The sequence below is a fragment of the Coptis chinensis genome, chromosome 2, assembly GCF_015680905.1.
Source record: "Coptis chinensis isolate HL-2020 chromosome 2, ASM1568090v1, whole genome shotgun sequence".
NCBI classification, from domain to species: domain Eukaryota; kingdom Viridiplantae; phylum Streptophyta; class Magnoliopsida; order Ranunculales; family Ranunculaceae; genus Coptis; species Coptis chinensis.
In genome coordinates, this window is record NC_141457.1 from 79,379,948 (window position 1) to 79,452,036 (window position 72,089).

Here is a 72,089-nt window from a genome sequence, read left to right on the forward strand (position 1 = left end):
TCAAGGAAACACAAGCGGGTGCAACGACGGTCGCGAGGGCATCAGATTTTCAGCAAGAAGGACCCCCGGTTGAGAAGTTTGTGAATGGACGTGGCCTTTAATGCTAGGCGCGAAGAGGAACAAAGTTGATGGGAAGTGTTTGTGTTGGTACTGATGCAATGCTAATGGGTACACCATCTAACTTGATTACACTGATCTAAATGAAGGAAACTGTGCCAGCAAACAATCTCATCTAAAGTACTTCCCACATGGTCTACATATAAGTTACTAGGTCAATTAGATCATTTGGTGCCTCTTTAGCATATCATTCTATAATTTTGATTGTAATGATTACATTACCAATTACATACTCCCTATTTTCTGCATATGTCAGTTAACTAGAACCACTTACCACGTCCTAACCTAACACGCGCCCAAAATGCCAATCCTAGTTGAAATCGTACATATGAATTCTCTACTCTTAGCATAGTTTAGTTTGTAATATGTTGGTGATGGCAAAATAGATACTCATGAGACTAGTCAAAATTGAGTGACCATTTCTTTAGATTAAATCGAAGTCATAAAGCGACCAAGCAAGAGTTAGGCATAAGAGGATCACAGGGCACAGGCATTATCTTAAGTTATGCGCACATACATGCATTCCTTCAAAATTATACATACATGCCAAAATTCAGAGAAGTAATTGTGTATAATTCGAGGAGTTCGAGATCCTGCACAAAAATTATTTGCTAGGTTTTCGGTTTAGGGCCTATTTACAGTTTATAGCAGTATAGCATATAGTCATCAAAATATCTATATTGTACCCCTCGATGCCTATTTATTTTTTTTTCGATAATCTAGGAAATAATATCTGCAATGAAAGTGAAATGTTCCATCGCTCTCTGAACAAAGTAAGTAACAATTTCAACAAATCCCCCTCAAATCAAATCCATGCAATCACTCAAATTTCCCTCCGTCTCGACCACGCCAACAAATTTTCATTTCCTCTTATCATAATCCCTCTATGAAACTTCCAATACTCCTCCCATCAGAAAAGTCGAAACCGTCCCTCACTTTTTCGATAAACACAAAACCTCCCTCACACTCCACCGAAAGCACCACGTCCGCCACCACCACCAAGTGTCTTAGAACCCACCATCTCCACCGCCTAAAGTCACGTTGTTTTGGTAACATGTTTTCTTCTTATATCTTACATATTTTTACCTAAACTTGTATCACGAAAATTCACGTATTGCCTATTAACTGTTAAATACAAATAAAAAACGTTTCACAAGCATGCACTAAGCTGGAATTGATGGTACAATTGATAAAATTTTCAAGGTTTTTTGTGATTTGGCCACTAGGGTATGTTTTCAAATTATTAGTAGTTTTGTTGTTGTGATAATGTCTCGGGTATTTCCCCTACTATGAAATTGAGAAAAGAGTCACTAGCGTCAAGAATTAAAGTATTTATGGAGAGTTGCTAACTTATGTCTGATTCATGAAGTAATATATCATATTCTTTCGCACCATCAGCTTCTATCAAAAACCAACATTTTAAATAATGAAGTAGCAACTGACATAGGATATCCGAACAAACAAGTGCTTGCTACCATACCATAGTTAGCAATTCGGCAAATTTGTCGTTTAATTCTTTTTTTTGCTGGAAACTAAGCTTTATTTATATAAAGATAATTCTAAATTTACCAAGACCCTAATCATCATATGTGATATCTCTAGCCGCAAAAATAGGTGCTCTAAACTGAGGCAAGAATTCTAAATTATCTAAAGTTCACATCGAGGTTTCAGCAGTGGGTTGTTGCCTCCAAGAATCCTTGGCCGCCAAATTCGTAGCGTAAGATGCAAAGCTATCGGCACAAGAGTTTCCTTCTCTATAACACCAAATTAATCTTATACTCCTCAAAGGTGGTTAGCAAGGAAATAATCTCAATACTGATTTTTCTTAATAGCCAATGTAGCTCCAGCTCCCCATCATTAAGAGCTTTGAATAACAGTTGCAAATCCGTCTCCAAGATTACTTTTCTGATTTGAAGTCTGCCCAACAATTTAATCCCATAGAGCATAGCAAGGAACTCTGCAAGGTTGTTTGTAGTATGTAGTAACGGTATTGCTGCCCCCATGATGAAGTGTCCATTAGCCTTGCGAAGAACACACCCCGCACCTCCAAATCCTGGATTTCCAATAGCTGCTCCATCTGTGTTTAATTTTTCCCAATCATCACTAGGGGGATGCCATTTAACATATAAAGTAATAGTCAGTCGCTGAAGTCCCTCTGCCAAAATATTATGTAGTATTTGCATCATACCATGAATCTTCTTGACATAAAGAATAGGATTTGGTGTGCTATGATTGAATCTCAAATCGTTTCTCGCCAGCCAAATATGCCATAAGCCCATACCCAGCAAGCAAACTTGCGCAGTTCCGTCATGTTTTGTCTTGACATTATCAAGCATCTTAAACATTCTTAAAGGAAAAACCTGCGTAGTAGAGTAACTCACATCTGTCACCATCTCTATACAATTAATACCACACTGAACGGCTTTTGCAAAGTTGCACTCAAAGAAAACACGCGTCTCCGGAGCAATCTCACATAATGTACACTGATAATACACATGAAAATGGACGGATGCCAAATGATCCACAGTCGGGATGACACCCTGCAAGCATTGTCACAAGAAAAATATGATTTTAAACAGTAACTTTAGTTTCCATATAAATTTAAACAGAGCACTCTGCTCCCCCTCGCCATTGTTCGCATGATTCACCAATTGAAGGCACCCATTATAAGCCGATTTAACCGAATAGCACCCCGAATTGGTCCACTTCCATTCTAATTTATCCGTTTCATTTGTGTGAAACAGAGGAATTGAAGCAATATAATTCTATTGACAAAAGCAGCCAGCCAATAAGTACTTTAGTAATTCTAACTTCCATGTTATGTTTCCCTTATCGATAAAATCAGCAACTAACTCCAACGGGTAGTTCTGAGGCTTTAAAGGCATCGTCATGTTATTATCTGAATTTAGAACCCAACAATCCTCCCACGCATTAACAAATGCACCAGTTGCTATATTCCAAATACCACCTGCGCGAATCACCCTCCTCATAGCACATAATTGTTTCCACATGATAGAATCCGAACTTTTTATTCTTGCTTTGAGGAAACTTGTTGAAGGAAAATATTTACCCTTCATTTGTGTTGCCCATATAGATTTTTGCTGTAACAAATCCCATACCTTTTTTTTGCAAAGAGAGCATAATTTTGGAGTTGAAGATCTTTAACACCAAGTCCTCCATTGAACTTTGCAGTACAAGCCAGCCTCCAAGGAAAATAATGCAATTTTCGATCAGTTGGAGAGTGTCCCCAAAGAAAAGATCTTCTAATAACTTCCATATCATCAATGATCTTTGCAGGGAGGATTGCACTAGACATGGCATGCGTCGGTAAGGACGATGAAACTGAATTAACTAAATTTAGTCTACCAGCTTTAGATAAAATCTTTGACTTCCAGCCCGCCAATTTATATTGGAACCGCTACAGTAAAGGAGCAAATTTATGAATGCGGCCTCTACCAGTGAGATTAGGTATCCCCAGATATGTCGGCATGCAGCTTGTGGAAGTCATTCGGAAGGATCTTCGAAGAAAATAGACAATTCTCTGATGTAGCTTGGGATGATAAATAATCTGTTATTTTCTTCTGTTGATTGTTTGGCCCGACACTCGACAATATTCTTTCTACAAATTGTTCAAAAGATATTGCTCATTGAAACCACATTTTCCAAATACAAAAAGATCATCTGCATACATGAGATGTGAAACAAGCTCAGAATACCTCCCCAGCTTGCAATCATGAATTAAACCTTCCCTTTGCATCTTCAGAAAATTTAAGGATAAAATCTCCGTGCAAAGAATGAACAAATACGGAGATAAAGGGTCTCCTTGGCGAAGACCCCTTGTGGGCTTGAAAAAACCATGGGCTGTACCATTTAACAGGATAGAGTAGGACACCTTTTCAACACAAAACATGATACGATTGACCCAATCCATAGGAAAACCAAACTTGATAAGCACTATTTTAAGAAAAGGCCATTCAATTTTATCATATGCCTTCTGCATGTCAATCTTTAAAGCAAATTTTTTTGAATTCCTATTGCCACGCCCCCAAATCTTATGATAGAACTCATTTGCTAAAAGAGCATTATCATGTATACTCCTCTGGGGAAGGAAAGCAGTTTGAAAAGGGTTGATGACTCTTTTAAGAATAGGTCTCAGTCGGTTTACAATGATTTTGGAAATTATCTTGTACACTACATTGGTTAAGCTGATGGGGCAAAAATGTTCAGGAGATGAAGGGTTTGGTATTTTTGGAATTAGAGTAATGAAATAATGGTTTAATTGAAGTGAAAAAACTCCATGACTAAAAAATCTTTTTACTGCATCACAGATCGGAGACCCAACAATGTGCCAAAACTGCTGAAAGAAAATTGCATGATAACCATCCGGCCCTGGCGCCTTGAAAGGATGGAGTTGCTTAAGAGTAAAAAGAATCTCCGCATTATCAACAAGCTTCATAAGACTAGAATAGTCTTCAGGAGAGAGAGCTTGTGTCTCAATATTTAGTACTTCAGAGTTTAGGCAAGGCTCAGAAGTAGTCATTATACCTGCAAAATAGTCCATCAATCGATCACTAATCTACTTCCTCTCTGTAAGTATAATGCCCGTAGGATCTCTAATCCTATGAATAAAAGATTTCTGACGACGACATTTGACCATGGTGTGGAAGAATTTAGTATTTAGATCACCAAACTTGTACCACTCTGAACATGATTTTTGTCCCCAATGAATAGCCTGCTGGACAAGCAAGACATTGTGTTCTTGCATCAGCCTCTGTTCTTCCATAATCAAATCATTCGCTGGGTCCGCACAAGCAATAATACTGTCTTGCACGCCCTAAAGTTCCTGTTGAATATCCTTGAACCTATTTTCTAACTGTCCAAAAATGTGCTTGTTCCACCATATATTGTAAGTTCCGTTGACAGTGTTTCAGTTTGTTGTACAAGTTAAAGGATGGAGAGCCAACAGTATCAACATCAAAAGACAAACGAAATTGTTCTGAGCAGCCACTATCCTGTAGCCACATAGCTTCGAAACGAAAAGGTCTTGAAAGACGATCATGTACATTATCAACTTTAATGATCAGAAACTTATGGTCCGAGCTAGTAGCCATTTCATGATAAACTTTGGTATTTACAAACCTCAACATCCATGCAGCATTAGCCAAACTTCTATCAAGCCTTTCCCAAATTCTACGACGCCCTTTTTGTTTATTTGTCCATGTAAAAGTGTTACCCATGAAGCCCAAGTCGATCAACTCACAACCAGCAACCATATCCCTAAAAGGCATAGCTTTGAAATAATTAAATGGACAACCCCCTTGCTTTTCAGCCTGATTTAGAACTTCGTTAAAGTCCCCCATCACGAGCCATTTAACATCATTATGAGGTTTCAACAAAGAGAAAATAGACCATTGTATCTGCTGAATAGAAAATTTTGGATTCCCATACACACAAGACAAAACAAAGCTTTCATTTATCCCATTCAACATTAATTCCATCTTACAGTGAATAAACCAACTATCTGAGTTCAGCACCTCCACTGTCACAAAACTTTCCCATATTAACCACATACCACCAGCTAGACCAATACTTAGAACCACAAAACAGCCATAATCTCCTAACCTCCTGATCATACTAGTTGCTTTATTTACATTACTACATTTAGTTTCCATTACCAAAATAACAAAAGGCCCAACAATAGCAATCTTCTTTTTAAGCTCCTCCAAAGTCGAAGGCCAACCACACCCTTGACAATTCCAACTTATGAAATTCATGACTTGGGTTGGAGCTGTTTGCAGCCAGTTGCCTTCACCGTCTAACTTCTCTTACGCCTGCCAAATAGGCACAAAGTATTTCCATTTGAAGACATAGAGTTTTCATGGTCCTCCCTGATCATGTTTAGAGGAGTTTTGTGCCTCTGCTCCCTTTCCCTATTGTAGCTTTCCACTGCTTCATTTTGACCTTGGACATAGCTTTCATCAACCTCAGCCGCTTTTCCTTGACTAACTTCCTGTCTTTTGAGTTGATTTGGTTGTCCATCAGCACCTTCTACCTATATAGTAAGATCAAAGGAGCATTATTTTGAGTAGAAGTTTCTACTTGTGAAGCATCATAGTAAGCTTGATGGGGAAGTTTGTTGAACTAGAGTATAGGGAGTTGGGTGGTGAAAACCATTGAATCAGGAAACTAGTTTTCTATGTTAACAAGGTTGTCATTGATCATCCATTCTCCATTGAAATGCTGACCAGTTCCCAAATTTGACTAAGGGGTGTTAATTTCCATTAGCATTGGCCCTTTTCCTTTACCCTGCATACCTTGAGTGTAACCACCTTCATTTGGCCCTTTCGTTGCAACATACTGACCTGCTTCTTTTTGTGTATGTAGATGATATGTGGATGATGTAGATAGATGATGGTCGTTGAACAAAATAGAAGCGTATCAAAACCTAATTATCCCTCAATAAGTAAAGGATGAGTAGGGTATCGTTCAACTTTTAAGTGTATGTTTATATGAAAGACAGGACTAGAAAGGGGGTTTGAGGGATTAAAAACTATGATTATAGATATTATAGATATTATAGATTCTAATGCTAAACTAAACTAAACTAAACTATTGAGAATTTATAAGAGAGAGAATTTAAGAGATTAGAATCCACCAATACTTTTGATTCAATAACCTTTTGCTTCATGGTTGTTCTCACAAGTAGACTACAATTAGGCAATCGAGCGAGTGCCGATGCCCTCTTGGACGAAACATCGTTAACGAATAACTCTACTTAAGATTGTTCCTATGTTCACGTTACTAGTATCTTCTTTCCTTTTATGTGAGCTTGGGTAGCTATTCAATGAATCACCATCTAAGGCAAACACAAAGAATACTTCCCTTACTCTAAAATAATACACCACTAGAAGAAAAGTAGAGAATAATAGTATAATAATCAATTACAATAAATAAAACCCTATTCTAGCATTGTATTCAATTACAATAAATACAACCCTAAACTAGCATGATATTCGATTGCAATAAATAAAAACCTTAATCTATACTTCCATCCCCTGGTCTGGGCAATGGAACTAATAACTAAAAACATAAAGAACTAACCTGATTGGAGAATACCATGAACCATACGAATCATTAAACCTTAAGCACCGGCTTCATCTTCTCCCTTGAAAGAGAAGATTAGCCTTCCATAAAGAAAGAAGAACACGAAGAACGAGAAGAAGAAGAGTTGAAGAACATAAGACTAGAAAGACTAATTTATTAAGACTCAGATAGTTAAAACCGATATTTTATTATTAATCTCTCTTTGCCTCAAGTTCTGGAGACAAGAGTATAAGTGAATTGGCAAATTACATGAGACACTTATGTCCTCTATTTATAGGGGTTACAATGAGTTCTAGAAGCATTCCAAACCGTCATTTGTTTCCTAATACAAATAGACTTCTTTCAGAGTCCAACTTCGTCTCCAAAACTGAGAAGGAATTGTCTACAGTGTCGATCCATGCGTCTGGATGCACTATTCATGCATCTCCGACGCAATAAATGTATCTGGATGCTCGATCCATGCGTCCCAGATGCAAGCAATGCATCTGGATGCGCGATCCATGCGTCCCAGACGCAGAAGTCTATTTTGTCTCTTCTGCTCTATCTTTCTATCCTCTTTTATGGGCTTTGGTCCAAGCAACGAATCCTTTGGCCTTAGGCTTCCAAATAGGCTTTAAAATAGGTCCAAGTCACATATTTAATAGCTTCAATTCCTTGGCCTTCTCCATGATTGTCCACGGGCCTCCCATGTGATCCTTAATGCTCCGAATTGCTCCGTTTTACCCCTTTTTCTCTAATATTCTACAAAACTTTCTCTTTCACCTGTAGAATCATAAAACATAACTTACAAACACTATTAGTCCACTAAGATGGCTAAACAAGAGGCATAATAGAGGGTGGAATTGCACTTTTCGAGCACTTATCACAACTCCCAACTAGCTTTTTGCTAGTCTCTTAGCAAATAAGATAAAAAATAGATAAGTGATCAAAATCACATCCTAATAACAAAAATAAAATCCTAACTCACTTTCGCAGGCATCGCGATTGCATTTACCATATGCAACAAGGCTTTAAACCTTTAAGTTCCCCCAAAAGGACGAGTTATAGCCTCGTGAGGGTTTTCAGGTGATATACCCACAAAATCAATCAATAGCATGTTCAAGAATGATAGTATTTTTCAGAGAGAGAAATTCCTTACTCACTTAGTGCTTATTCCAACAGACGGTCTCCATTGCTAACTACATTGCTACAAATACTCATAGATTATGATGGGAGATAGTAAAAATTGACAAAATTCTCAATCAAGGCTTATGTGTGTACTTAGTCAATCTCCTATACTCTCCTATCCAAGAAACGAAATCCCTAGTTTACCTTTAGACAGATAATATCGACTTTCAATCCTCACCGGTCATTCTCTCAGAAAAGAATCTCTCACAAGATGGTCTACTATTTTACCTCATGTATGTGGGGAAAAGAATAATGAATTTGAACATCCCACATACTACCTTGAAAAATGGACTTCTGGATGAAATTAGTCTCATGGAAAGAATGTCAATCACATATGAAGTGTCAGGTCCTTCACTTTAGCATCCTCTCACCTATTCTAGACTTCGTACCATACTATAGTGATAAGTCATGGGTTGTAACTTGGTTTGGGTATTGGTTTATGAAGGAAAGGCAAAAAGGATTCTAAGGTTGTTTCTGAAAACACTAAGGGTTTTGCTTCTTTCTTTGGAAGATTTCTTCAAATTCTGTATTGCAGAGAAAATTCTTCCTTTGTCTTAGCTTTTCTATCCATTCTGTTCAACTTATTCTTTTTAGTTTATTTATTTTATTTATTTTTTCTTTAGCTCAGTGGTATATCCTTGATTAGTACTGGATATGCTTGTTTTCCACTAGCTTCTTTCACTTAGAACAAAATGATGGTCTTCATTGTATCTCTCTGATATTTCATTGTAATATTTCTTTTGTGCTATTTCTTCCTCTTTGTGCCCCTCGTATTCTCAGAAACATATGGGTATGGCTGATAAAGATTTTGGCTATACTCCTTGTCTGGAGTTGGGTAAAAGGGTAAAGAGTTTTATGAAGGAAAATGGCTTATTGTATGGCTCAAAAGGGTTTAACATGATGGTCCTACTAGATGGGATAAAGGCTGAATGGGTTCACTACTTGACTTATCAGTATGATACTCTGTTTCGAATAGACTACAAGACCTAATGGCTATCTCCCCAGTTGATGTCACTTCGTGATTAACCAAATCAACGAATAATGAGACTATATTACAACGACATAAAGAACTGAAAGATGTTGAGTCACTCAGACTCGGATTTTTCGTAAGAACTCTCCAAAGAATATGTATAAAGCTCAAGTCTCACGGGCTAAGTCTAAAAATTCTACTTCCAGTTTACTAGGGGTTTAAATCTCTCTTCTAGCAAAAGTACACAAAACTGACCAAGTACTATGGTGGTGCCTTAATAAAGAATTCTATCAACAAGAATTATGTCCGAGCATAATAAATAGTCTAAGCGGTAATGAAATCAATAATATAAACTATCTATTAAACTCAACACTAAGTAGTATATAATCTATATCTCAGACTCATAATTAAAATTCATTTTTCTCATGCTACTGATATAGAAACAAAAATATTTTTGTTTTTGAAAACTAATTTTTGAAATTCATTTATCAAGTACACCTTCCCCCAACTTAACATATGTATTGTCCTCAATGTATAAAAATTAAGTAAATGAAATGAATGAGAAAAAGGGAAGATGTTACCATTGATGCCGAATATCAAAATTAATCCAAAAAAAAAGAACATTTCCTTTTACCAAGATTTTTTTTTTAGTTAGGTCTTTTTAACTAAGATCCCTAAGACTATATATCATCCATTATCAATTTGGAGTGAGGAGATCAGATTTTCTTACCCAAATCTGACGAATGTTTGGAGGACAAGGAGGTCTCACCTTGTGGGTTGTCAAAAATACTCCTTGATATGCTGGAAAGATTGCTGGTGAAGTTGTTTCTCTACCTTGAACTATTTCAGGTCTGGTGATTGTGTGATAGGCCTTGTGGTTCCTCTGTGTAGAAGATTGACGAAAACCTTTCTTTCTAACATGACAATAGTATCTGATGTGCCATTTACCACCACAGTAATGATAATGGATGTCTCTCTGACTGCGCTCAAGGTGGGCGGTAGACTGGTACACATACTTCTTTCATTCAGACAATGATGGTGTAGAAGAAGCTTCAACAGTGCAATGCTTCTTATCAATATGGTCCACTTTCTGCTTCAGAAAACTCATTTCAATTTCTAGATTCTGTTGTTTTTCCAAAACTTCTTTAAGCTGATTCTCTAGTAACTGGTTTTTCTGGGCAGAAGTCTGTTGTTCATCCTGAAATGTAGAGTTCATCGTCTCAAGATATGATACTCTCTCTGTTAATTTTCCATTCTGCTCACTTAAATCCTGAATTTTCTACAGAGATTCCAAGAACATGGCCAGCAATGCCTCTGTGGTTGGGTTCTCAGGTTCATCACAGTTTTCTGTAGATTGAGCACTCTCAATTGTATCTTCGAATGGGAAGGATTCTTGTATCATGCTACCAAGGAAGTACACCTCTCCACCTTCGGTGTCATCATAATCCTTATGCAACAGGTGAAAGATATTTATATCCATGGACATCTTACCAAAGTTGATCTTCATTTCACCGTTGTGACAATTTATCAAGGCTTTTGTGGTAGCGAGGAAAGGTCGGCCTAGAATAATTGGAATTTTATCAAAGGCCTCCTGGGTGTCTATCACAATGAAATCCAATGGATAGTAGAAATCGGCTACTTGAACAAGAACATCCTCAACTATGCCTCTGGGAATCTTGGTAGAACGGTCAACTAACTTCAATTTGACTTGTGTAGGCTTTAGGTTCTCCATGCCCAACGCTTGGTACACATTATATGGCAAGAGATTAACACTAGCATCAAGGTCTAAAATAGCTTTACCCGTGAATTTTTCTCCTATCTTGCATGATATTGTAGGACTTCCTAGATCTTTGAGCTTGATTGGAGCTTGCTGATGGATAATAGATGTTGTTTGTCTAGCTAGAAATGCTCGCTTTGGAACATGAGTACTTCTCTTTATGTTGCAGGCATCCTTCAAGAATTTGGCATATGATGGCAATTGCTTGATTACTTTGAGAAAGGGGATATTGATGTTATCTTTCCCAAATGCCTCCTTCATCTCTAAAAATTGCTTTTCCTTTTTGCTTTGAGCAAAAAACATAGGAAAATGTGCCTTTGGTACAAACACATCAGCATGTGTCTGCTTTTCTTTCGCTTCGGCATTCTTGTATATCTTGTCTTGGTCATCTTAACAAATAGGAGTGGAAAGGATTTCCCCCACTTCCTTTTGAACTTCATTTGAAATCTTGACCGATTGCTCTGTAGCAATGTCATCATGAGAAGGTAAGTCAACCTTGTTGTCTATTTTCAATCCTGATCTAAGAGTAGTAACTGAACTGACATGATCATGGAGGTGATCAGTACTAGAAGTTGTTCCAATGTGGCATACATCTTCACTCCTCAATATTGGTTCCAATAAGCTAGGTTGAGTGGCTTGTGTCTTTACAGACAAAGCAGTTGTGAGTTGGTCGACCTTGGCCTCTAGAGACTCCATTCTAGAACATTGACTTACCTGAGATTGCTAGAGATTGAGCTGAGACTGTGCAATAAGCTCTAGAACACTTTCAAACTTCTGATTTTTTTGTGATAGCAAAGTAATAGAATTCTCCAGGTTGGCAGGTGCGGCATAATTTTTCCTATGATCAGGCATTAACTCTCCACTTGTATTGGAATTCTGTTGAGAGTATAGTTGTTGTTGAGGAACCAACTGTGAAGCTTGACTTGTCTGTGGAATATAACTTTGATCTTGAGAACCTAGGGGTCCATCGTACTGTCTCCAATAATTGCATTGAAAGTTATTACCACCTTGGTTGGGCCTCTGAAATGAGTTTATATTGTACTCTCCAACTGATGCATGTTGATAGTAACCAGGACATTCTAGAGTTACATGAGAAGTGTCCGAACAGACTTCGCAGTATTGGCTAGCTTGCATGACTGGGAAAGGTTTAGCTTGAGACTTGTTGATCTTGGAGGGATTCATGGAGAACTGATTGAATTTCTTACTCAAAGTTTCAATGCTAGTGGTCAGGCTAGCCAATGTAGACTTCAGTTCTTGATCTAATTGTTCATGTGCTTGGTAACCAAATTGCTTTGGCTCCCCCTCTATGCTAGCGACATCCTAGTTGCTAGTAGTCCATTGTTGTGTTTCTACAGCTAAATTCTCGAGAAAGTTGTAAGCTTCCTCTCTATCCATTGATGTAAACTTGCTTTTGTGCATTGACTGTATCATCTACTTGTTCATCATCGAGAGTCCTCAATAGAAAAAAATGAGCAAGTGTGCTCTTATCATAACCATGATGTGGACATGAGACTAGCAGATTATTGAATTTCTCGCATCTGTCTTCTGGGGTGCGTAAAACTTGTTCATAAACTTCGTTCTTAACTTATCCCAGGAATCTATTGAATTGATCGGCTGTGCAGTTAACCATTCAGAGGCTTTACCTTCGAGTGAGAGTGAAAAAAGAATAAACTTGATACTCTCATCTTTGATATTATGGTTCTTGAAAGTTCTGAAGACTGATAGAAATTTGTTCATGTGAACATATAGCTGAACATTGTTTGAACCATTGAACTTTGGAAGCATAGAGATTACTGATGCTCTAAGTTCAAACTAGTTAGATTCTGGCTCTGGAAAAACAATACTGCTGGGTGGGTCTCCAATAATTGGCAAATAGAAATCACTCAGCTTCTTCCTCTGCTGTGCTTGCATAGGTGGGATAGCTTCAGGATTATTCAGGTCCACAACACCTCCATCATTGCGTGCGGCCATTGTATCAATCCTGTCTAGTATTCTTGCTATGCGAAGATGATGAAAACTATCCTACTATGCTTGAATGCAATTAAACTATTATACAACTATTCTAAATTATACTAATATGCAAAACTACTTTCCTTCAACTGGGTTGGGCTTTGCAGCTAGTATCTCGCCCGTTGTCTAAAAGTTTCTCTTTCTAGGGTTATGGTGAATCACTTGGATTGCTTAAGTACCACGGCCCACGCATCGATAGTCCGTTTGTCAAGATTCAGACAAGAAACACTAGAGTTTGATGTTTCGCTGTGTTGGCTTACAACTTCAATTGTTGAAAATGTCCTAAATGCAATTATACTAGAAAGTAATAAAACTAAACTACGATGCAACTATACTAAGAAAGCAATAAAACTAAACTACGATGCAACTATACTAAGAATGAAATAAAAAGAATGAAGATTCAACTAACCTGGATGGTAGATCTTGTCTTCGAGATGTCCTTCAAGCTTCTCTCTTTCTCAAAAGGATGGATGATGCTGCTAAAATTACCTCAATATCCAAAGTTCTAATCTTGAAAGAAAATGTTAAACATAAATAACTTAAAACGGCAGCGGCGCCATTTGACTTGCTTTTTTTTTGTGTATGTAGATGATATGTGGATGATGTAGATAGATGATGGTCGTTGAACAAAATAGAAGCGTATCAAAACCTAATTATCCCTCAATAAGTAAAGGATGAGTAGGGTATCGTCCACTTTTAAGTGTATGTTTATATGAAGGACATGACTGGAAAGGGGGTTTGAGGGATTAAAAACTATGATTATAGATATTATAGATTCTAATGTTAAACTAAACTAAACTAAACTAAACTATTGAGAATTTATAAGAGAGGGAATTTAAGAGATTAGAATCAACTAATATTTTTGATTCAATGACCTTTTGCTTCATGGTTGTTCTTACAAGTAGACTAAAATTAGGCAATCGAGCGAGTGCCGATGCTCTCTTGGACGAAACATTGTTAACGAATAACTTTACTTAAGGTTGTTCCTATGTTCACGTTACTAGTATCTTCTTTCCTTTTATGTGAGCTTGGGTAGCTATTCAATGAATCACCATCTAAGGCAAACACAAAGAATATTTCCCTTACTCTAAAATAATATACAACTAGAAGAAAAGTAGAGAATAATAGTATAATATTCAATTACAATAAATAAAACCCTATTCTAGCATTATATTCGATTGCAATAAATAAAAACCTTAATATATACTTCCATCCCCTGGTTTGGGCAATGGAACTAATAACTAAAAACATAAAGAACTAACCTGATTGGAGAATATCATGAACCATAATAATCATTAAACCTTAAGCACCGGCTTCATCTTCTCCCTTGAAGGAGAAAATTAGCCTTCCATAAAGAAGGAAGAACACGAAGAACGAGAAGAAGAAAAGTTGAAGAACATAAGACTAGAAAGACTAATTTATTAAGACTCAGCTAGTTAAAATCGATATTTTATTATTAATCTCTCTTTGCCTCAAGTTCTGGAGACAAGAGTATAAGTGAATTGGCAAATTACATGAGGCATTTAGGTCCTCTATTTATAGGGGTTACAATGAGTTCTAGAAACAGTCCAAACCGTAATTTGTTTTTTAATACAAATAGACTTCTTTCAGAGTCCAACTTCGTCTCCAAAACTGAGAAGGAATTGTCTACAGTGTCGATCCATGCATCTGGATGCACTATTCATGCGTCTCCGACACAATAAATGCGTCTGGACGCTCAATCCATGCGTCCCAGACACAAGCAATGCGTTTGGACGTGCGATCCATGTGTCCCAGACGCGGAAGTCTATTTTGTCTCTTCTGCTCTATCCTTCTATCCTCTTTTGCGGGCTTTGGTCCAAGCAACGAATCCTTTGGCCTTGGGCTTCCAAATAGGCTTTAAAATAGGTCCAAGTCGCATATTTAATAGCTTCAATTCCTTGGCCTTCTCCATGATTGTCCACGGGCCTCCCATGTGATCCTTAATGTTCCGAATTACTCCGTTTTACCCCTTTTTCTCTAATATTCTACAAAACTCTCTCTTTCACCTGTAGAATCATAAAACATAACTTACAAACACTATTAGTCCACTAAGATGGCTAAACAAGAGGCATAATCGAGGGTTGAATTGTACTTTTTGAGCACTTATCACATACATACCACCCTCACTAAAAGAATTCCTTATTAGAAAAGGATAATGTCCTCTAGGTGATTTTGTTTGCCAAGAAACTTGAGTTTCAAGAACAAGACGCTCAGCAATAGGTTTAGGAAAGATGCGGGTTTTGGCGTTGTAGAATTCGAACTTCAAACCAGTTGAAGTAACCTGGGGTTCAACACAAAAGTCCACATCCTTGAAGTTACATGCCACCTGAATATGTCCTATAAAGCCACACCTGAAGTAGAAAATAGGTAGAAACTCATAAGCAAACTGAATCCATTCTATCCCATTTATTAGTTCAGGTAGTTTGAAACCAGGTGGTATGGGGTCCTTAATATCCATCAAAACTTTGACTCTTGTCATTTCAGCAAAATCATTATGTTTTGGATACAATTCCAAGTGCAGTAGCTGCGTAGGTTCAAAACAACTGGATTCAATTAAATTGTTCTCAACTATTTCCCTGTCTTGAAAAATCTCAGGAAAATGTAATAGTTGGACCCATATGAAGAACTTGTTGAAATCAAGTTGTTTGCTTTCCTTCGTATCCATCTATGGAACAATCTGTAAGATATGCTGCGACACAATCCAAGGTTGCCGTTTGAGGATAAGTTCAAGTTGGTGTTGATTCTCCATCCACACTTGAAAGATTTCGGTTTTATAGAACTCCATCTTAACTATCTTGAAAGGTGCCCACAATTTGTCCAATCCAACTCGCAGATTTCCAGCTACTATTTTACCATCTAAAACTCAAATAAACATGCTAAGCTTATTGTGCTCCAAAAGTTTTGCTTTCATGAGATCTGAATAAGCAATAGTAGGGACTGATTTATATGGCAGGAGAACTTTGTGAACGAAATCAACAGAAAGATTTTCAATATTGTTTTAGTGGGCTTGATTAAGGGTGGATTTATCTTTGGAACTAGCCATGGAAATTGTGATAGATAGAGCGTATTTGGTTTTGGGATGATGAAGACACAGTGAAGGTGGTTTTAAATAGGCCTTCCATCGCCTTCTCATCTTCCTTCTCCAGCTCGCGTGATAGTATCTCATCATGCAACTATCTCATAACCCAGTCTGCAAGGAAAAAAATTCACCAGTATCTTAGAGTTCCAATACAAACCAACATCGATAAACAACCTTCTCCGCCGTCTTGCTATGCTCGTGCTTTGATAGGCTAATCATGATTAGCTGCAGTCCCATTAGTTATTTGCATAACCAATGAAAACACAAACCACTTGTTTAAAACAATAAGTACTACTATACCTAGTGCATCTTTAAAATTGAGTCCCAAGACACGTAAACAAAAACTAGCTGACTCTCTGGGCTGGACCTGGGCTTAGTTGTTTGGAAAAAAGTCCGTGAGCAAAAAAAGCAACATGGAATTATAGAAAGGACGAAGTGGAGAGGTGGAGAATGGTGGAGGATCCAACCATTAACTGTTGAAATAGTAATAGAGGTTGTGTTCCTCAGAAAATGCTTCTTCATAAGTCATAACCATTCCTCCCCCTATATATATATATATATATATATATATATACCAATGTCTCAAGTCTTCCTTCATATAGAAAAACAATACAATATATATATATATATCGGGCCGGCTAGGTAGACAGCAGAATATAGGCCGCTGGATCATAGCTGATCAGATCAAGATGAAAAAGCGATAGATATTTTGGAATTTGGGTTTCGAAATTCTTCTTTTTTAACGAAGGGTTTGATACTTGAAGTGATATTACGTTCCTGCTTCTTGAATGGAATGCGGACTTGATACTTGAGAGTAATTGCACCTTAAGTAGCTCCTTCTGGCACATTTGTAACCTACCTTCTTCTTAGATGTCATATGTCTTCTTAAATAGAACCCTGAATCTTTCTTGGCATTATCATTGGAAAACCAATACGTGGAAGTCCATTCAGAACAATATTTTACATTAAAGATCAACATCGTTTATTCCATGATTCTCTTCCACGCTCGTTATTTACTTACGAAATTGTTGCTTCAAATTACGTCCTTTTCAATATATGCCCCATTCAATCGGTTTGTAGTATATTTGCTCGTTACTTTTAGTATAATATCTATTGTTTGAATGAACCAGCTAGTGGATTATTCAGATGGACACTTGCTTATCGACTTTAATTATTCAGTTATAGATGTTAGGAAGATGGTTGTTACGTGTATGGCCGTATATCTGAAAGGGTTTGTCCAACAATGTGTTGGTTTATTTATGACTTTGTTGATTGACTGATTAGTAAGGGTTGGAGATGAAATGGATTGATACATTTTAACATAGTTTCCTTTTAGTGTATAGAGTTTCCTGGTTGGTTAACCCGCATGCTTGATTAAATGAGAGAAATAGCATCCTGCTGGATGAACAAAGATGAAGAAGAAGATTAGAAGAAGTGGTTCCTTAAAAGAATCACTAAAAGTGAAACCATGATATTTATGGTTTCTTACACTTCAGTTCCATTAATGTGGCAAGAACTAATGAAGCCGGCATCGGCTAAAGTTGAAAAAATAAAATCATCATCATATCCCCGGTCGAATTAGAAATGGGTGTACTTTACTAAACGCACCCTTACATGTTCAAAAGAGACTACTTATATTGAAAGGCATATTAAGTTAAATACTTCATTAATGTTTGTTTCACTTATGAAATGACTACCAGAGTAATTAAATTTCTGATTATGACTACTTTTCACCTTATCATAATATGAATAAATCATAGACATAACAAAAGGAGCTCAATTTGAGAATCATCACTTAGGAGTCCAAGTGCCTTCAAAATTTCTATACTAGTGTAATTATCTCTTTTTCACTGCTGTGTTTGAGTTTGAGTTTCTTTTCACTGCTGAGAGGTTTTGGCTTTAGGCTTCTGCAATATGTAAGTTTCCAATGTTGTTCTGTCAGAGAAAATTGCATATTGCGTATTGATTAGTTATGTCAGAGAAAATTGATATTGCATATTGATTGATATTGGTTTAGTTCTGTCAGAGTTTATTTCGAACTGATCATAACAAATTAGAGCTGCCTTTAGTTCTGTCAGAGCAGCCTTAAGTTCCTTAAACTGATAACAAGTCAGGGCAGCCTTTAGTTTAAAGAGTTTCTAACTGCATATGAGAAGCTAGCCTTCAAGGATTTCTGTCAGAGTTTCGAACTGGGCCTTCAACAATTTCTGTCAGAGTTTCGAATTGGGCATAAGGATTTAAGCTAGCCTTTAAAGAGCAGGCCAATTCCTTTTGGCGCCTAGCCAAGAAGACTGCCAAAAACTCATTTTGTACAGACCATGCTAATTCCTTTTGTACAGACCAGGCGAAGCCAAAAACTCATTTAAGCTCATTTTGTACAGACCAGGCCAAAAACCATTTAAGCTAGCCTTTAAAGACCAGGCCAATTCCTTTTGTACATACCACTCATTTTTCTATGAAGTAACCAAAAACTAAGCTAGGGCCTAAAACAATCCCAATAACAAAAAAAAAAAACTCACTTTATAATACAAAGAGCAAACAATACCACCATCTTTCTTACATATAACAAAATTGAAAAATCTAAACTTTAGTCACAGCCAATCACAACAGTAATAACTAATTGAACTAAATAAACAACTTCTTAGTACAGCATCTCTAAAGGAGTAGTCTTGAGCAGCCATTTAGTACAGCCAATCACTAACTCTGCTTTTAGCCTTTCTATGCCAAGCACCTTTATCCAACCACTAAAAACAACACAATTACCCCAGAGAAAGATGATGGTCACAAAAGGTCGAGTAATTCTCTCAACAGAGTTTCCAAAAGTACAAACTATTTAAGCGGCAATGGTTCTTTTCTCCATTTAGTACAGACCAAAGAGAAAGATTCCATTAAATTCTTTGCTAATAGCTTCTTAGGCAGCATCTCCAAAGGAGTAGTCTTGAGCAGGAAGAGCCTGGCAGCTCGCTCTGGCAAAGTATCCCCTCATTTCAATCCCGCGTGCTTGCAACTCTGCTTTTAGCTTTTCCATGCCAAGCACCTTTATCCAACCACTAAAAACAACACAGTTACCCCAACAAAACTAAGCACCTTTATCCCTAATTCATCACCATTCCTAACTGCCAACAACACAGAAAATAGCAATAAAAATAATAACAATACCAATAATAACAAAAATAATAATAACGATAACGATAACGAAATCCATGTATAACATCATCATAAACACACTAAAAAGCTACATTAAATATGGACAGGGTGGACTGGACTGGTAACTTACAATTCCTCAAGCTGTTTAAGCTTGGATATTGAAAAGGGAATATCTCCATAGAGCAAATTCCCAGATAAATCCCTGATTAACCCCCACATATAGGGATCCCAAGTAATAGAAGACGTTAGACAAATGTAATGAATACAAAATTCTAATTTTCCTTTTTTATTGTGAATTTAAAAATTTCAAACCACCGAGGGTGTTGAGGGATTACAGAGTTCTTAGATCACCACAGTTGCCTATTTCATCAGGAATTTGCTCAGTCAAGTGATTCCCCTTCAAATCACTGCACACCAAAAAACAACAATAATCAAACTTCACACTTTGCTACAACTTTAAAATGATACAAGGTTAGGGGTTACATACATGGAATGTAAGTTCCTCAGATCACCAATGGAAGGAGAAATTTCGCCACCCAAATTCAAATTTGACATATTCCTACACCAGAGAAAAAATAACCAACATTCTTCTTACACCAAGGGACAAAAAAAGACCCAAATCCATAAACAAGTACAAAAGTTAATAAGAATGGGTATAACAAATCTTATAGTGAAACAACAGAGAAGCTGCGGTTATCACAAGAAACACCACACCATGAACAGTGATATCCATTGTGCACATCATCCCAGTCAAGTAGGACGTTTACTACATTACTAAATGAAGCTTTTACAGACATCAGATACTTCCCTACACCAACAACAAAACTTGATCAAACACCAACATAGAAAGTGAACTACCACAAAAAAACCATTAATGGGTAGAAGAAAACAAAAAATTGCCATATTTAAAAAAGGGTTGTAGTCTTCAACATAGTGTGTTTATGATGATGTTGGATCGCCCATGAAATTTGGATTTTTGGGTTTTAAATTTTGGGTTTGATTTTGGTTTTTTTGGTGGTTTTGATTTTGTAGATGATTTGTTGTTTTTATGAACTTTCAAAACCCTCGTGATCGTAGTTTGTTGAATTTTGAGTTTTTGGGTTTGATTTTGGGTTTTTCGGTGGTTTGATTTTGTTGTTGATGATTTCGGTGGTTTTGATTTTGAATTTGTTGTTTGTTGACGATCTTAGGGTGTGTTTGTTAAATTTTAACTCATGGAAAGGAAAGGAAATAAAATGGGTGGTCCACTATGGAATGGAATGGAATGGAATGGAAAGGAAATAATTTTAAATGGTATGTGTTTGGTAAACTGAGAAAATGAAAGTAAAAACTGGGGAAAGGAATAATCATGTTTGTTTGCAAAAGATATGGAAAGGAATAATTGTATTGTTGGGTCATGGGTGTATTAGTAGTAAGCCCTATCTATCTATTTCCTTTCCTTTCCTTTCCACAAATATTTCAGGGGTTAGCTAAGGACACAAAACCTTTTCCATTTCTATGATTTTGTTTCCATATGGAAAAGCCCATTTTCTTTCCATGGGTAAACAAACGCCTTAAAAACTATGGAAAAGGTGGACCACTCTTATTTTCCTTTTCTTTCCATAGTGTTTCCATCATAACAAACACACCCTTAGTTTGTTGTTTGCTGTTTAGAAATTTCGAAATTTCGAAACCCAAACCCTTCGTTAAAAAAGAAGAATTTGGAAACCCAAATTCCGAAATATCGCTTTTTCATCTTGATCTGATTAGCTATGATCCAACGGCCGATATATATATACGGGCCGGATAGGTTGACAAAATTAAAATCTAACAAAAACCTTACAAAATTAAACTCACCGTTGGATCACCCAATCTAAATTAGAAATCAAAGGCCCAAATATTGCCTTAACTAAATAGAGCAGGGGTATTTCAATAAATTATTTTCTTTCTCTCCCAATTTTCATTTTTATTTTGCGATCAAAACCCTTACCTTCTCGCTCTCTCTCTCTCCAAAAATTGAAAATTTCCATTTTAACTATCAAAAATCAAAATCAAACCGAACCCAAAACAAATACCTCTCCTCCAACAAACTATTCTATTTCACGTACCCAAATTTGAAATCAAAAGATCCCAAAACCCCCTATTTTCGATTTTCAGCACCCAAATTTGAAGAATCTATTTTCGATTTGTGGACACTGAAGGAGACATTATGGAGGAGGAGGATGAAGATGGTAACAAAGATGAAGATGAGAAGACAATGAAGAGGAAGGTATGGACGAAGACTGATGATCATGGTGTGCTTGAATGGTATATCTCAAAGTTTACATTTTGGAGCCCTGGAACTCTACTCTGTAAACCTGACAGTTTCATCAAATTGTGTATTCTAACAATGCAACCGTTGTAGGACATAGCTTAGAAAAGAGAATATTCCCAAGAAGAGGTTCTTTCAACTGTGGTATCCGAAGAAGAAGAAGGTTGTAGGTAATACGGTAAGATTAGGAGTATGTAATCAAAAGTATCATCATCATGAGATTCCTGAACTGTTGAAGGCATACCAACAAAAGATGCATACTCAAGGTTTCAGTATTGGGTCCAAAGATTGATGTAAGATTAAGAAATTGTTGTCTGTTTACATTGTAGTTAATGAACATTGAAGCTTCTTAAGTTGAATTCTAGTTGTTTGTGTAAACAAATGCATTTAACTTCTCTCAGATGAATGATGTTTCAGTTTTTCTGGATCTCTATTTCGTCTGCACATCTACTAACTTCTCAGAGTTCATAGAATTTGTGTTAGGAGATGATTTGGGGGAGCAGATATGGTCTTTTGTTTTTCCATATATTATTAGCCTATTAATCTGTTGTTCACAGTATTAACTTCCATGGTTGGTATATACATTTTTGCAGTTTTAACTTCCGCGATCAGCCCTTACCCAATGCTTGATGAATCTGATCGAGCTCCTAAGCTTCCTACAGATAGGGACATAGGGTCTGATACTGATTGTATGATTGAAAAATAAATGATAGTTCACTTTTAAATTGTATTTCCCTCAACGTGTGGTTCTTTGAAAGGTTCACTTTGTTTGTGCCTTGACACTATATAACAAAGAAAGTTTATAAACGACAATGTATAAGCTGTCCAACAAGAGTATGAACATTCATTGTTCATTGGACTATGAACATTGAATGTTCATAGTCCAACAAGAGTATGAACATTCATTGTTCATAGTCCAATGGCTTCAAGGTATGAACACGAACACTAAAACCTGTTGATTTCTTGTGAAATACCAGGGATTAATGGCTTCAAGGTTTGTTGATTCACACACAAGGAATACTAAACAATGGAAACAAGAGAAGTAACTCTTAATATTATTAACTCAAACCAAAATTGAAAACCCTAATACAGACTACCAGTCTTTATATAGGCGAAATACCCTAATTACCACAAAACTCGAAATTTTCCAAAAATGGAAAGTTTTGGGATAACCATATATTAAGAAACTACTAATCAAAATATAACTAACCCAACTGACCAGATCGAAAACGAACTTTCCTATCAAAAGATATAGCAAGAACAAAACTTTTCTAAAACGGCAAAAACGTGATTTTGAAGGCCTAGACGATGGATTTAGGGCCCGAGAGGGTGGTGATTATTTTGACGTTTCAAATCAAATATGGACGCGTCCATGTCTTTTCGACTTTGTTACCCACTTTTCTAGTTCATTGCCGTATGCCAACTTCATTGACATACACATCATATGCCAAGTTCATTGACTATGAACACTGAATGTTCATAGTCCAACAAGAGTATGAACATCCAGTGTTCATAGCCCACTAGGAGTATGAACACTGAATGTTCATAGTCCAACAAGAGTATGAACATTCAGTGTTCATAGCCCACTAGGAGTATGAACACTGAATGTTCATAGCCCAACAAGAGTATGGACATTCAGTGTTCATACTCCACTAGTATGAACACTGAATGTTCATAGTCCAACAAAAGTATGAACATTCAGTAAGACTATGAACATTCAGTGTTCATAGCCCACCAGGAGTATGAACATTGAATGTTCATAGCCCAACAAGAGTATGAACATTCAGTGTTCATAGTCCACTAGGAGTATGAACACTGAATGTTCATGGGTCAATTTGAGATACCCCCCTGTTATCTCTTCCACCTCATTACCTTCATATACTACTTCAAACACTTCACCATCCCCAATTGAAAATCTTTTAGGAGGCACAATAACAAATTCCACAAATAAAATAAAAAGTCCAGTATCATCAACATCAGAATCCTTCACAAACATCATACAATCACTGTCATTTTTTATACTTAGTCTGTCCCCATTTAAGCAATATATTGGGTCACCACCAATCTCAAGTTCATAACGAAATGGGTTCGGGACAAGCGTAAGAATCAATGCATTCAATCGAACCAAGCACAAATTTTTTGCATCAACATTAAAAATGTAATAATTAGACCCATTAATATAATCTTTAACAGTAGTCACTATAGTCAATGAATTTTCCCCCATGGTGCACCCTCATTTGTATCTTGGGCAATGGAGTTTCAACAATTCAATTCAACTCAAAGATCTAGTTTATCATTTCCCATCTCAATCATAATTAAAACAAACATCCACATCACAAGTTCAAAGAAAACAATATATGTATACTATGAATGAAAACTATTTCTATCTACTCTCTTAATAATCATTATCCTTAACTCTGCTTGCATAAGTATCCTTAACTCTGACAGAACTCAAAACTCTGACATACCCCAGCTTGCATCAGTATTCTTAATAATAGACCACGAAAACACAATCAATAACCAAAAATACTTACATTTCACAGATTACATATTCTTTTTCTCCGGACAATTTCTCCAGTCATGGTTAGAAATCTTTCCACAGTTTCTACACATTCTTCCTAGATTGTTTAGGGCTATCTCCTTAGGGGATTTAAATCTCTCCGCGTTCTTCTTTCTCCCTTTTGTTTGAGAAATGTTAGGATTCAAAATCAATATCTGAAATAAAGATTTGAAAGTCAGAATGAAATAAATATTAATATCAAATTAAACATTAAACCTATATCAAATTAAACATTAAAATCAATTAACCTGTGAGGTATCAATCGAAGGCTCTTCAACTGGAGGCTCTTCATTATCTGCGACTCCTTCGGAAGTTTCATTAAACTTTGAAACTCCAATAGACATTTCACCCATCTTTTCTATAAAATATGAATAAGCTTGAACAGTATTCCTTACATCGTAAGCCACCTGAAAAGCAACCTTGATACAATGAGCCACTCTTAAAGGTTCATGGTTTTCATGGCCGACCACTAATCTAGTATCAAACTCCGCTCTATACGTGTTTGCCTTTTGCATCCACCGCTTCAAAAGAAAATGCCTTGGAATCTCTTCGATCTCATAATGCTGAAAAAGCTTTAACATGTGACCACAAAGTAACCCCATAAACTGAAAATGCTTACATTCACAGTCTCCCTCTAAGGTTTTTCTATTGAAACTCACTTTCCGAATGGACTTCTTCTACGGGTCTCTAAATTTCACCATGTAGCTTCCGGTTCCATTGTTGACAATCTCGCCCCATCAAATTTGTACTCCGTCTTTGCCTTCTCTAATTGCTCCTTAAATTTATTGAATGGATTAATTGTATAGACCTTCGCAGCATGCATAAGGAGAACATCATCTTTAGGCACAATTCGTGAACTATGCTCGGTGCGGTAATCAGAATCTCTTTCATTCCTAGCAATCAAAGCCAAAGACCTCTCATTACCATGTACAAAGTCCATCAGCTTAGTTGTCAAATTTATGAATTGGTCATAATGAGAATTCATTGATTCACTTCTCCTAGTCGTATGTATACCAGCAAAAAATGTGTCACTGAGATAACAAGGCACCCATTTCTCCCGTATATTATACATTTATGTCAACCAAGGATTTACAGACAACTCATTATTCTTTATTATTGTACACCATCTTCTTTCAAAATCACTAATCCTATACGAGAAAGAAATAGTGTTCTTCAAGTCAGTTACCAGTGTCTCAATTTTAGTAAATGACAACTTCTCTTGAAATTTTTGCATAATATGCCAAAGACAGTAACGATGACGAGTATCAGGGAATACTTTGGCAATAACTGCAGTCATCGCTTTATCCTGGTCAGTGATGATTGCCATTGGTGCACGACCACCCATGGCTGCAAGCCAGACCTTAAACAGCCATATGAATGTATCTTCTGTCTCATCAAGTAACAATGTACAACCAAACTGAATCGACTACATATGATGGTTGATTCCAGTAAAAGGGGCAAAAGGCACAGAGTATGCATTGGTACGATATGTGGTATCAAAAGAGACAATATTCCTGAAATACTTATACTGCACTCGAGACCTCCCATCAACCCAGAAAAAATTTAATGCGGTCCCATTTTGATCTAGATCAATGGCGTAGTAGAACTGGGGATTCTCGACACTCTTCTGCATAAAATAGTTAAGCACGGCAGTTGCATCACTTTCTTTAGGCATTTTTCTGGTCAAACTGTACTGATGGTTCAAGCAATCCCTCTTTGTAAACCCAAGTTCTTCCCCATTAAAAATAGCTGCAACTTTGCCGACTGGTAAACCATTTTCACCAAAATTTTCAGTCAACCGCTTCGCCGCTTCAGGCATATTTTTATTTGATCTCATGCAATTTCTCTTTATTGGACTAACCAAACCGTGGCTATAGTCATTTTCAGTGCAACTTACATAGTATATATCTCCGTGTTTTCTTTTCGTAACACGCATTCTAGCGGAGCAACTACACCTGATAGTGCTAGTATTTCTAGAAACACCCACTTCTTCCACTTCTCTCTTGTTATGGAGCCCTTCACGAGAGCAAACCATTAAACAACCCGTAGCCAAATCCACACCGTTTTTTTTCCGATCCGTCGACCGAACACGAGTCTCAAATCCCTCTTGTTGACCATACTGTTTGTAGTAAGTCTTTGCGTCGTCAACACTACTAAAAACCATACCTACAAATGGAGCAACTAGTTTATGCATTTCTCTGTCCGAAGATTTATTGGAATAAGACCTAACAACTACGTCTTCTTCTATACTGATAGCTATATTTTCTGCCATTGACTCCATTATACATGTATTTCGGTTTGATTAAATTATTTAATCAAAAGATTCAAATGTAAAATCAATTTATTCACAGAGCTCTGTTAAAGTTGATTTTTAGAATTTCAATTTTCAGTTTGATTTTGGGTTTGGGTTTTGGGTTTGATTTCAGTAGTGGAGGAGAGAGTGAGAGTGCGCGAGAAGGTAAAAGTTTGTTTGAGGTTCGGTTTGATTTTGATTTTTGATAGTTAAAATGGAAATATTTGGTTTTTAAAGAGAGAGAGAAGGTAAGGGTTTTGATCGCAAAATAGAAATGAAAATTGGGAGAGAAAGAAAGTAATTTACCAAAATACCCCTGCTCTATTTAGTTAAGGCAATATTTGGGCCTTTGATTTCTAATTTAGATTGGGTGATCCAACGGTGAGTTTCAACTGTAAGTTTGCTGTTAGATTTTCGACTGTCAACCTATCCGGCCCGATATATATATAGATTCTGTTTACAACACTTTTTATACAATGTTTTATACAATAACCCTTGAAAATATGAATTAAGCCTTGATTCTTTGTAGATATGATCTTCACACCATGGAGATCATCTTCACAAAAATTCAACTCATTTGAAAACTCCTAACTATGAGAAAAATTGCTCTCAACCTATGAATTTTTATCAACGTTCCAGAAATATCGATTTTGTAACCCATTTTTGGCAAGCTTAGAAATATTTAAAGGATCCGATTTTTTATGGAGGTCATATCCATGGTGAGAACATCTTATCCACAAAAAATTAGCCCTTAAAACATCTTGAAGGGTCCGGTGGGGGGTATTATATAAAACATTGTATACAAAGTGTTGTAAACGGAACTTGTCCCACATATATATATATACTAGCTTTCGAATCCGTCATACGAACGGGTGCCGTTATAAAAGTATTAGCAACTATGCATAACTATGAGATATGAATATTATATTGACTACCCATCCAAATTTCTTGCAATATGAAAATCCCACTTTCAATAAAAAGAAAGAACCCACTCTTGATAAAACTCTTCGACTTTTTTGTTGTTGTTTAATTAGTAATATAAGTTTGTTTGAAGTTTTGGGAGAATGCCCAAGGAGGCGAAGATCACATTGACGCTAATTAAATAGCAAAACATTACGATAAACACCATTTTAAATATAAAACTATACTTGTCAAGACATTCTCATTATATATGATACAACTATGTTTTGAAGTTAGTTCGATGCATTTATATCCAGTTTTCGAATTTCAGTTAATTATTCCTTGAGGTAAGTTCGATGCATTTATATCCTGTTGCCAATTTCCAGTTAATTATTCTTTGAGGATAGTTCGATCAATTTGCATTTAGTTTATGATTTTCCGCTAAATATTTTTTAAGGTTAGTTCGTTGCATTTGCATCAAGTTTCTGATTCCCCGTTAATTATATTATTTGCGGTTAGAATAAACCTTCAATCATGAAGAACAAATTCTTTAGAATAAATATTTAATAACAATCATCTAACGATGAAGGCCTAGTTGCCTTTATATAATAACCAATGTTTCTAATTCTATTTAGAAACCAAAATAGAAACCTTACTAATTAACCTAGATCTAGAACAAATAAGAAACTCTACTAATAAATTATATAAGACTACTAATAATATAATTAGAACTTTTTATGCCCATGCATCATACTCTCCGGCTTGAAAGAAACTCGTCCTCGAGTTTGGTTGCATGTAGATTTGTGAATATTCCACAAAAACTCTTGTACTTATTATCATAGTTCCATGCAGTTGCATCTAGTTTCCAATTTTCCATTAATTATGCTTTGAGGTTAGTTCGATGCACTTGCATCAAGTTTCTGATTTCCTGTTAATTATTCTTTGAGGTTAGTCTGATGTATTTGTATTCAGTTTCCGATTTCCAATTAATTATTTTTTGAGGTTAATATGACGCATTTACACCCAGTTTATGATTTCTCGTTAATTATTCTTTGAGGTTAGTTCTATGTAGTTGCGTACAATTTTCGATTTCTCGTTAATTATGCTTTGAGATTAGTTTGATGCATTTGCTATCAGTTTCTAATTTTCCGTTAATATTTTTTTGAGGTTAGATCGATGCATTCACATCCAGTTTTCAATTTCCCGTTAGCTTTCTTTAATGCATTTGTATCAAATTTTCCTATTTCCCGCTAATTATCTTTTGAAGTTAGTTATATGCAGTTACAATTAGTTTTCAATTTATCGTTAATCATTTTTTTAGGTTATTTTCATGCATTTGCGTTCAGTTTATGATTTCCAGTTAATTATTCTTAACTTTGAGGTTAGATTGATGCATTCACATCTCGTTTATGATTTCTCATTAGTTATTCTTTGATCAGATGTTAGTTCAATGCATTTACATCCAATTTTTGATTTCTCGTTAATTATCTTTTAAAGTTAGATAAATGCAATTTCATCCAGTTTTTAATTTGTCGTTAATCATATTTTTAGGTTAGTTCCATGCATTTGCATTCAATTTTTGTTTTCCCGTTAATTATTCTTTGAGATTAGTTCAATGCAGTTGTATCTATTTTCTGATTTCCCGTTAATTACTTTTAGATGTTAGTTGGATGCATTAGCAAGGTAGTGAAACTGGGATGGAAGTATATATGGGTGGAGTTGGATTCCACTGCTGCAATGAAGTCATTTAATAACAACCAAATGCATTGGTGAGTGCGAGCGACATGGAAAAAACTCAAGTATCTAGCCGATTGGATTTTAATCACCAACACATGTCGAGAGGTAACTTTGGAGTAGACATTTACTCTAAAATTGTTATCACCTTGGCAAAGGGAGAAACAAATGGTGAGTCGGTACTCCTAATTTTCTATACAGGATATAAGACAATAATATTACCTACATATTATAGATTTGTAAATTAGCTATCTGTCGAAATGAAGACATGATACCTATATTAACTTTAACTCTTTTTTGAAACTTGTAACATTTTCTTAATCAATACAATTATCTTTAGCAAAAAAAAAAAAAAAAAAAAAAAAAGATTTTCCGTTAATTACTCTTTGAGGTTTGTTAAATGCATTTGCATCTAGTTGCCGATTTTTCCATAATTATTTTTAGAGGTTAGTTGGATGCAATTGCATCAAGTTTTCGATTTTCCATTAGTAATACCTAATTCTATTAATCCTTCTGTTGTTTCCTTGCAAACATGGCTTTAAAAAATATCATATAAATATATGATTCACAATGTTGGATCATAAAAAAATTTCTAGTTAATTATTATTTAAGGTTAGTTCATTACATTTCCCTCATGTTTCGGATTTTCTGTTAATTATTCTTTGAGGTTAGTTCAATGCATTTGCATCATATTGTCAATTCCCCGTTAGTTATTTTTTAGGATAGTTCGATTTATTTGCATCTAGTTTTTAATTCTCCGTTAAATATTCTTTGAGGTTAGTTTGATGCATCTAGTTTTCGATTTTTTTATTAATTATTCATTAAGGTTAGTTCCATGCAATTGCGTATAGTTTGTGATTTTCCGTTAATTATGCTTTGAAGTTAGTTTGATGCATTTGCATACAATTTTTTATTTTTCTTTAATTATTCTTTGAGGTTAAATTGATGCATTCGCATCAAGTTTCTAATTTTCCGTTAATTATTCTTTAAAGTTAGTTCAATGCAATTACACCTAGTTTTTTTTTTTTTTTTTTTTTTTTTTTTTTTTTTTTTTCTCGTTAATCATTCTTTTAGATTTGTTCAATACAGTTGCATCCATTTAATTTTTTGATTTTCCGTTAATTATTTTTTGTGGTTAGTTAGATGCATTTGCATACAGTTTGTGATTTTCCATTAGTTATTCAAGATTTCAATGTGGTGTGTAATACCAATTTCTATTGATTCTTCTGTAGTTTCTTTGCAAACTTGACATAAAAAAAAAATATTATACATGATTCACTAAGTATGATCATCAAAGAATATCTAATTTATGATTTTTCATTAATTATTCTTTTAGGTTAGTACAATGTATTTGCATCCAGTTTTCGATCTCCCGTTAATTATTCTTTGTTGTTAGTTCCATGCAATTGCGTCCAGTTTCCAATATCTAATTAATTATTTTTTGAGGTTAGTTTGATGCAATTGCATCAAGTTTTTGATTTCATGTTAATTATTTTTTGAGGTTAGTTCAACGCGGTTGTATCCAGTTTTCAATTTCTCGTTAATTATCCTTTGAGATTAGTTCAATGCATTTGCATATTGTTGCCGATTTTTCGTTGACTATTATTTGAGGTTAGTTCGATTCATTTGCATTTACTTTTCAATTTTACGTTAATTATTTTTTTAGGTTAGTTCAATGCAGGTCCAACCACTTTATGATTTTCCGTTAATTATTCTTCGAGGTTAGTTCAATGCATTTTTATCCAGTTTTTTATTTTCTGTTAATTATTCTATAAGGATATTTCAATATAGTTGCATCCAGTTTCTGATTTCTCGTTAATTATTTTGTGAGGTTAGTTCAATACATTTGCATCCAGTTTCTGATTTCCCATTAATTATTTTTTTGAGGTTAATTCCAAACAGTTGGGTCCAGTTTCTTATTTGGTGTTAATTATGCTTTTAGTTTAGTTCGATGCGTTTGCTTTTAGTTTTCGATTTCCTGTTAATTATTCTTAGAGGTTAGATCGATGCATTCACATCTAATTTCTGATTTCCCATTAATTATTCTTTGAAGTTAGTTCAATGCAGTTGCATCACCTACTTAGCTTGCTCATGTCACTGATAGAGTGATCTTCCAAGAAACCCTTCCCTTTCTCACTGATCCAAAATAAAACCCCACCTTACATATAAATCTAAACATTCTTGGAGCATTATGTGATTGTTCTCTTTTTGGTCTAATATTTTAATAGGTTATGGACTATCACTACATAGTAACATAAGATTAATATCGATAGTCTATACAGTACAAAGATATTTGGGCCTTCTATAGATTTGAGAATAATGATGTTTCGTATTTTACCTAATATATGTTTTGCAAGACCTACATGTCTTAAAAGTTATCATTTCCTCATAACAATCATTAGTTATTTTCATTATTATCGTGTCTGGTTGTCATCATATAAAAACACATGATTGATATTTTCCCTTGACATTGAGGATATAAAATATGATATTATTGCTAAAAATATAAGTATCATGACAGTGAAATCACCATGTCACAAATATGATTATCTACGTTATTGAACTCGGCTTTAATATTTAAATAGTGAACACTGTCCGAGGTTGAATGTCTATCCAGCATACTGCTTGACTTCTTTAACCGTATTACCTATTACTGTTAGAACTTAAAAGTTGGGTACTAGAAACTCGTTTATAATTGATCAAACTTTGCTAACAATAATTTTTAGTGCAAAAAAAAAATCTTATAACTCTCTGATATAGGGGTTTTGTTTCTTTGGAGTTATTTTCTACGTGGGTTTTCTAGGGTTTATCCAGCTAAAATTTCTAATTTAAAAGAAAAATTGAGAAATAGTGTTTTTGTGGGACTCCTTGTTGAACCACCATTACATGAATAATGGAAACTCTTAATTTGGAATTCATTTCTTTTTTCGTAATTAGTATTAAAGTTTACAAAAAATTGGAGACTTTGTGAAGCCTTGAAAAATAGAGCCAAGAGGGTATAGCTATAATATCTAAACAGCAAAATTTTGTCAGTTGGATCAAAATAAATCAGATTAAGATTAAAAAACAAAATTTCAAAATTGACCTCACAAAATACGAAATTTCGAAATACAATCTTACGAAGGGTTTGGGTTTCCTCTAACTCTCTCTTTCTCTCACCTATTCCTCTCTCCCGCTCACTTCGGGCTTGATTCTTAATTTAATTTATCTGGTAAGAATTTCTCGTTTTTAGTTGGATTAGTTCGAAATTTGTGATGGGTTTCATTTTGTTTTTTTATTGCGATTTCAAAATTTAATTTATATAAATTGTTTCTTTGTTTGCCTGCAATTGGAACTCGGAAGTACAGGTGTCACAACCCGAATTTCTAAACAATTAAACTAATGAATATTTGAAATATAAATATCTCAAACCTCACTATATTCAATTGTCTAAAAACCCAGGCTATGACGGGGGATACAACACCTGTCAAAACCTAAAACCCACATCACAACAGGATCAACTTAACAACAAAAATCTCCAAATTCCTCAACTATCACTTTATTAAAAACTTTCTTCCATCCCAATAAAATATCAAACCAACTTTACAAAACAGTTTCCAACATCGTATTCTCATGTCATATAAAAATGTAACCTACGTTATTACATCCGTCCAATAAAACAGACCTAATAAAAATAAACTCTCGGACTGCTCGAGGCAAGAATCCAAATCACACGCCGCGGTTCCACTGCTTCCACCTATGTTCCCAAGAACACACCCACGTTGCCAAAACAAAGCAAACATGGGTCAGCAAATTGAATTTGCTGGTATGAGTAGACTAAACACATATAAACATTCAAAACTTTACTTATCCCACTAACACTTTAACTCTATCATGACCTAATCATTCACAGCTTGGAAGACGAGGTAGTTCCGTCATTTCAACCGGCATAGCTTCTTCCCAAGCAAAACTTCCATTATATAACTCATTATAATAACTCGTTTTAATATCTAAACCATTGAATTTAAAACTTACCGATATCCACTGCTGTATAAGGGTAGGACCGCGTCCCTGACACAAAAATATTATTAAGTCCTACCCTCCCGCAAAAGAAAGTTAGCAATTTTATATAATATGTGCAGATATCCTATAGGTATTCCAATGCAAGCCCAAATACACTCGCATAATCAAATCAATTTCTCTTATCAATTAATCAAATTCTTTTCTTATACACATATTTCACAACCTATGTACCTTAGGTCATTCCCGCCACATTCAAGGAATACCCAACCCTACATTCCGCATTACACTTCAAGGAATATAACTAACCCATGGCGAATACCTTAGTTCCTCTCTAGGGTAGTCCAAACAATCTGGTCATTCATGGCACATTCAATGAATACCCGGGTCATTCATGGCACATTCAATGAATACCCCTATATAACGCTAACGGGCCATTTATGACACATTCAATAAATGCCCACCTAACATATGACATCAACAGTCATAAAACTCAATTCTAAGACTTGAGGCGTGGAGAGTTCTAAAAGAGGTGGTAAATTTATTTACGCATTATTGAAATTTATTGTATATATTATTTCAGAGAACGTAGGAATGTCTTGATTCAATTATTTTTGGTTTACGCGTTATTAATTTCATGGATGTCTAAGTGTCAACGTTGTATATCATAAAATACTGCACAATCACATATTAGTTAATACACGCATATACATTATATATAGAAAGGTCTTAGCCTAAAGCCAAGCACGTTAATAGTCCTAGACTTATCCTATAAGACCAAATCATAATTTTAGGTAAAAGTCAAATTTTCGTCAATTGGTCAAAGTCAACTCACGGTCAAAGTCAAAGTCAAAGTCCACTCGGTCAATATCAAAGTCGAGTCCACAAACTCTTTTAACCCAAAGGCCCAAAGTCTAACTTAAGCCCAAAACTAAAAGTCCAAAAGTTAAAACATAAGAGCCACACGATTTTGGCCCAAGCCCAAATCCAATTTCACTGTTCATCTCCTTCCTCCCCAAACTTCCACCACCACAATAGCCACCACCGCCATCCATCTCCAAAAGAACCCAGCGGTTTTGATCCATTTTCAAACCCCTACCTATCTATACTAACAAATCACGATTTCCTTATCTTTGGAAAAAATCGCGATCTATTTGCCATTAATGGGCTGGCTTTAAGCTCCCAACAAAGACCCCAACCATACACATTAACCCAACTATCAAACCTTTTTACTTCCCGACATCAATCATCATTCTAACATGTATCAAAACCAAAACAACCAATGTTCACATAAGCTATCATAAATTTCTTTGTTGCCGCCATTAACAACTAGCTTCTAAGCTTCAATGTTTCAACCTCCATTACACAATCAAAACATAACACAATTTTATAGTTTCAACCAAACTAGCTCAACACAATAACTGTCGATTTCTTGGTTTGTAGCCTTGGGCAGCCCATTGACGCTCTGTCCGAAGCTATCCACGCCACAAGCGTCACCCACTACCTCTAATCCGTTATACAATCAACATAACAAGATTATAACAAAAAAAATTACCAACACTTCCAAAACATATCTGCGACCATTTTTGTTTGGTTTGGTGGAGGGCTTTCGCCATTAATTAACCCTCGGTCCCAACGGTTCAATCTCAATTTTTCCGAAGTTTTCAAATGATTTTTAATCAGGTTCTAATAACGAAAGTTTTACCAAAAACGGGGCTAATATTAATACCGAATAATTAACATATTTAGTGAAATAGAAAACTATCTACTCACCTTTTAGCGCTCGAACCAAATTTAGATCTCGAATAAAACTCTTCCTTTTCTTCTTTTCGGCAAGATCCCGTTTTTTCGTGTAAAACTCTCTCCGGGTTTTTCCCGAAACTCCCGAAAAACTCTATTCGTTTTCTTTCGCTTTTAAAACAAAACCCCGAAACAGGGAAGAGAGTTTATCCCATACCCACGTCTCCTATTTCCACTCACTTATCCTATTTTTATTTATATTTTTTCCCATTATTATTATTATTATGAAAATAAACGAAATAAAACACGGGGTGTTATAATATACACACCTTAAAAGGATCTCGTCCCGAGATTCAAGGTAGAGTGTAGATTAACCAAACAACAGTACGTCAAACAATTAAAATGAGACATACGTGTATACGCAAGTATACACACCTTAAAAGGAATAAACGTAATTAGTTTCTTCAATTGTCAACACTTAAGTAAACTCATTATTTCTCAATTTATCAAAACTCATAATCTTCGAGTTAAATCATACTAAGAAGGCAATGTAGTTCCTCTCACACCGAGGCAGTTAGTTCCACTCTTAGTATTTCCCAACAAATCCAAAGCGTTTAAAAAATAAACATATTAAAATTTCCTTTTTAACGATCTTCCCTGTCAAAACTATTTGTTTAAAAAAACTCATATGTTTTATCCACCACCTTAATGTTTACACATATGTCAACATTTCTCTCAGTGTCTCACAAACACCACATGTTCGAAAATAAAAATATAAAACGTATAGGCTGATTCATATTATCAACGGCCTACACTATGTCCACCATCACATAGGATCAAACACCTACAATGTGATGCATGCATACTGGCTCACACACCAACGATATGCAAGTATACACTGGTTCACACACCAACTATGCATACTAACTCTCTCTACCATCACATAGGATCAAACACCAACGATGTGTGGTATGCATCTTGGCTCACACACCAACGATATGCAAGTATACACTTTGGTTCACACACCAACGATGCATACTAAGAGATGTTATGTATATTGGATCACACACACCAACGATATACATAACTTGGACAATATCAAATATTTCAAATCCAACCTTTATCAAAAGGGTTTCCTTATTCCTTGGATAATTCCAATTTACTCAATTATGAAATTTAAAAAAAAAACAATTTCTTCTTTAACCAATACTCACTTAAAATCGAAAACTCCGTCATGAAAACAACACTATAATATGCTGAACAATTTCAATTATAAATCATAAGAAACTAACCGTTAAAATAACCAAAGATTTTATTTTCATAATCATACGATAAATCTTACATGCTAAAGTACCAATAAAGGAAACTAGCAAACAACAAAATCAAACATACCTACATTAACCAATGCAGTTCTTAGCATAGTGTCCCAACTGTCCACATTTATAACACTTGCCTACTAGTTCATTTGGTTTAGGACATCTTCGAATAGTATGCCCAACTTCTCCGCAGTTCAAACAATCACCATCAAATCTCTTTAGCGAAGCACTTTCAGCGTCCTTATCCGCATGTTTACTTGTTTGCCTATTATATGGGTGATGATGACTTTTTCTCCGCCTTTGACGTGGTGACTAGAAATAAGGTGTAAAATCTTGTTGTTTGGGGGCATTCTCTTTAATATTCTCATCTCTGGGTCTATTGTCCAATTGTTCATATCTTAATGCCAAATCTAACACACGATCGAAAGTTTCTGAATCAAAGGGTATCAAATAACTCGATAGATATGGCTCTAGTCCACGGATGAACTTCTGGTTTTTCTTTACTTGGGTATCCACTAGATAAGGAGCATACCTTGATAGTTCATTGAACTTAGTCACATACTCTGTAACAATTTTCCCTCCTTGGGTCAGATTAAAGAATTCCTCAGTTAATTGCTCCTTAACAGCATTAGGAACAAACCTTCCCTCAAATCTTACCTGGAAATCCTCCCAAGTCATAGTTTCCACATCCACATTATCCTTGATAGACCTCCACCAAAATAAAGCTGATCCCTCCAACTGGTGAGAAGCCAACTCCTGCTTCTGCACCTCAGTGAGTTGCATATTAGCAAACACGGACTCACACATAGTAACCCATTTCTCAGCATCAATGGCCCCTTTCTCTCCCTTGAACTTCTGGCCTCCTAAAGTTATAAAATCCTTGTTTCTTCTACCAAAAGGATCCCCTAGATTAGCATGTTGACCCCTCTGAATAGTTTGCACCAACTGAGTTAATATTGATCCCAAATCAGCAGATATGGTATTACTTCCAGTACCAGTAACGTCATTGTCATCTCCAGCCATCACCTTAAAACAAAACGGACTTCTATTAGTACTCCAAACATCTTAAACTCAAACACACCCAATCAATCACCACATTCCGAGGATCACCTAGACCTTCCAAATCTAGGCTAACCTAAGCTCGATATGCAAAATGTCACCGAATTCTAAACAATTAAACTAATGAATATTTGAAATATAAATATCTCAAACCTCACTATATTCAATTGTCTAAAAACCCAAAGCTATGACGGGGATACAACACCACAAAACCTAAAACCCACATCACAACAGGATCAACTTAACAACAAAAAAAATCTCCAAATTCCTCAACTATCACTTTATTAAAAACTTTCTTCCATCCCAATAAAATATCAAACCAACTTTACAAAAAAGGTTTCCAACATCGTATTCTCATGTCATATAAAAATGTAACCTACGTTATTACATCCGTCCAATAAAACGGACCTAATAAAAATAAACTCTGACCGCCTCTCGGGCAAGAATCCAATCACACACGCCCATGGTTCCATCACTTCCACCTATGTTCCCAAGAACACACCCACGCTTGCCAAAACAAAAACATGGGTTGACAAATTGAATTTGGTTTGGTATGAGTAGACTAAACACATATAAACATTCAAAACTTTACTTATCCCACTAACACTTTAACTCTATCATGACCTAATCATTCACAAATGGAAGGCGTGGTTAGTCATTTCAACCCAAGATAAAATTCTTCTTCCCAAAAAACTTCCATTATATAACTCATTATAATAACTTCGTTTTAATATCTAAACCATTGAATTTAAAACTTACCGATATCCATTTTTCTTTGTATAAGGGTAGGACACCCCCAAGACAAAAATATTATTAAGTCCTACCCTCCCCAAAAGAAAGTTAGCAATTTTATATAATATGTGCGGATATCCCATAGGTATTCTAATGCAGCCCAAATACACTCGCGATAATCAAATCAATTTCTCTTATCAATTAATCAAATTCTTTTCTTATACACATATTTCACAACCTATGTGCACCTTAGGTCATTCCCGCCACATTCGAGGAATACCCAACCCTACATTCCCGCACACTCGAGAATATATATAACTAACCCCGCAGCGAATACCTTTTAGTTCTCTCAGGGTAGTCCAAACAATCACGGTCATTCATTCAAGACATTCATGAATGCATACCCGTCATTCATCACAAGACATTCAATGAATACCCCTATATAACGCTAATCGGCCATTTATGACCACATTCAATAAATGCCCACCTAACATATGACATCAATGATCGTAAAACTTCAATCCCAAGACTTGAAGTGGAGAGTTCTAAAAGAGGTGAATTTATTTATTTACGTTATTGAAATTTATTGTATATATTATTTCGAGAACGTAGGAATGTCTTGATTCAATTATTTTTGGTTTTCGCGCGTTATTAATTTAAATGGATGTCTAAATTGTCAACGTTGTATATCATAAAATCTTTGACAATCACATATTAGTTAATACACGTCTACATTATATATATAGAAAGGTCTTAGCCTAAAGCCAAGCACGTTAATAGTCCTAGACTTATCCTATAAGACCAAATCATAATTTTAGGTAAAAGTCAAATTTTCGGGTCAACTGGTCAAAGTCAACTCTGGTCAAAGTCAAAGTCAAAGTCCACTCTGGTCAACAGTCAAAGTCAGAGTCCACTCTGGTCAACAGTCAAAGTCAGAGTCCACAAACTCTTTTAACCCAAAGGCCCAAAGTCTAACTTAAGCCCAAAAACTAAAAGTCCAAAAGTTAAAACATAAGAGCCCACACGATTTTGGCCCAAGCCCAAATCCGAATTTCACTGTTCATCTCCTTCCTCCCCAAACTTCCACCACCACAATAGCCACCACCGGCCATCCATCTCCAAAAAGAACCCAGCGGTTTTGATCCATTTTCAAACCCCTACCTATCTATACTAACAAATCACGATTTCCTTATACTGGAAAAATCGCGATCTACGGCCATTAATGGCTGCTGAAGCTCCCAACAGCACCCCAACCATACACATTAACCCAACTATCAAACCTTTACTTCCCCGACATCAATCATCATTCTAACATGTATCAAAAACCAAAACAACCAATGTTCACATAAGCTACTGCGAAATTTCTTTGTTGCCGCCATTAACAACTAGCTTCTAAGCTTCAACAGCCCCTGCCAACCTCCATTACACAATCAAAACATAACACAATTTTATAGTTTCAACCAAACTAGCTCAACACAATAACTGTCGATTTCTTGGTTGTAGCCTTGGGCAGCCATTGACGCTCTGTCGAAGCTATCCACGCCCCGACGTCACCCACTACCTCTAATCCGTTATACAATCAACATAACAAGATTATAACAAAAAAAAAATTACCAACACTTCCAAAACATATACGCGACCACTGTTTGGTTTGGGCGCGAGGGCTCGCGCGCCATTAACGACCTCAGTCCCAACAGTTCAATCTCAATTTTTCCGAGTTTTCAACAGATTTTAATAAACAGGACGAATATTAATACCAGAATAATTAACATATTTCGTGAAATAGAAAACTATCTACTCACCTTTAGCGCGCTCCGAACCAGCTAGATCTCAGAATAAAACTCTTCCTTTTCTTCTTTCGGCAAGATCCCGTTTTTACGTAAAAAAACTCTCATTTTTTTCCCAGAAACTCCCGTGAGAAAACTCTATTCTGTTTTCTTTCTGTTTAAAACAAAACCCCCCCGAAACAGGGAAGAGAGTTTATCCCATACCCACGTCTCCTATTTCCACTCACTTATCCTATTTTTATTTATATTTTTTCCCATTATTATTATTATTATGAAAATAAACGAAATAAAACACGGTGTTATAATAATATACACACCTTAAAAGGATCTCGTCCCGAGATTCAAGGTAGAGTGTAGATTAACCAAACAACAGTACGTCAAACAATTAAAATGAGACATACGTGTATACGCAAGTATACACACCTTAAAAGGAATAAACGTAATTAGTTTCTTCAATTGTCAACACTTAAGTAAACTCATTATTTCTCAATTTATCAAAACTCATAATCTTCGAGTTAAATCATACTAAGAAGGCAATGTAGTTCCTCTCACACCGAGGCAGTTAGTTCCACTCTTAGTATTTCCCAACAAATCCAAAGCGTTTAAAAAATAAACATATTAAAATTTCCTTTTTAACGATCTTCCCTGTCAAAACTATTTGTTTAAAAAAACTCATATGTTTTATCCACCACCTTAATGTTTACACATATGTCAACATTTCTCTCAGTGTCTCACAAACACCACATGTTCGAAAATAAAAATATAAAACGTATAGGCTGATTCATATTATCAACGGCCTACACTATGTCCACCATCACATAGGATCAAACACCTACAATGTGATGCATGCATACTGGCTCACACACCAACGATATGCAAGTATACACTGGTTCACACACCAACTATGCATACTAACTCTCTCTACCATCACATAGGATCAAACACCAACGATGTGTGGTATGCATACTGGCTCACACACCAACGATATGCAAGTATACACTGGTTCACACACCAACGATGCATACTAAGAGATGTTATGTATATTGGATCACACACCAACGATATACATAACTTGGACAATATCAAATATTTCAAATCCAACCTTTATCAAAAGGGTTTCCTTATTCCTTGGATAATTCCAATTTACTCAATTATGAAATTTAAAAAAAAAACAATTTCTTCTTTAACCAATACTCACTTAAAATCGAAAACTCCGTCATGAAAACAACACTATAATATGCTGAACAATTTCAATTATAAATCATAAGAAACTAACCGTTAAAATAACCAGCATTTTATTTTCATAATCATACGATAAATCTTACATGCTAAGTACCAATAAAGGAAACTAGCAAACAACAAAATCAAACATACCTACATTAACCAATGCAGTTCTTAGCATAGTGTCCCAACTGTCCACATTTATAACACTTGCCTACTAGTTCATTTGGTTTAGGACATCTTCGAATAGTATGCCCAACTTCTCCGCAGTTCAAACAATCACCATCAAATCTCTTTAGCGAAGCACTCGCGTCCTTATCCGCATGTTTACTTGTTTGCCTATTATATGGGTGATGATGACTTTTTCTCTGCCCTTGACGTGGCTGACTAGAAATAAGGTGTAAGCTGGCTTGTTTGGGGGCATTCTCTTTAATATTCTCATCTCTGGGTCTATTGTCCAATTGTTCATATCTTAATGCCAAATCTAACACACGATCGAAAGTTTCTGAATCAAAGGGTATCAAATAACTCGATAGATATGGCTCTAGTCCACGGATGAACTTCTGGTTTTTCTTTACTTGGGTATCCACTAGATAAGGAGCATACCTTGATAGTTCATTGAACTTAGTCACATACTCTGTAACAATTTTCCCTCCTTGGGTCAGATTAAAGAATTCCTCAGTTAATTGCTCCTTAACAGCATTAGGAACAAACCTTCCCTCAAATCTTACCTGGAAATCCTCCCAAGTCATAGTTTCCACATCCACATTATCCTTGATAGACCTCCACCAAAATAAAGCTGATCCCTCCAACTGGTGAGAAGCCAACTCCTGCTTCTGCACCTCAGTGAGTTGCATATTAGCAAACACGGACTCACACATAGTAACCCATTTCTCAGCATCAATGGCCCCTTTCTCTCCCTTGAACTTCTGGCCTCCTAAAGTTATAAAATCCTTGTTTCTTCTACCAAAAGGATCCCCTAGATTAGCATGTTGACCCCTCTGAATAGTTTGCACCAACTGAGTTAATATTGATCCCAAATCAGCAGATATGGTATTACTTCCAGTACCAGTAACGTCATTGTCATCTCCAGCCATCACCTTAAAACAAAACGGACTTCTATTAGTACTCCAAACATCTTAAACTCAAACACACCCAATCAATCACCACATTCCGAGGATCACCTAGACCTTCCAAATCTAGGCTAACCTAAGCTCCGATACCAAAATGTCACAGCCCGAATTCCTAAACAATTAAACTAATGAATATTTGAAATATAAATATCTCAAACCTCACTATATTCAATTGTCTAAAAACCCAGGCTATGACGGGGGATACAACACCTGTCAAAACCTAAAACCCACATCACAACAGGATCAACTTAACAACAAAAATCTCCAAATTCCTCAACTATCACTTTATTAAAAACTTTCTTCCATCCCAATAAAATATCAAACCAACTTTACAAAACAGTTTCCAACATCGTATTCTCATGTCATATAAAAATGTAACCTACGTTATTACATCCGTCCAATAAAACAGACCTAATAAAAATAAACTCTCGGACTGCTCCAGGCAAGAATCCAAATCACACGCCGCGGTTCCACTGCCTTCCACCTATGTTCCCAAGAACACACCCACGTTGCCAAAACAAAGCAAACATGGGTCAGCAAATTGAATTTGCTGGTATGAGTAGACTAAACACATATAAACATTCAAAACTTTACTTATCCCACTAACACTTTAACTCTATCATGACCTAATCATTCACAGCTTGGAAGACAGGTAGTTCCGTCATTTCAACCGGCATAGCTTCTTCCCAAGCAAAACTTCCATTATATAACTCATTATAATAACTCGTTTTAATATCTAAACCATTGAATTTAAAACTTACCGATATCCACTGCTGTATAAGGGTAGGACCGCGTCCCTGCACAAAAATATTATTAAGTCCTACCCTCCTGCAAAAGAAAGTTAGCAATTTTATATAATATGTGCAGATATCCTATAGGTATTCTAATGCAAGCCCAAATACACTCGCATAATCAAATCAATTTCTCTTATCAATTAATCAAATTCTTTTCTTATACACATATTTCACAACCTATGTACCTTAGGTCATTCCCGCCACATTCAAGGAATACCCAACCCTACATTCCCGTACACTCAAGGAATATAACTAACCCGCAAGGCGAATACCTTAGTTCCTCTCTAGGGTAGTCCAAACAATCTGGTCATTCATGGCACATTCAATGAATACCCGTGTCATTCATGGCACATTCAATGAATACCCCTATATAACGCTAAACGGGCCATTTATGACACATTCAATAAATGCCCACCTAACATATGACATCAACAGTCATAAAACTCAATTCTAAGACTTGAGGCGTGGAGAGTTCTAAAAGAGGTGGTAAATTTATTTACGCATTATTGAAATTTATTGTATATATTATTTCAGAGAACGTAGGAATGTCTTGATTCAATTATTTTTGGTTTACGCGTTATTAATTTCATGGATGTCTAAGTGTCAACGTTGTATATCATAAAATACTGCACAATCACATATTAGTTAATACACGTACACACGTATATATAGAAAGGTCTTAGCCTAAAGCCAAGCACGTTAATAGTCCTAGACTTATCCTATAAGACCAAATCATAATTTTAGGTAAAAGTCAAATTTTCGGGTCAACTGGTCAAAGTCAACTCTGGTCAAAGTCAAAGTCAAAGTCCACTCTGGTCAACAGTCAAAGTCAGAGTCCACAAACTCTTTTAACCCAAAGGCCCAAAGTCTAACTTAAGCCCAAAACTAAAAGTCCAAAAGTTAAAACATAAGAGCCACACGATTTTGGCCCAAGCCCAATCCAATTTCACTGTTCATCTCCTTCCTCCCCAAACTTCCACCACCACAATAGCCACCACCGCCCATCTATCTCCAAAAGAACCCAGCGGTTTTGATCCATTTTCAAACCCCCTACCTATCTATACTAACAAATCACGATTTCCTTATCTTTGGAAAAATCGCGATCTACGGCCATTAATGGTCTGGCTGAAGCTCCCAACAAACACCCAACCATACATACATTAACCCAACTATCAAACCTTTACTTCCCGACATCAATCATCATTCTAACATGTATCAAAACCAAAACAACCAATGTTCACATAAGCTATGCGAAATTTCTTTGTTGCCGCCATTAACAACTAGCTTCTAAGCTTCAATGTACCGCCAACCTCCCTCCATTTAATCAAAACATAACACAATTTTATAGTTTCAACCAAACTAGCTCAACACAATAACTGCCGATTTCTTGGTTGTAGCCTTGGGCAGCCATTATTGACGCCTCACGAAGCTATCCACGCCCGACATCACCCACTACCTCTAATCCGTTATACAATCAACATAACAAGATTATAACAAAAAAAAAAATTACCAACACTTCCAAAACATATACTGACCATTATTGTTTGGTTTTGGTAGGGGCTCATGGCGCCATTAATCGACCTCGGTCCCAACAGGTTCAATCTCAATTTTTCCGAAGTTTTCAACAGATTTTAATCAGTTCTAATAACGAAAGTTTTACCAAAAACGGATCTAATATTAATACCAGAATAATTAACATATTTCGTGAAATAGAAAACTATCTACTCACCTTTAGCGCGCTCCGAACCAGCTAGATCTCAGAATAAAACTCTTCCTTTTCTTCTTTCGGCAAGATCCCGTTTTTCTGTGTAAAACTCTCGCTGGGTTTTTCCCCAGAAACTCCCGTGAGAAAACTCTATTCTGTTTTCTTTCTGTTTAAAACAAAACCCCCCCGAAACAGGGAAGAGAGTTTATCCCATACCCACGTCTCCTATTTCCACTCACTTATCCTATTTTTATTTATATTTTTTCCCATTATTATTATTATTATGAAAATAAACGAAATAAAACACGGGGTGTTATAACAGGAGTCTTTGAAAGCAATATTGCGTTAGTTTGAATACGGTCTGTTGGAAAACAATCTGCAAAAACAGGATTAACAATGAAATTGGAAGCTGAGGCGCGGACTAGGTCGCTCTCTTTAAGGTATTATGGTCTGTTCCTCGTGCGTGCATGACACCACGGAACCTCCGGATACAACAGCCTCTGTAAAAGTCTTGATGATCACTGCACAGCAAAAACCAAAACTGGAAGAGAGAACAAGAACTAATAGTCTACTGCCATTATCAGGGAGAGAAGTTTTTCTTAAAGAGAGGAAAGATATGAAAAACTGGTGTATTTGGTCTGCTGTAAAGCCTTGTTTTTATAGAGTTGAGAGAGTGTAACGTTTGGTCAACTCTCAACGTTATTGTCAAAAAATAACGTTCCAAACTAAAGGTCGGTTACGGACTTACAGCCAAAAAAAAAAAAAAATGTTTTCCTTTTTTGTTTGTAAACATACCAAAAACGATTAAAATAACCAACAATCCCCCACTTATTTTAATAACAGAAATCAAAATAAAGAAATATGGCAGTCACTATTAGTTCCAATATATCAAGCATAGGTAAAGGTGTTCAAGACTTAAACCTTTACGTAGTGAAGACTACTCAAAGTATAAGATCCATAAGTGACGAAGTCTTGAACTTAGGTCTTGTATATACAATGAGTTATCATCACGCATAACGTACTCATTGTTCTCTTTCCAAACTCGCACATTAAAGGCCTTGTGCTTCCATCCTCGATTAAGTGAATGATCTAAAGTATCAGCCTTCATTCTCATAGAAAGCGCCTATACTTTCACATTCACTAGGTGAGTTCTATCAAGAGTGCTCCTGTAGCTTATGCACTCCGTCCATAAGGACCATAGAACTTCATTAAGAGTTTTCCCAGAAAACTACAACCTCTAATCGCTTCAGGATCACATACAATTTACTTATCTAAAATTTGGGATAGATAAGTATCATTGTATGTCTTATACTCAAACATTCTATGACTTGTTCTTCCCTTTGAACCTAGTTCTTGGGATCTCCAATCCCTAGGTTGGGTTACCGTCATATACATTTATCTTACAATAGGCTTCAGTCCCATACTTCTGGCAGTAGTCCACACTTTTTCTCTAGCCAGAGCTTTAGTAAATGGATCTGCAAGATTATCACCGGATCTCACAAAATCAATAGTCACTGCACCCTTGGATATGTAATCCCGTACAGTACTATGCTTATGACGTATCTGTCGTGATTTACCATTATAAAACTTGTTGTGGACTCTCCCGATAGCAGCCGCAGTGCTATCACAATGTATCAAGGTAGGCGGTACCGGTCTATGCCAAACCGGTATGTGAGTGAGTAGGTCCCGTAACCAACCAAAACCCCTCACTTGCACTAGCCAAAGCAATCAACTCGGACTCCATAGTAGATTGTGCTATAATGGTCTGTTTCTTCTTGGACTTCCAAGATACAAAGACCTCCACCAATATAGAACACATATCCACTAGTAGCCTTAGAGTCTTACGAAAAGAGTATTCCAATCGAGCATCGATTAATACCCTTCAAGAATAGCAGGAAATCTCTGATAGTGAATACCCAAATTGATTGTTCTCTTTAGGTATCTCATTAACCTGCCTATTGCTTGCCAATGTTCAACACTAGGGTTACTAGTGTACCTGCACAAAACACCTACTGCATAGGCAATGTCAGGTCTTGTACAATCTGTAGCATATCTTAAACTACCAATGATACTAGCATATTACTTCTGATTCACAGGTTCACCATTATTAATAAACAATTTAACACTTGAATCAAAAGGTGAGCAAACAGGCTTACAATCGAAATAGTTATACTTCTTTAACACTTTCTCAATGTAGTGTGACTGATCTAACCATATGCCATCTAATGATCTTGTAATTTTAATCCCTAAAATTACTTCTGCTTCTCCTAAGTCTTTCATATCAAAGTTAGAAGACAATAAGTCTTTGGTCTCTTTTACCGCTTGCAAATTAGACCCAAAAATAAGTAGATCATCAACATATAAGCATATTATAACACATATTCCATCATGGTACTTATAGTATATGCATTTGTCACTTTCGTTTATGTAGAAACCATTAGCAATCATAAAATTATCAAATTTTTCATGCCATTGTTTCGGTGCCTGTTTTAAACCATAAAGTGACTTCGCTAACTTGCATACCTTTTTACTATTACCTTGTTCCACATAACCTCATTGGTTGTTCCATGTAAATCTCCTCTTCTAAATCTCCGTTTAGATAGGGTCACGCCTTAACATCCATCCGATGAACAACTAGATTATGAACAAAGAGCAATAGATAATAGTACTCGATTGAAGTTATCCTAGTAACTGGTGAATATGTATCAAAGAAGTCAAAGTTCTCCTTTTGTCGAAAACCTTTGACAACTAGTCTGGCTTTGAACTTTTCTATTGAACCATCGGTTTTAAACTTTCTTTTTAAAACCCATTTGCTTCCTATAGTTTTACAACCAGGAGGCAAATCCACTAACTCCCAAGTCTTGTTTTCTATGAGAGGATCTATCTCACTTTGAATAGCTTCTCTCCAAAACTCAGAGTCAGAAGAGGCAAGAGCTTCTTCTATGGAGGAGGGATCTCCATCCAAAGAAAACGTCACAAAATCAGATCCTAGATCTTTAGCGACCCTAGCTCTTTTACTCCTTCTTGGTTCAGTTACAGTGTCTGTGTCCCTATCATGCAATCTAGATACATCAGAACCAGAAACATCTTTGGTAGGGGTCTTAGAGGAAGATGCACCCCCACTATTTCTAGATAAATAAGGAAAACTATTTTCTAAAAACTCGGCATCGGATGATTCAATAATAACATTACTCTTCATATCCGGAAATCTATAGGCCTTACTATTCATAGCATAGCCTAAAAAGACACACTCATAGGCCTTACTATCAAGCTTAGAGATTTTGGGGTCATGCTTCCTTACAAAGGCCAGACAACCCCATGTCCAGAAATAACTCAAGTTGGGCTTTCTATTTTTCCATAGCTCATAAGGTGTAACCTTAGTCTTAGAACTAGCAAGTCTATTCAAAACATAGCATACAGTTAAAACAGCTTCACCCCATAAACTTGAGGATGCTCCAGAGCTAAGCAACATAGCAACAGTTAATTCCTTAAGTGTTCTATTCTTACGCTCAGCTACTCCATTCATTTCAGGAATAATAAGGAGTGTCGTCTCGTGAATTATACCATGTGATTGTAAGAAAATATTAAAATCAGTAGAATCATACTCAGTACCTCTATCACTTCGAATTACTTTTATGTTTCTATCATGCTGATTTTGAACCTCAATCACATAAGCTTTAAAAGCATTTAAAGCATCACTCTTATTCTTCAATAAATAAACATAGGTAAATTTTGAGAAATCATCAATGAAGGTAATAAAATATCTTTTACCACCTCTAGTTAGAACACCTTCAAGTTCACAAATATCAGAATGTACTAATGCTAGCAGATTTGTACTTCTCTCTACTGACTTGTGAGGTTTCTTAGTGATTTTGGCCTTGGTGCATGATTCACAGTGTACAAAAACATCATTCTTCAAGATAGGAATTAAACCCAATGTGCTCATGTTCTTAACATACTTCCTATTAATATGACATAATCTACCATGCCAAACATTAACAGAATAAGCAATCATGTAAGCAGAAGTAGAAGTTTTATTCATGTTAGCAACATTCAACTTAAACATCCCATTACATGCATATCCCTTGCCAACAAAAATTCCAGACTTAGTGATCACATACTGATCACTACCTATCACTTGTTGAAAACCAGCCTTGTTTAAAATAAAACCAGAAACTAAATTCTTCATAATATCGGGTGTATGAAGAACATCCTTCAAAACCAGTTTCTTCCCAGAAGTAAACACCAACTCCACATCACCAGAACCTACAACCTTGATAGTATGGTTGTCGCCTAATAGAACTTCCTGGTTCACAGTTGTAGTATAACTCTTGAACCAGTTTCTATCAAAATAGACATGCCTAGAAGCACCAGTATCAGCCCACCATCCCTCAGAGACATTGACATAATTGACTTCAGTTATCATTGCCACAAAAGTGTCCTCAGTGACATTAGCCTCATTTCGGTACTTGCAGTTGCGAGCATAATGTCCCTTTTTTTTTGCATGTATAACATACAACTTCATCATGTCTACCGGGTGGCCTTTGGTTCATATTAGCCCGGTTCGGTTTTATGTGGAGCTTTCTTGTTATTATTCGGTTTGTTCTTCATTGCCTTTTTATTAGGTTTCAGATTAGAATTGGTTTTATTAGCATGCTGATTTATAATATTAACTTTAGCCTTGGCAGATGACATAGCCACTTCCTCATTGTGATCCTGTTTTCGGGATTCTTCTTCAATCCGGAGTCTCATAATGAGACTCTCCATCGAAAACTCCTTGGATTTATGTCTAAGAATGTTCCTAAATTCCTTCCATGAGGGAGGAAGCTTATCAATGACGACTGCAACTTGAAATTGCTCGTCAATCTTCATTCCCTCAGAAAGTATTTCATGAACAATTATTTGTAGGTCGTGACACTGAGTCACAACCGACTTGTCATCTTCCATCTGGAATTTAAGGTAACGACTTACAGCGTACTTTTTCGAGCCAGCCTCCTCAGTGTCATATTTCTTCTGCAGGGCATCCCACACATCAGAAGCAGTTGGAAGATAGCAGTACAGGTTGTACAAGTCGTCAGTAAGTGCATTCAGGATATAGTTCTTGCACTTGAAATCCTCAGCATTCCATTTGTTGACAGCAACAGTAAGAGCAGGTTCCAACAGATCTTCCATCGTAGGTCATTTCTCTGTCAGAACATTATCAACCTTCACCAAGGTCAGATAAAATGTCATCTTTGCTTTCCACCGTTTGAAGTTTTGACCGGCAAACTTGAAAGGCCGATTATTGTTGTTGTCGTTTTTGAACTGGCTTCCTTCCTCGTGTTCCATTGTTAAACAGACAAAAGAATACCTTAAAATTGTTGGAAAACAATCTGCAAAAATAGGATTAACAATGAAATTGGAAGCTGAGGCGCGGACTAGGTCGCTCTCTTTAAGGTATTATGGGTGGTCCGTTCCTCCCCGTGCGCATGCATTTACACGGAACCTCCGGGATACAACGACCTCTGTAAAAGTCTTGATGATCACCGCACAAAAAAAACCAAAACCGGAAGAGAGAACAAGAACTAATAGTCTACGCCATTATCGTGGAGAGAAGTTTTTCTTAAAGAGAGGAAAGATATGAAAAACTGGTGTATTTGGTCTGCTGTAAAGCCTTGTTTTTATAGAGTTGAGAGAGTGTAACGTTTGGTCAACTCTCAACGTTATTGTCAAAAAATAACGTTCCAAACTAAAGGTCGGTTACGGACTTACAAAAAAAAAAAAAAAACGTTTTCCTTTTTTGTTTGTAAACATACCAAAAACGATTAAAATAACCAACACGGTCAAAACACAGATCCTTTGGGCGGATTGTGTTAAAAAGAATTGAGCCCAGATCGAGGTGCTTAGGAGTTGGGACACTGAAGAATATGTCAAAAAGGTTACCGATCTTCACTTATGCACCTTGAGTTTTCATATCATCTTCTTGTTTTCCTTTTCTTTTACAGTAGCAACGTAGCATGCCTATGAATTACTATTTTACGTGGCCATTGTCGTACTGATGCTGACGCTTCTTGCCTAGTTATTCTTTTTGAATTTCTACTCAGAAGTTTGTTGGCCGAACATTGCTGTAAGATTGTGATTTCAAAATTTATCAATTATATTTCCAATTTTCACTTCAAAACTCATTCATCTTATTGATCAAGTTCTGATTTCTGATTGAGTTCAAGCTTTCGATAAAATGTCTGCAAGTGTTTTTTGTTGAGTTTTTACTAATTTGCTAAGTTGGGATACGTTGTTTTTTAAATAATTTGTTGCGCAACATCCAAATCGATGATAGTGAATCTTTAGCTCAAGGGCAGAGCAGTTTGGAGATATCCAAAAATGATGGTGGTTCGAATCCACCAAGATCCTCTAATAACAAAAGTTCACACAACAAAACTGGTATTTCCTATTAATTTTGTCTTAACAATTTAGATGTGAAGCACTTGGTGCAAGAATTGGAAATATGTATTATGGTATTTATGTGTCTAGAAGTGATTATGCCAAAAAAAAAAAAAAAAAAAAAAAAAAAAACTGGGACAATGTTGGAGTACCTGTTGGTTATATGATGTTCTTTGTTAATATGTTGAGTGTGATGATTTTGGCGTGAAAATGAATGCGTTTGAAGTTTACGTCAATTTGGAGCCCTTGATTCGGAAAGTTGTAAGTTCATTTATCTCCCTAAAATCAGTCATTATGTATCTTTGTTCTTATATGCTTGTATAGTTGTATTATTGTATCTGATTTTTGTTATGCTCTTCCTGGTTACTTTGTACATTTGTGTATGCTTTGCTTAGCTATGTAGTGATAAAACTTTTTGAAATCCACTCTCTGATGTATTTCCTTATAAACAGATTTTAAGTGCATGATATTGTGGAGTTTTTGCGTGGTTTATAATATCCGACATTGCGATTTTTTTTCTTCAAGATATAAATATCTCAATCGCTACCCTATTCAATCATCTGAAAACCCAGGGTGAAACGAAACCCTAATAATATATTATCAACCACGATATTAAAAATCTGAGATCAAATTTAAAACCAAAAAGAACAATCCTTCAATTTTCATTATTAAATTATAAAGAAACTAATCAACTCTATTACATCTGTCTCAAAACAAATTCGTACACTTCAGAAAAACTTTAACCAGAAGGCTCCAAGAGCAACTCCAACTCACGTGTCCTCATCCACTACACACCACCATCTATGTTTCCAAGAACACACCTACGTTGCAAAACAAAGCAAATATGGGTCAGCAAATTGAATTTGCTGGTATGAGTATACTAACAACATAAAAACATTTCCAGACTTTAATTATTCAAACAAACACTTTATATGTACCCATAACTTAACCATTCTCAGCTTGGAAGACAGATAGTTCCGTCATTTCAACCGGCATAGTTTCTTCCCAAGCAAGACTTCCATTCTATTAACTCATTATAATAACTCATCTTAATAACTTAATAATTGAATTAAATCTTATCGATATACACTTCTGTATAAGAGTAGGACATCGTCCCTGCACAAAATATTATTAAGTCTTACCTTCCTGCAAAAAAACAGACTTTAATTATTCAAACAAACACTTTATATGTATCCATAACTTAACCATTCTCAGCTTGGAAGACAGATAGTTCCGTCATTTCAACCGACATAGTTTCTTCCCAAGCAAGACTTCCATTCTATTAACTCATTATAATAACTCATCTTAATAACTTAATAATTGAATTAAATCTTATCGATATACACTTCTGTATAAGGGTAGGACATCGTCCCTGCACAAAATATTATTAAGTCTTACCCTCCTGCAAAAACAGAGTTAGACATCACAATAAAAAATTTATCTCAACTAGTCAAATTTCAATTCATAATCAAAACCTCATTTAAGACATTTAAGTCTAAGTGATACCACATGGTTCATCATGCCTATTAGGAAATACCATTTATCTTTATACTAACAGGTTATTCATGACACATTCAATGAATACCTTGGGTCATTCCTGCCACATTCAAGAAATACCCATCATAACATCAACAGGTTATTCATGGCACATTCAATGAATACCTTTTTAAACGACCACTATCACCTACCCAATTTAATACTAACATTGTACACATATAGTTATTACTAAAACTAATATATAATATATAATATGGTGGCTGCACCTGTACATAAGACTGCCTACGTATTCAATATTTTAAGATTAGAATCAAGCCTTACGTAGCTCTTAACCAATAAATATCAACATCCTTGTATGTACCTTTAAGGAAAACAACAATTTATACTATATAAAATTATATACAATAAATTTCAAATACTCCCACAATCATATACGTAAAGTTTCATACTTAGAGATACACTATGAACCTTTAAATCCAAAAACTCACAATCATATATTTCTCTAATTTTGATTAAAAAAAAAACGATCTTATGAACCATATCGGTTCCAAATAAAACAACAGTCTAAAAGTAGACTACAACCAATATATAAAACACCCAAGAAGAGTTTAAGAGACTCTTAGTTCATTACTAGACATATTTTCCAAAACAGGTTCATGCACATAAAGGATATCACGGTAGGTTTTCTAGCCAACTTGTCAAAGCAATAACTTTTTCTACAAACATCCAAATGATACACTATTTGATTATTTGAAAACTAGGATATGTACACTTAAATTTCCATGTAGAACTCGAAGTCCCAACCTCAGCCCAGCTAGAAGAAAACTTAGGTTGAAAACGGTAAAAATCCTAATTTCAGCAAATTAGATTTCTGACGGACTATCTTCCGAATGACACAACCCTTTCCACAGGTATCCAAACGCTACAAGGCTTTTTGCGTTGAAAAGAAGACTCTCAGAAATTACTCTTTCATGTTTTACAAAAATACTAACTCTCACTCTAACTATATGAAAACTGGACTCGAACACAGTGCACAGAAACAGAATTCTGACGCACTGTTTTCTGTCAACCAAACTTTCCGACATCATAGCTGTCTCTACAGACCTCAGAATGCGTCGAGTCCAATTGGGTTGGAAAGAATACTCAGAAAACTCACTCTTTCATGTTTTTGCAAGAGTTTGAATCTGAACCTAACTATGTGAAACCGTGGTTCGAAAACAGGCACAGATCCTGATTTCTGCAGTCAGAAAATTCTGTCGTGCTAACTTCCGAACACCGTAACCATATCCACAAACCTCGGAATGTGACGAGGTCGTTTGGGTTGAAAAGCAGACTTTCAGACCTTAATTTTTCATGTTTTAAAAAAAACACTAGTTCAAACTCTTACTAAACCAAAATTGAGTTCGAAATCAGACCAGCGACAACACTCTGTATTTAATCATGAAACAGAGAAAAAATATATTCATATATCTCAGTCAAACATCTCCACTTTTGACCACATATCCTTCAATTGAAGAGTAATTTATTTCACCTGTAGCTATACCCATGTGTAGAATTAAATAGTACCAACTAGCCACATATCTAATATAATAAAAGAAAAAGTACCTAAAGCTAATATCATATAAACAGTACTCACGTGATTACATGACCACAAAAAAAACGGAAAAGGTCACAACACTTTTCTTGTAGTGGCTGAATCGTTGTTTAGTGTTGGTTGTACTACTCTTTTATTTATAGTCTCGAACTCTCGGTTATTAATTTATTATCAGCGGATTTGTAATATGAGGAGAGGGTTTGAAAGGAAAGTGCACAACTTCGCTTTGGTATAAAAAGTTATGATAGTGCACCTCTAAGATTCTAAGTCAATGAATGACCAACAGACCAACAGACCAACAGTTAGCATCTACATATGCATATCCCCCACGAAACACATATTGTATGTAATCAGAAAGGAAACGCAATAGAAGTTCAGTAACACGGTATGATCGATCAAACTAACAATACTTGGTTTCATCTTAAGGTTCAATAAATCAAAGAACTAAAATTACTAGTAGAACACATATATAAATAAATCAAATAGTTTTCTTAAAAGAAATAAAGTTTAGCCTACTCACCGGAATTAATCGAAAACGAAAACTTTGGTGAAAGTAAAATAACTGCCGAACTCGAAAACCAACAGTAAGGTGTTGTCTTCCTCCGCCCCTTTCTCTTTCAAGCACTCTCAAACAATAGCTATCTCTCTCTGTCTTTCTTTTTCTTATTTTCTTATTTTCGTCTTTCTGTTTTTTTCTTGTATTTCAAAAACCCTAAAAAAACTAACAAAAAAAATGGAGAGTTCGGTTGTAATCAAATCCCTCTAACTCTCCCACGTTTTTATCTTATATTATTTTATCTTTATCATTTTCTTTTTTTTTTTAAATATTATTATTACTTTTTAAACCCTAATAAATAGGGAAAAAAAATAAAAATAAACGGGGTGTTATATCAGTAGCGCGAGGATGAGTGTGGAGAGTTGAGACCCCATGGTACGTATGCGTACCATGGAAATGCCTAGAGTGTTGAGTCTTGGTAGTTGAGCCACATTGACTGGAGTGACCTTGGATCCCAAGAAGTTTGATGTGTTTCCTGGTAAGTGTAGCCCAGAAAAGAAGAAATCATTTGCTTGAGCGAGCTTTGGGTCCTTGCAAACTACGCCATTAACTCGAGCTGCCAAAAAGAAAGAGTAGATATTAACATTTGAAATGCAATTTTACGAATATATAGAATAGAAATATAGTAATCTCTAATCTCAAGAGACTAGTAGAATGCCTACAGGTCATTAGTGCAATATGTATACCTGAGCTAGTAGAGTCTGCAATGCAAAAATCTTTAAGGACTTGGCTCAAAAGCCAAAGCAAAAGAACAAGTGAAGACTAACAAACTCAAGAAAATGATAATGTGTTTTGCCATGCTCAGATCAATTAAAACTTAGAAACGAATTGGAAAAATTCCGCTTTAGCATTTGATGCAAGTTGCACTCATGAAGTTGAGGTTATTGCGAGTATTAGGCATGTAAACCTTGTTGCTCTGAACTTGAATGCTTGAACATTCATTATCTTGTACTTGAACAGAAGTTGGGCGAAACCTCCCAATGAATTTCTCCAACTCCTTGGTGTCCTTGAAATCTGCTGTGCTAAATTTCTCATCATATGTATCTGGAAGTCATAGAATTTCACAACAAGAGTCTTTCCCTGCAAAAGGAAACAAACCGCATACCACACATTGTCTTCAGATGTCTGAAATTCTAGGCTCGTGGAATCCTGGTTCACAATCACCATCTCTTACAAGTACACCACAACTTACTTAGATTCGCCAAAACTCCAAACCTGTGAAGACATGGGACATTTCAACCACCTACATGGCATTTTTAATAGCAAATACCATATCCAAACTCTCAAACACTTGGCAAAACTATGAAAAACAGTTCCTCAAAGAAAATTGCATCTAAGAAAAATCAGCACAACGTCAACTCACTCAAATTACCAAAACAAATTAGTACTTCAAAGCAACACATTATACGTTAGGAAATACCAGTTTTGTTGTATGAACTTTTGTTATCAGAGGATCTTGGTGGATTCGAACCACCATCATTTTTGGATATCTCCAAACTGCTCTGCCATTTGAGCTAAAGATCCACTATTGTCGATTTGGATGTTTTCTCAACAAATTATTTAAAAAACAACATATCCCAACTTAGCAAATTAGTAAAAACTCAACAAAAATCACTTGTAGACATTTTATCGAATACCATATGAAACAAATTTGAAAGCTTGAACTCAGAAATCAGAACTAAGAAATGGTGAAAGTGCAGATTTATGGAGGGATAACTGGTTCAGCTCTACATCTATGCAGAATCGCCTAAACTTGGCTGCGAAAGACCTCAAAGGATACAAACACAAGGTGTGCGCACTAGTGCAAAATAGCTCACGTCCTGTACCTCCAGTTTTTTTCAACAGTTTCTGAACTCTATAGGTGTTAACATTAACGACGTGCATAGTGGAGATTCAAGCGGACCTGACTATAGTGTTTGGACTCCTAACATCAAGCTCATATTCACTTGCAATTACTATAGTTTGGTCCTCCTGAACCAAATGAGATCAAGCATAACACAGATGACGCAGCTCTAAAACGAACTAACCGTAGTTCCTACTCATTCTAAGCTCGCTAAAAAATGTCAATTAAGAATGCCCTTTTAACTCCTACCACAATATCATGTCAATGTGGGCACATTTTCGAACTCACCCACCCTGATGATGAATTTAGTAGTCTTACCAGCATCAACAGTATTTTTTAAGTGCACACTATCTCATACAAGCTTAAAATGCGCATGAAAAAAAATACCATGAGAGCGGATATTAAGGAAGACTTCAGTCAAAGCTAGAGACAAGAGAAGTCAGTGCCAGCTCATCATCTTGAAACAGACTTGTAACTGTTTTTGTAACTGTTTTCTGTGTAATGAAGAGTATAAATACATGATGTAAGAACTTGATAATCAATCAATGAAAATATTAGTTTCAGTAATTCTATTTTGGTATCGGAGCAAGAAAATCGCCTTGCGGCGTTCATCGATCCATCAATAAAATTCCTAATCCTAGTTTATCAATTCCAATCAATCAATTCAAATGGCAAGAACAAATCAAACTTCTCTGCCATCAAACCCTAATCCAAATGGAGCTGAAAATCAAGCTTTTCATCAAATTACTGATCAAAGTAACGGGGTTAATCATCAAACCAATGCCGATCTTTGTTCTTCCGCTAATTACATTTCAAAACAATGTCGCCGGCCGTTCTTCCGCTATTTCTGTTCGAATCAAGATTCAATTCATAATCTTGGTATGCTACTCAAAATTCAAATTGACATCAACACTTCAATTTCAACAACAAAATCCGAATTCTCATTAATTTTTTCTACAAAATCAACGATTTCAAAGAACAATATCAAAGTTCTCAATTCAATCAAGAACCTCAAGGTTATCAAGGTCCTTATAATTCAATTCAGACTCCAAGTTATAATTTCACGGGCTTTAACGCTCCAATGGTTGTTCCACCATCAACTACATCTTATTCCTTCCGAACATCTCCAACATGGTTCCTCCGGCTCAAACGGAGAATTACTTGATGTGGAAGCAACTTTTCTTACCAGTTTGAAAACTTATGATCTAATGGATCTTATTGAAGGTACTAATCTATGTCCTTCTAAGTTTCTTATGAGTAAAATGGAAGTATCACAAATACTATTAATCCGAATATATTTCTTGGATTAAAAGAGATCAAATGTTGTTGATTTGGATAAATTCTACTTTATCCGAGGAAATTTTGCCTTATGTGGTGGGATTGCCAACTGTAAAGATTTATGGCTTACATTAGAGAAAAGATTAAGTACAATTTCACACTCATGTCATGCAATTAAAGAATCGGTTACAAGATCCTGAAGAAAGGAGAGTTGTCTATGGTCAATACTTGAAGAAGATCAAAATAATAGCCGATAGTCTTGCGCAAAGATCGATCACCTGTTGTAGATTCGATTTGATATATCATACCTTGAGAGGGGTTACTTGAAGAGTATAACTCATTCGCTACCTCAATCGAACCCGGATCAACTAATGATTCTCGTTTTATTCGAAGAGTTACATGGTTTATTATTGAATGAAGAGATCACTTTAATTCAAAGAAATAGAGGCGATCAATTCCGAAAGCGATTCATCAAGCATTTGCAACTTTTAATCTTGTGGCGGCGAGGTTCTTATGATTCTAACAGAGGAAATGGTAGAAATTCTGGCGAGGTAATAATAGAGGAAACCGGACCGGTAGAGCAAATGGATCTTCTAGAGGCAGATGATTCAATATCGGTAGTGGTTATTATAATAGTTCATATAATAATAATGGTGGTGGCTACAATCAAGGTGGTTATAACAATTCTTCGGGTCAAACTTCGGATCATCCGCACCTCAATGCCAAATTTGTAATAAGTTTGGTCATATTGCTTTGATCATCTGCAAACAGATGAATCATAGTTTCATTGGAAGGATACCACACGCAAAACTTGCCATGTTGGCAAGTTTCAATGATACAAATCCTCAATTTAATGATTCTCAGTTTAATACTCAGCGGAATGATTCTGATCAGTTTCAGAATTCTCAGCAGCATGATAATTCTTGTCAGTTTCAAAACTCTCAGCAGAATAACTTCATACCCACTTCTCAGCAGAATGATTCATGTTGGTTTGCTGATACTGGAGCATCAAACCATCTCACTGCTGATCTAAATAACATGGCATCTCATGCAGAGTACAAAGGAAATGACAAAGTACTTGTTGGCAATGGCCAAGGTTTGCAAATTCTTAACATTGGATCTACTTCATTTCGTGTCCCTCATACTGATAATACTCTTCATCTGAAAAATATTTTACATGTTCCTACCATAAAGCACAATCTTTTTAGTGTTCGTAAGTTTGTATCTAACAATCATTGTATGCTTATTTTTACTCCCTTTGCATTTTTTGTCAAGGACATGGCATCGGGGAGGATTCTTTTCCAAGGACAAACTAAGAATGGTCTCTACCCTTTGCTTCTATCATCACAGTCTCATCAGTCCATTCAATCCCCTACTGCTTTTTTCTCTAATAAAGCATCAAGTTCAATTTGGCATAGCAGACTTGGACATCCTGCCACTCCTATCTTTCACAAGCTTCTTCAAACAAGATGCATTGATGTTCAAAGTCAGTCAAAGAAGTTTTCTTTTTGTAATGATTGTGCTGTAGGAAAGATTACAAAACTTCCCTTTACATCTTCAGTTTGTAAATCTACTGCACCTTTACAATTGTTACACATGGATCTTTGGGGTCCATCTCCAGTTTTTTCATTAGGTGGCAATATATTTTTTGCTACTATTGTCGATGATTTTTCAAAGTATTGTTGGTTCTTTCCCTTACACCTTAAGTCTCAATTCTGTTATGTATTCCAATCCTTTAAATCCTTTATTGAAAATTTTCTGTCTCATAAAATAAAAATAGTACGATCTGATAATGGTGGAGAGTTTGTTAGTGATGCTCTTGAAAGTTTTCTCAGATAAATCTGATTTGCTCATCAATTCCCTTGTCCACATACTCCAGAGCAAAATGGAGTTGTGGAAAGGAAGCATAGACACATTTTGGATATGTCTAGAACTCTCATTTCTCAGTCTTGCATTCCTTCAAAATACTGGGTAGACCTTTTTTTCTACTTCAGTCTATCTTATAAATAGATTACCATCTTCTTCTCTTGCTTTCATCTCACCTTGGGAAAAACTTTTTAATAGAAAACCTACTTACTCTACACTCAAAGTCTTTGGTTGCACTTGTTTTCCATGGTTGAGACCTTATACTAATAACAAGTTAGAGTTAAGGTCCAAACTATGTGTTTTCATTGGCTATTCTTTAAATCACAAAGGTTACAGGTGCCTTCATATTGAGTCTGGTAGAGTTTTCATCTCAAGGCATGTTATCTTCAATGAAAATCAGTTTCCTTTTAAAGTTCATTCTTCTTCACTGTCTTCTCCTCTTGATCTTCCTCAACAGTTTCTAAAACAATCCACTTCAATATCACCTCTTCAAATTTCTTCTCAACCTAAGACTATCAATACAACCTCTTCTCAATCTCAATCTCAATCTATCAACACAGTTTCAAAAATTATCAGTCCTCAATCATCCACTCTTTCTCAGGTTTTACCATCTTCATCCAACACTCATAACATGCAAACAAGAGCCAAACAAGGTATTTTTAAACCAAAGGTGTTTCATACAACTAAACATCCCTTACCTCATGCTTTACACACTATTCTTTCTGAAATTCCATCAACTCCAATATGTTATACTCAAGCTATTAAGGAATCTGCTTGGAAAGATGCCATGGTTTCTGAATTTAATGCATTGCTTAAAAATAGAACCTGGATTCTAGTTCCTCCTTCCTCAGCTCAGAATATAGTTGATAATAAATGGGTCTTTAGGTTGAAGCAAAAAGCAGATGGGTCTATTGATAAACACAAGGCAAGGTTAGTTGCCAAAGGCTTCAATCAGCAGTATGGATTTGATTACTTAGAAACTTTCAGTCCTGTTGTCAAGCCCACTACTATAAGACTCATCTTATCACTTGCAGTCAGTTTCAATTGGGAAATAAGGCAGTTGGATGTCTCCAATGCTTTTCTGCATGGTCACTTAAAGGAGCAAGTCTTTATGAAGCAACCACAAGAGTTCATTGATCCTCTGAAGCCTCACTATGTTTGTAAACTTCTAAAATCCATCTATGGACTTAAACAAGCCCCTCGTGCTTGGTATGAGGAGTTATTTCAAGCTTTATTAGCACTTGGATTCACTACATCTGAAGCAGATCATTCCTTGTTCATTAAAAAAGGTCAGAAGTCCATTACTTACATTCTAGTTTATGTGGATGATATCCTTATTACAGGAAGCTCTAAAGTTGAGTATCTGCAAGTCATCAGTCAACTGAGTTCTACATTTGCTATGAAGGATCTAGGTTTACTTCATTATTTTTTGGGTCTAGAGGCTCAAAGAGATTCAAGGGGTATATTTTTGTGTCAAACAAAGTATACTTATGATTTATTACGAAAAGCTAACATGATTGATGCTAAACCAGCTTCAACACCTATTTCATCACGCTGTAAATTGGATTCTCATTCAGGAGAGTTGTTAGCAGAACCTACATCTTATAGGTCCTTAGTGGGAGCATTACAATATCTTACTTGGACAAGGCCTGACATCTCTTTTGCTGTTAATTTAGTCTGTTAGTTCATGCACTCTCCCAGGTCTACTCATTTAGCAGCAGTCAAAAGGATCATCAGATATCTGAAAGGTACAATCGATTATGGAGTGTGGTTTACAAAGAGTTCCTTTATTATTCAAGCATACACTGATGCAGATTGGGTTGGATGTCCTATTGATAGGAGATCTACGACTGGATTCTGTGTATTTTTGGGGAGTAATCTTCTTTCTTGGTCAAATAAAAAGCAAAGATAATCAGAAAGCACATTCAAGCATCGGTTGAATATCGATCTCTAGCACACACAGCTGCAGAAATCTATTGGGTTTGCTTACTATTGAAAGACTTACATATTACTATATTGAAACCTCCTCTCATATTTTGTGACAATATCAGGGCTATAGCCTTAGCCAATAATCTTATCTTTCATGCTCGCACTAAGCATGTAGAAATCGATTATCACTATATAAGAGAGTTGGTTGTTAATAAAGTAGTGGATATTCAGTATCTTTGTACACAGGATCAGGTAGCAGATATCTTTACTAAAGGTCTATCATCTCAACGATTCCATCTACTGTTATCCAAGCTATCAGTGCTTAATAATCTCTTCAGCTTGAAGGGGGGTATTAAGGAAGACTTCAGTCAAAGCTAGAGACAAGAGAAGTCAGAGCTAGCTCATCATCTTGAAACAGACTTGTAACTGTTTTTGTAACTGTTTTCTGTGTAATGAAGAGTATAAATACAGGATGTAAGAACTTGATAATCAATCAATGAAAATATTAGTTTCAGTAATTCTATTTGCGGATTCCCAAAGCAAGGCAGTGACTCGTTCATAGAGAGCTTCGAGGACAGTTCTGGGGAGGAGCTTTTCAGAATTAGTAGGATCCCTCTTCTTCTCTATGATAGCTTTAGTAGCTTCTCTTCTCAGTATAACGGATACAACTTTCTTGGATGCTACTTTTCCGTTCAGAACTATACTAACTATAGAGACAGATCTGATCCAACTAAAACCATCAGAGTTCTTGCCTAATTCCAAAGCAATAATCAAGAGAGTAGAGTACCAAGAGGGAGAGAGAGTGACAGTATGTTTGGAGGAGAAAGGAATAGGAGAGAGAAAGAGCGAGTAGAGAAAACCCAAACCATTTGTAAGATTATATTTCGAAATTTCAGTGTTTAGATTGGGAGTTTGATTTTTTTGTGATCTAATGGCTGAAAAATTGATGTAAGATTGTTTGTCTACCTAGTCACTTTGTGTATATATATATATATATATATATATATATATATATATATATATATATATATATATATATACTAGTATATCAAGGTAAGGGGGGGAGTGAGCTGAGTCATGGGGAGAAAGAGAGTTGGGTGATGGGGGGAGAGAGAGAGATGGGTGAAGGAGAAAGGGTATTGGGGCGAAGAAAAAATGAGAGAGAAGTTGAAGACAGACAGACAAAAACCAACCAAGTTGGTTTTTGTCCACATAGCCCTCCTTTCTACCAAGATCGTTCGCTCCGCTCACTCGACTAGCCGGCCCGTGTGTGTGTGTATATATATATATATATATATATATATATATATAAAGATGAGCAACCCAGCTTAAGTCATGGAGTAATATTCTTCCCAAAAAAAATCAAAATATGTATACATAATTTTTTAAAATCCACAATGCAAGTTTTTCAACATAATTGTCGTTTAATTCGAAAACGTTTAAAAAGGTCGTACCTTTCAATGATATGGAATCATTGGTTAATTCGAATCATTAATTTTTTTAATAATTCACCCTACAAGGAATGGGAACATTAATTTTTGAATCGCCGGTGGGAAAAGAAACTGAGCAAATTTAGGACAAAAGAAAGTTAGAAAATTCAAGACCGGAAAGAGACGAATAACAATTTGGAGAACCTTTGTCCCTTGCGCTCGGTCAACACAGCCACCCCCAACTCCCCTTATATCCCCTTAAAACCTCCATCTCCCTCACAACTTTATTCAAGCAATATTCTTCTTGTCTCAATATTTCCTTGTGCAGAGAAGAACATTACTTCTCCCCGTTTAGATCATTCATTTGCCCGTAGATCGAAACCGGGATCTTGAAAAAGTAGAGTGTATTGAGATCATTTTGGGCCATTCATCATATTCACCATGGCCATGTTTTTCAGATCCTTACTACTTTTTTGTGTGTCTGATCCTCACAACTCTTGTTTTGTCAACAAACGCCAAACGTGTAGAAATAATACCTTCTCTAATAGATTTTTGCTTCCTGTAATGATCTACCAGTTTTGAATTCTTCCTTGTAATCTTGGACTTACATACCGGGAATCACGTAACTGTAAATCTAGCCTATCGTAACACCGGTGTTTCTCCCTCTAGCTGGATTGCTTGGGCGATAAATCCAACTGGAAGAGGTATGGTTGATCACAAGCTCTTGTTGCTTTTCAAGCCGGGCGGTCAAATGAACGCTTATACATCTCCATTACTAGTTATAGCACAGCCTTGGCACTGAAATCTTACTTTTCAAGTTCCTTCTATTACTGCCGAAGTTTGCCAATAATAATGAGATGACCATCTTTGCTACATTGGTTCTTCCCCCGAAATACTACGGTGAATCAAGTTTGGCAAAAGGCCCGGTGATCGGTAATACTCCTCAAATTCATCCCACCACTGGAGATAATATTAGATCTATTGGAACTATAGATTTTCTCTCGGGTCAGTCCGAGCATAGCTAGTACGTAGATTCTCGTTTAATACCCTTTTTATACATTTTTACATATAATATGAATAATACACGAATTTTATGATCCAGGCTTATAATTGCCGAATAATAAGGTCCCTGTTATAAAATCCGTAATATGGGGCACCTCCTCCTCCCATTCATGCATACTTCTATTAATAAGATTTCTTTATTTCATTTTTTTTATTATTCAATCTACTTTGGTTAGTGTGGTGTTCTCTCTAAGGTTATTTAATTTTAATACGTTATCAACACGAAGACTCTAGGAGCTATCAATTGCTAAGTACCATATTCTTCTATTCATTATCTACTGCACAAAAGCAAAGGTACGAGAACACCAACCAATTTGTTTTACCAGAGCAGTTTTTTGTTTTCCGCTTAGATGAAGGTCTTTCCGTAGTTCGATTGACTTGAAATTTTTACTGTACATACTCATAAAGTACAAACATATCAAAATGTTAGGAAAATCCAACAGTTAGATCATCGGATATAAAATATAGAATATTACTGTTCATACTTAATCTATAACTTCATTTGATTTTTTTTTCTTTTATTTTGTTTTTTTCTTTTTTCTTTCAATATTTTTTTAGGAACTTGAAGTTCCAAGATCTATTTTTTTTTTTAAGAACTTGAACTTCCAAGATTCAAATTTTAGGAATATGGAGTTCTGATAAGAGCCCAAAATTGTAGTTTTAACCCTTTAATAATATTACATTTAAACCAATTATATTTATAATAAATAAGAGTTAGTATTGTTTACGTACTTTTGTGTATTTCAGGTATTGGAGTCAACTATGTGAATAAATATGTCACTTATTCAAGAGAAAAGAGCAAAATTGGTTGCTAAAGAAGTTCTATGGTTAAAGCCTAAGTTTCAAGGAGAAAAAACCTTTTTAAAGCCTAGTCAAAGCTGAAAAGTCAAAGTCAACACGGACAGAAATATAACATAAACGTCAACAAAACTTCTGCAGGCCGTATCTTTGGACTCAGACCTCGGAAGTTGGCCTATTATATGTTAAAATGACTGGCTCGGAAAGAGCTTTTTAATGGTCCAAGCCTTGACCTAATCAGAGCAATAAAAGTAGACAAAAAGGTTGTTGCAGTAATTTTCAGCATATAAACCCTTTTTGAACTTAAGTAATTAGGTTTTGGGCTTGATTTAGTGGCCCAAAACATAGCTCCAAAGCCCATGCACAAAATTGTAAACCTAGCCCTCTCCTATATAAAGAGGACTAAGGCAAAACTCTAACTACCTCCTATCTCTTCTCTTTAGTTCAATATAGTTTTTAGGGTTTAATTTATGTTTATTAGCCTAGCCACCATTAAAACAATTCAAGTTATTTTTAATACAAATATTCCTTTAATTATGTCTTCTTCTTCTCATTATTTATTCCATGATAGTCTAATGAATCATAGCTAAACCTCCATTAGAGGGGTTTGATTGAAGTTTTGATGAAGACTTGATGTGTTAGTATAGAATAGTTGTATTAAAGAGCTTCAAGTATAGGATTTTCTATTTAGTAATAAGTAAAATAACCTAGACTAGAGGGTAGTTCATTCACCATAAGAATGAGTTTCAACTTCCTCTCTTGCTAATTATTAGTTGTCTAGAGATACCATGAATAATTAGGGATAATAAAGACCTAACATTTATGTTGAATCTTGTGTGAAAACATAAAGATTAGGGTTGCAACAAACTCTATACTATCATGTTAAGGATTAATCAAGGAGGATTTCAAATCTCCCTAATTCCTTCTTCATATTCACATATTAATATTTAATTGCCCTAGTTTAATTTAGAATATATTCAATATTAGTTTTCACCATATTAGTTATATTTAAAATCATTACTCTCATATTATTTAATTGTTCATCATTAGTGGAATTAGTTATTATCTAAGCAATTAGGAATGGAATGAATTCTTACTGTAGTTTTATTACATGATAGTTTGAGAGTAGAACTTTGATATAAAAATATATAAAAATATAGTTTACTTCTTCTTAGTCTCTTTAGCTAAGTAGAAGTAAAAGCCATTTGTCATTCTATCAAATGGCGTCGTTGCCATCTTAGTTGTCTTTAGAATTAAATTCTATTAGTTTTTCAATTCTACAAACAACCCAATTCACCCACCCACCCTACTGTTCGCAAGTGTTTGGTTATTTCCGCCACTATTCCTTGATTCCTGACTGTGTTTCTATTTCCTGAAAATAGGTTTTTGCTCCTAGACTCACGGGAAATCTACTGGAAATTTTTGAAGTTGTAAACTTGGAGCGTGCACGCGCCCTGCCTTCCAGTAAGCTTGTTTTGCGTTTTCTTTCCAGTTTCAAGGCCCATCACATTAAGAAATCGCGCGAAAGCGTATTTCTAAAAAAATTAACAGAGCGCGCACACGCCCTTGTTACTTTATAATTGAGCGCACTCGCGCCCCTCTGAAGAAAGCCCGATTTACATAGGTTAGTTACAAGTCATATTTTCGTTAGAAATAATTGCTGGTTCAGTGTTCTAAGCTTCTACAGAACACTGAGATTTGTATTAAATACGTTATTCATAAGCGTAGCAAGGAGGCATTCAGGTTCTCCTCTTTTCACTCCTCGTTTCTTCTGTCAGAGTAGTTTAATTCTAGTATATCAGGCTTTTGTTTGACTGTTGTTCATGTTTCTTTCATATTGGAGTTAGTCTTTCATGAGATTAAGGTCTGGTAAGAGAAAACCATCTAACGTTATCTATCTTAAACGTCAATGCACACGCCTATCTAGAATATCACACACTACACCTGCATCAATGGTTGAAAAAGCAAAGACTCCTATCTCTGATTTTTACAAAGCCTTAAACGATGGCCCTAAGTCATGCATCATTCTTGCAGACCCAGTGGAGGATTTTCGAATTCCCCCGAATATTTTTAATTTGTTACCAGTTTTTCATGGTTTAGACCACGAAAAGGCTTATCAGCATATGCGTAGGATAGAACAAGTTCTCACTACATTCCATCATCCTAACGTATGTTCTAAACAAATTAAACTGAGGGTGTTTTCTTTCACCCTAGCCGATAAGGTGGCATCTTGGTTAACTGTCCAAACGCCTAATTCCGTGGACTCATAGGCCAAACTTGTTCAATTGTTCATGGAACAGTTTTACCCACCACTGAAGACAAATGAATGATAGGGTTATATACTAAAAGCAGTACTTTTGTATTAACTCTAATTCTTCATTTTTTGAATAAGAATCATATGGGCAAATGTTATGCATATTAGTTATATGCATGTGTCTAATACTTTATGTTGTAGATGATATGGTGTGAACACACAGAAGATCATATCATCAGTACCTTATAAAGTATAAGTAATCGTTCACAACCTAGATGGATTTGGACAAACCATTAGTACAGTTGTAGTATAATATGGTATTAGTCTATCTTGACTATAGGATTACACTAGTACACTTTGTGTGCATTGAACAGGACCAAGTGAGGTTGTTTCTCTTTATACTGACTGTGTAAGAGAACAAACGCCTCTGTTATTATTGATGCTTGTCCTCCTAATCTGGATGTAATAACAGGCACTTACATGCATTGTACATTACTTTAAATCATCAATGAGTGAGATTCATTTGTGAATCAACAAACTCGATGGATTAGGTAATGACATTGTATGTAAGGTGTGCTGTTGATTATAGAAAGAATCCGTATCCCGCAAGAAGTCGGGTTGATGATGTCCCCTTGAGGAGCTCAAAAAGATTGTCATGTAAACCCTGCAGGTGGATTTATTCCAACATGACAATGAGGTTGAGTGGTACTACTCAAGGACAAAAGAAGTTGATTAATGTAGTTGTCAGTAACTTGACTTAATCAACGGACATTCGATATCTTAAACACGGGGAGATCAACGAGCATATAATATGGAGCCCATAAACGCTGACACATAATTTGGGATTAGGCCGGTAGTGCAACAATGGCCTTTAGTGGAGTAAGCCATTTGTTGATGGACTTGGGCCGTGTGTTCGGGGTGAACATGGGAAGCCCAAGCCCGTCAGGAGGCCCAACCCTAATTTCTCCTCATGGTCCCTGTTGTAGCCTATAAATAGAATACTCTCTCTCTGGCCGAAATTCACTATTCCTCCGAGCGAACGTAAAAGAGGCAGGAAAGATAGATCCAAAATTGGATCTAGCTTTGTGAGAAAGAAGGGGATTGGTAGATCGTTGTCCACACAACGTCCAATCTATTCTAAAGGAATACAATAGAAGATCAAGGGGTTGATTGTTGATTCAGATTCATAAAGCTTGGATTCTCAGAGTTATCAAAAGCGGATCTAAAAGGTATGTTCTCTATCCAAATCGTGAGAACACCCATTGATTCCGCTGCACGTGGTTCTCGCGGTTTGTAGAAATATTGATTTTGAAAATAACGGTTCCTTCAATGAAATTATTCAAAAGATTCATTTCTTCTGCTATAACCCTCACGAATCCTTTTCTGAGGCCTAGAATCGGTACACTGATCTTCTTATAGAGTGTTCACATTATAACCTTGCGAAAGACACGCTTGTTTGTGCCTTTTTTAAGGGGCTTTCACATCATCATAAGGAGTTTCTTGATAGATATAATGAATGAGGATAGTTTCTTTAGTAAAAGAGCCTACGAGACTTATAGGTTTTTAGAAGATCAATCCAAGCGTAATAATAACTTGGGGCCAGGGGGCGTAACGACATCCCCCGCTCCGCTCTTTCTTCTTCCACAACAAAGGTTGCCAGTATGTTTGAGGTTAAACCTGATCCAGAGCTTAGAACTCTAATCGAATCCCTCACAAAAAAAGTATAAGCCATTTATATTCACCATAAGCCTACTCCTGTTATGAACATCAACTCTCTTCCATGTAATTTATATTTTAGTCTTGAGCATACCGACTCCTATTGTCCTCTTGTCTATAAACAACCACCTACATAGCCAGAAAATGTTTGCTCCTTAAATAGCCTTCCTAACGTACCTTGGAGACAAAACCCAGATTTCAGTTGGCATAATAATCAACCAGTTACACCTCCAGAGTTTAATAATCAAAATATTAGGCCAACAAACAACTACAACCCAGCTCCACCAAGACAAGTATAAGGACTAGGTAATTATAATAATAATAATAATAATAATAATAATAATAATAATAATAATAATAATAATAGAGGTATCGTCCCGGTTAATAATAACTATCACAACCCACCCGTTAATAAACAAAGTGAGATAGTTCCTATCATACCACATGTGGCCACCACATCTTCACAACTGGATCGTTTCGATGCCTATATGCAAGCTCAACAACATATTCCACAATACATACAACAGTTAACCCAAGATAAAGCCCAACCAAAAGGTGTGTTTCCAGGTCAAGCTATACCTAATCTTAAAACGCCAAACACAGCTTTTGAAGTAACCGGTAATACTAGTAATGAAAATTTAAACGTAGGTGAGTTAAATGCCATCACCACTCTCTGTTCTGGTAAAGTGGTTGATAACGCCGTAACTATGCCCGTTGATACACCACCAGTGGTCATTGAAAATGAAACTTTACTAGATAGTAAAATAGAAACTGAAGATCTTACCCCTATAGAGGTACTAGTTAAACCACAACACAAGAGGAAAGCGGCCAAGGATAAAAATCCCATTGACCCATATGCTAAATATAAAGATACACCATTGTTTCCCCAGAGACTAGCCATGTTAAAAAAGGATACAAATTTTGATGAGATTAGGAAAGTTTTTAAAAATCTAACGATAAACCTACCTTTTCTTGAAGCTATTAAAAAATTACCACAACATGCTAAGCTTTTAAAAGAGTTGTGCACTACTAGGCGGAAAACAAACATTCCAAAAGATGCCTTTTTAACTGAACAATTTTCCATTCTATCTGAACATAATGGAATCGTTAAGTACAAGGACCCTAGTCGTCCTACTGTACAATGCACCTTAGGGGATACCCACATGACAACTGCTCTATTAGACCTGGGGACGAGTGTTAACTTACTCCCTTATTATTTATATAAACAAATCGGTTTACAAGATATGCAACCAACTAAAATGACGTTGCAGTTAGCTGACCATTCTATTAAATATCCAAAGGGTGTCGTTGAAAACGTGCTTGTTAAAGTTCAAGATTTTTACTACCTAGCCGATTTCGTTATCCTCGAAATAGAAGTCGCTAACGACTCTATTCCTATCATCTTAGGGCATCCCTTCTTGGCAACCGCCAACGTGCTCATTAACAGCCGCGATGGTTTGATGTCCTTTCCTCCCACCCCTATGCTTAGATCCTTCTGTAACTCCATCTTTCGAGTTTGAAGACCTCTTACCTAAACAAGTCTTTACAACTTAGGACGAAGACCTTCTAGAAGCCTTTCTACCCATTCCTCCCACCCCTGTGCTTAAACCTCGTCCTACTGAGTTGAAATATATCCATCTTGATCCGGACGGTAATCATCCGGTGATCATATCTTCTCAATTGTCTGCTAATGAAGAGGCACGTTTGATTAGGGTGATTAAGGAACATCATTCCGCAATCGGGTGGTCCATAGACGACATTAAGGGGATTGACACTAGCATATGCACACATCGCATACATTTGGAGGATAATACAAAGACTTCACGTGAATCTCAACGTCGCCTGAACCCTACCATAAAAAAGGTGGTCAGGAAAGAAGTCTTACAGTTACTCGATGCGGGTATCATATATCCTATCTCCGATAACGAATAGGTTTGCCCCGTTCACGTAGTTCCTAAGAAATCGGGTGTTACCATTGTATGTAATGCTGATGGTGAATATGTTTCCACACGAGTTCTTATGAAATAGAGGATCCGTATTTACTACAGATGCTTAAACACCATGACATGAAATGATCACTTTTCTTAACCTTTTATAGATCATATGCTCGAATGTCTAGCTGGTCATGCTTATTATTGTTTTTTAGATGGCTACTTTGGCTATTTTTAGATCATTATCGATCCTGACAACCAAGACAAGACTACCTTCACATATCCTTTTAGAACATATGCCTATAAACGAATGCCTTTTGACCTTTGTAATGCTCCTGGTACCTTCTATCGGTGTATGTTTCATATCTTTAGTGACATGGTAGAGCGCTTTATGAAAGTTTTCATGGATGATTTTTCTATTTATGAAAACTCTTTCAGTGACTGCCTGTCTAACATTTCCAAGGTGTTGACACGGTGTGAGGAAAAGAATCTGGTTTTAAATTGGGAAAAATGTCATTTTATGGTTAAAAGAGGGATAGTTCTAGGTCATTTTGTATCTAGTGACGGCATAGAAGTAGATAAGGCCAAATTAGATAAAATAGAGTCTCTACCTATACCACGGACTATCCATGACATTAGAGCCTTTTTAGGCAATGCAGGTTTCTATAGGCGTTTTATCAAGGGTTTTTCCAAATTAGCTAGGCCTTTAACTTATCTGCTTTTAAAAGATGTCATCTTTGATTTCAATCATGACTGCAAATAGGTTTTTGAAACATTAAAAGCTACTTTAACATTTGCACTGATTATACAGCCTCCCGATTAGTCTAAACATTTCGAACTTATGTGTGACACTAGCGATTATGCTGTTGGTGCTGTTTTAGGCCAAAAACTAGATGATAAGTCTACCGTTATTTATTATGTTAGTAAGACTTTAAATGATGCTCAAAGAAATTATACTACTACGGAAAAGGAATTTTTAGCTATGGTTTATACTTTAGATAAGTCTTGTCCTTATATGGTTGGTTCAAAGACCTTAGTGTATACTGACCATGTAGCTCTTAGGTACCTTCTCGCCAAGAAGGATGTTAAATAGAGATTAATTTGGTGGATTCTTTTCCTGCAAGAGTTTACCTTAGAAATTAAGGATAAACGAGGGGTCGAAAATGTAGTTGCCGATCACTTATCTAGACTAACCAATGACAATGATAATGACTTTGAGTCAATACCTGATTCTTTTCCTTATGAACACCTTTATTCCAT

General features: G+C 35.9%; 3 protein-coding genes and 2 long non-coding RNA genes across 5 annotated transcripts; all 5 read right to left on the reverse strand.

Annotated features, from left to right (window-relative positions):
• Positions 1–4,979: 4,979 nt before the first annotated feature.
• Positions 4,980–5,891, reverse strand: LOC147518092 (uncharacterized). The gene has a single exon (XM_086593817.1). It carries the CDS (start codon positions 5,889–5,891, stop codon positions 4,980–4,982), a length of 912 nt encoding a protein of 303 aa, XP_086449943.1.
• Positions 5,892–18,749: 12,858 nt separating this feature from the next.
• Positions 18,750–20,576, reverse strand: LOC147518093 (uncharacterized). Its single transcript, XR_015213995.1, has 4 exons — positions 19,880–20,576; positions 19,728–19,799; positions 19,523–19,594; positions 18,750–19,361 (listed from the first exon to the last, which is right to left on the reverse strand). It is a non-coding gene; the product is annotated as an uncharacterized LOC147518093 (long non-coding RNA).
• A 15,960-nt stretch (positions 20,577–36,536) lies between these two features.
• On the reverse strand, positions 36,537–37,247 carry LOC147518094 (uncharacterized). Its single transcript, XM_086593818.1, has one exon. It carries the CDS (start codon positions 37,245–37,247, stop codon positions 36,537–36,539), a length of 711 nt encoding a protein of 236 aa, XP_086449944.1.
• Positions 37,248–41,181: 3,934 nt separating this feature from the next.
• LOC147518095 (uncharacterized) lies at positions 41,182–42,120 on the reverse strand. Its single transcript, XM_086593819.1, has one exon. It carries the CDS (start codon positions 42,118–42,120, stop codon positions 41,182–41,184), a length of 939 nt encoding a protein of 312 aa, XP_086449945.1.
• Positions 42,121–42,417: 297 nt separating this feature from the next.
• On the reverse strand, positions 42,418–44,967 carry LOC147518096 (uncharacterized). The gene is made up of 2 exons (XR_015213996.1): positions 44,680–44,967; positions 42,418–42,640 (listed from the first exon to the last, which is right to left on the reverse strand). It is a non-coding gene; the product is annotated as an uncharacterized LOC147518096 (long non-coding RNA).
• Positions 44,968–72,089: the final 27,122 nt, after the last annotated feature.

Excerpts from the sequence above, each read along its gene's own strand:
- LOC147518092 (XM_086593817.1), bottom strand. The coding sequence starts at position 5,891 with ATGAATTTCATAAGTTGGAATTGTCAAGGGTGTGGTTGGCCTTCGACT.
- LOC147518094 (XM_086593818.1), bottom strand. The coding sequence starts at position 37,247 with ATGGCTGGAGATGACAATGACGTTACTGGTACTGGAAGTAATACCATA.
- LOC147518095 (XM_086593819.1), bottom strand. The coding sequence starts at position 42,120 with ATGGCTGGAGATGACAATGACGTTACTGGTACTGGAAGTAATACCATA.